This window comes from Phyllobates terribilis, unplaced genomic scaffold (genome assembly GCF_046119375.1).
Source record: "Phyllobates terribilis strain yellow unplaced genomic scaffold, ASM4611937v1 Scaffold_1__5_contigs__length_1240528914, whole genome shotgun sequence".
Lineage (NCBI taxonomy): Eukaryota > Metazoa > Chordata > Amphibia > Anura > Dendrobatidae > Phyllobates > Phyllobates terribilis.
Window position 1 is genome coordinate 427,802,839 of NW_027362761.1, and position 72,089 is coordinate 427,874,927.

Consider the following 72,089-nt stretch of genomic DNA (forward strand, 5'->3'; position numbering starts at 1 on the left):
TATACCAGGATGGGGCAGCAGGATGGGAGAGCATATACCAGGATGGGAGAGCATATACCAGGAAATGGACACAAATACCAGGATGGGGGACCAGTATGGGAGAGCATATACCAGGAAGGGGGAACAGGATGGGGGAGCATATAGCAGGAGGGGGAGCATTTACTAGGATGGGGGAGCATATACCAGAATGGGGGCACAAATACCAGAATGGGAGGGACATATATCAGGATGGGGGACCAGTATGGAGGAGCATATACTAGGATTGGGGAGCACATACTATGACGGGGGGAGCATATACTGGGATGGAGGAGCATATACCAGGATGGGGGCACAAATACCAGGATGGGAGAGACATATACCAGGATGGGGGAGCATATACTAGAATGGGGGCACAAATACCAGGATGGGAGTGACATATACCAGGATGGAGGACCATGATGGGGGGCATATACCAGGATGGGGGAGCATATAGCAGGAAGGGGGAGCATTTATCAGGATGGGGGACCAGCATTTGGCAGTATATACCAGGTTGGGGAACCAGGATTGGGGACCATATACCAGGATGGGGGACCATATACCAGGATGTGGGACCATATTCCAAGATGGGGGGAGCATATACCAGGATGGGGGAGTATATACCAGGATGTGGGAGCATATACCAGGATAGGGGACCAGGATGGGTGAGCATATACCAGGATGCGGGATCAGGATTGAGGAGCATATACCAGGATGGGGGAGCATATTTCAGGATGGGAGGAACATATACCAGGATGGGGGAGCATGGACCAGGATTGGGGAGCATGGACCAGGATGGGTGAGCATATACAAGGATAGGGAACCATATACCAATAAAAATGCTCACCACCCGGGCATAGAATGGGTTAAATAGCTAGTAAATACTATATATGTATATATATATTATTACTAATTAAGTGTATGTACTGAATTAAAGCATGCTACAAATACATGACAATATGTTTAAAAAATATATTAAAAGTATTTGTCTCCTAATGAACTAAAATATGGAAGATTTGATTTAAATGATCCAAAAAAAGGTTGATGCCAGTTACTTTAACCTTCAGTCCTTCAGGGTGTGATTGGAGGGCACCATGTACTGCACATGGTGGTCTTATAGTTAGCTCTTTCTATTCCCAAAATTGTACAATCAACTATTTTAGGAATAACTTTTCACAGCATCTAGCACGTTGTGAGAACAAAATCTCCTTGGCTTTCTAATGCTCAATTTAAACTCACTAAATACTTATTACAAGCTGTCTGAATCTACATTTTTGTCAGATGAAGTTAATTATAAAAAACTGGAGGCAATCTGGCTTAATACTTTTTTATTAATTTGAAATAAAATGCTCATTTCTTCCCATGTGCTGGTCCTACAATATAGACATTTACCATACTTTTCTGATTAAAGGGTTATTCTCAATTTGTCTCCTGAGTGGCTCACAACTCTGCAGTCTCCTTACTGCCTGTTTTCTGGCAGTGTGGGCTCTTCTATTGGAGTGACAGTTCTGGTGAGCAGTAGAGATGTAATACTTGTAAAATTATAAAGATCAGCACAATCTCTGCTGTAATGCATTGAACTATCATTAGTTTCTTCTGAGTCTATGCTGTGCTATTACTATTTTTACATATAAAGATAATAGGGCCTTTGAACAGACACACTGTTCAGAACAGTGAGAGCCATGTGTTATGATAGGCTACAAGCACTAAGGAAAGACAGGAGATCTGTCCCTACAATAGAACTAAGCTAGATCCCTACGATGTAACGGGGAACCTGATCCTGCGATCAGACCCGCTAAAGTCCTCAGCTAGTCTCAACGAAGACCTATAGATGTGAGGGAGGGATCCCTACAAGAACTAGGGACTGGAAGAAAGATGGACACCTCCTAGCAGAAATAGTAGCAGTAAAAAGACAAACACACAACATAGAACATAAAGGTCAAAAGACCTAGCTAAACTGACTGAGAAAGGTTACAAAGCACCTGGCTAGCTTAAGAGTAGAAATTACAATGAAGTCCAGCATGGCCAGAAGGGCGGAGCAGGATTAAATAGGCAAAAAAGTCATGTGACCAGCAAAATAGAAAAAACCTAACAGGAGAGTTCTAACAGTACCCCCTCTTCTAAGAGGATCCTCCAGATCCCCTAGGCCCAGGCTTATCCGGAAACCTCTTGTGAAGCACTCTGACAAGTCTGGAAGCAGAAACATCATCCGCCCTCACCCATGAGTTATCCTCGGGACCGAAACCCTTCCAAGCGACGAGATACTGCAAACTCCCCCTATACCGTCTAGAATTAAGGATGCGGGAAATTTCATATTCCCTGTCCTCCACCACCGGAGGACCAGTGGCAGTGGCGTCTCTATCAGATACATCAGCTTTTTTCAATAGAGAAACATGAAACACCGGATTAATCTTCCAGGAGGTAGGAACCTCCAACCTAACAGCAGATTGGTTAACTACCTGAAGCACCTTAAAGGGCCCTACCAACTTGGGACCCAATTTTTTAGAAGGAATCCTCAACCGCAGATTCTTAGAGGACAACCAAACCATGTCACCAACCGTAAACAAAACCTCTTGACGTTTCCTGTCAAAGTACCTCTTAGATTTTTTGTTAGCCTCCTGAAGATTACCACGCACATCCGTCCAAACTCTCTCCAAATCACCAGAAAAACTCTCCTCCTCAGGCACAGCCGATACCAATTTGGAGAATGACCCAAAAGACGGATGTCTCCCAGAACAACAAAAAAAAGGCGAACACCCAGCAGAAGAGGATGTATGGTTGTTAAGAGCAAATTCAGCAAGCGGCAGAAATTCAGACCACCTCTCTTGATTGTCTGCCACAAAACAACGCAAGAACTGCTCAACATCCTGATTCTTCCTTTCTGTCTGGCCATTAGACTCAGGATGATATCCAGATGAAAACGACAAATGAACTCCCAACCTGTCACAAAAGGCACGACAAAAACGAGCCACGAACTGAGGTCCCCTATCAGAAACAATGTCAGTAGGAACACCATGGAGTCTGACAATTTCCTTGACAAAGGCCTTAGCGAGTGTCTTAGCGCAGGGCAGTTTGATGAAGGGAACCAAGTGACACATCTTGCTAAAACGGTCCACAACCACCCAGGTGACCGTGAAACCCTCATAGGAGGGAAGGTCAGTAATAAAGTCCATAGCCAGATGTGTCCAAGGTGCACTAGGAACCTCCAGAGGGCAAAGCAACCCCACAGCAGGAGTATGAGAAGACTTAGATCTAGCACACACAGTACATTGACGCACCCACTTAATGACTTCCTTCTGCCATCCAGGCTACCAAAAACTGCGACCCACAAGTCTCTTGGTCTCAGAAATTCCTGGATGACCTGCCAACTGAGACTCATGACACTCAACAAACAAATCTCTCCTAAAGGTCTTAGGCACAAACAACCTCCCATGGGGAGTGTTAGATGGGGCATTCTCCTGTGCTTTAAGAATCTCATCTTCCAAAACGGAGTCCAATGCAGCAATCGCAACACATTCTTGTAAAATGCTCTCCTCCTCCTCAGCACCAACCATGGGAGAAAAGCTGTGAGACAACGCATCATCTTTAACATTCTTGGTACCCGAGATGTAAGTAACGGAAAAATTAAACCGCGAAAAAAAAGGTGCCCACCTAGCCTGACGAGCATTCAAGCGCTTGGCAGCATCAAGATAGATCAGATTTTTATGATCAGTGAAAACCTGAATGGGAAATTCAGCACCTTCCAAGAGATGACGCCAGTGTTCAAATGCGAGTTTAATAGTCAGCAATTCCCGATTACCAATATCGTAATTAAGTTCAGTCTCAGAAAATTTTTTTGAAAAAAAGGCACAGGGATGTACTCAATCCTTGTTTTCCTGAGACAACACCGCACCGACCCCCACAGAAGAAGCATCAACCTCAACCAAAAACGGCTTAGTCACGTCAGGCTGCATAAGGATGGGGGCAGAGCTGAACCTCTCCTTTAGAAACACAAACGCTTCAATGGCCTCAGTAGTCCACTGAACCATATTAGCACCTTTCCTGGTGAGATCGGTCAGTGGTTTAACAATAATAGAAAATTTTTTAATGAATTTTCTGTAATAATTGGCGAAACCCAAAAACCTCTGTATCGATTTCAAACCAATAGGCCTAGGCCATTCCTGCACAGCTTGAACTTTCACCGGGTCCATCTCAAAGCCCTCGCTGTAGATAATGTAGCCCAAAAAACGAATTCTCTGTACAGCGAACTCACATTTATCTAGCTTAGCAAAAAGAAAATTGTCAATTAATAACTGTAATACCTCACGTACGCTCCGCCAATGAGACTCCAGATCAGGCGAATAAATCAAAATGTCATCCAAATACACAACCACATTTTTGCCGATCAAAGGTCTAAGGATGTCATTAATAAGATTCTGAAAAAATGCTGGTGCATTGGTAAGACCAAAAGGCATAACCAGATTCTCAAAATGACCCACAGGAGTGTTAAAAGCAGTCTTCCATTCATCACCCTCCTTCATGCGCAACAAATTGTATGCCCCCCGGAGATCAATTTTAGAGAACCACTTGGACCCCACTAACTGGCTAAACAAATCAGGAATCAATGGCAGTGGGTAGGGATTACGTACAGTAATTTTATTAATCTCGCGAAAGTCCAGACAAGGACGTAAACTGCCGTCCTTTTTTTTAACAAAAAAAAAATGCAACAGCCACAGGTGACTTAGAGGGTCTGATATGACCGGCGGCCAAGCTCGTCTGTATGTATTCCTCCAAAGCCTTTCTCTCAGGAATAGTAAGATTAAATAAACGACTTTTATTAAGAGTCGCTCCAGGGACAAATTCAATGGTACAATCATAGCCTCTATGGAGAGGCAAAATTTGCGACTCCTCCTCAGAAAAACTTTCCAAAAATCCTGAATAGGTACAGGTAATTCCCCTTTATCCACAGCAGCAATGCGCCCGTTACAACACTTGTCATAACACTTCGGGCTCCAGGACTTAATTTCATTAGTAGACCAATCCAGTACAGGATGGTGCAATTTTAACCAGGGTAACCCCAAAATTACTGGAGAAGGCAAATTATTTAATACTACCAAATCCAAATTTTCTTGGTGAATACCATTAATAGTGAGGGGAAATTCATAAACCTTGTGAGTAACACATTTCAAGGGAGAGCCATCGACAGAAACCACGGCAATAGGGGATGACAAAGGTTTGGGTTTTAATTTAAGTTTTTCCAAGAATCCCCCATCAATCACATTCAGAGTAGAACCACAATCCACAAATACCCGAAATTCAATTAATTCTTCCTGAGCTGCAGTAGTAGCAGAAAGAAATACCCCCTTAGTGTTTAAACAGGCTATACAGGCGTAACTGACCTCTTTTTTTTTTTCTTTGTTCATACGAAGCACACAGTTTTTAATGAAATGGTCAGATTTTCCGCAATAAAAGCACAAACCTTCAGAAAACCTGCGGCCTTTTTCCTGAGAGCGGGGTGACATTGCCCCAATCTCCATTGGCTCTCCAATGTCAGTACAGACCCTCTCAAGACTAGGAGCTGACATGGCAAAGGATTTGCTCTCATTAACCCTTGCACGCAGTCTCCTGTCCACCCGTATAGCTAATTGCATTGCCTCCTGCAGGTTTCCAGGTGTAGGATAATCAATAAGCAGATCCTTAACCCTTTCACCTAGCCCAGCAAGAAACAAACTTTTCAGAGCTGAATCGTTAAACCCCACCTGAGCAGACCACCGACGGAAGTGAGTACAATAATTTTCCACATTACCTGATCCCTGTCTCAAAAGTCTCAATTCTGTCTCAGCTGATGAGACACGATCAGGATCATCATACAACAACCCCAAAGCAGAAAAAAAACTATCCACTGATCTAAAGCACGGATCACTAGGTTGGAGAGAAAAGGCCCATCCCTGAGGTTCTTTGCGCAAAAGTGACATTATGAACCCTATGCGCTGTGATTCATCACCAGAGGATCTGGTTCTCAAACGAAAATACAATAAACAAGCATTTTTAAAGGAAAAAAAATCTTGTTGTTCACCAAAAAATAAATCAGGCAATCGTACCTTTGGCTCCACAAAATGCTCTCCAGAACAGCTACTCACGTGTTGTTGGAGCTCGGCCACCTCCAGAGAGAGTCCCTGCAGGCGTTGAGCCAAATCCTGAACCGACACCATGATGGAAACTGGAGGTCTTTCCTTAGAGATATTTTTGGGCTGGACTTACTGTTATGATAGGCTACAAGCACTAAGGAAAGACATAGAATTAAGCTAGATCCCTACGATGTAACGGGGAACCTGATCCTGCGATCAGACCCGCTAAAGTTCTCAGCTAGTCTGAACGAAGACCTATAGATGTGAGGGAGGGATCCCTACAAGAACTAGGGACTGGGAGAAAGAAGGACACCTCCTAGCAGAAATAGTAAAAAGACAAACACACAACATAGAACATAAAGGTCAAAAGACCTAGCTAAACTGACTGAGAAAGGTTACAAAGCACCTGGCCTGCTTAAGAGTAGAAACTACAATGAAGTCCAGCATGGCCAGAAGGGCGGAGCAGGATTAAATAGGCAAAAAGGTCATGTGACCAGCAAAATAGAAAAAACCTAACAGGAGAGTTCTTCCACCATGATGCTGAGTTCTGTGGGATTGGTTTTCTAAAGGACTGATAAGATTAGCTGACTGCTGCATAGAAATCAATGTGTTGGAGGTCGCTAGGATATTAGGAATTAACCTCCCTCCTGGAATGTAACTACTGAACATACTTGGCCAGGCTCTGGGAAGGAACTTATGGCCAACTTCTGTGAAAACAAGCTACACACAATGTAAGATAAAAGCTCTCATAGCAGGAGAATGCCAGCAGATAGAAAATGGAAGTAACTGCAAACTTGATTATTTTCATCCTATCTAACTAGTTAAAGTAATTTAATAACTTGAGAATATCCCTTTAAATTTTGTAGATAGTATCATAGATCCTTAGCCTATCATATTCCAGCAGTTCCCAGTATTTTATTAGTGCCGATTAACACCTACATAGATTCACTAGCTCTAGGTTCTGAGTTAGCATTTTTGTACTAATGATTGTTTATATATCCATGCATGGGGTTTTAAAAGTTTTGAACGCTTAGTCTCATTGTTATTAACACAATTAATACAATTTTGAAATAGAAAAATAATTTAAATAGATTTTTAAAAGATTGCGCTGGAGCAAAAAGTATAGTAAAGATATATTATCTTAAATAAATCAGTTTTATCATATGAAAATCACAAGAATATGCAAAACTTATATGTGGTATCCCCACACTCAGATTGCAAAGTGCAAATTCAACTGCCTAAACATTCATATAGGGGTTTTGTTTTGGCACCTATAAAATCATACCAGGCATATACATTTTAACCTTATGTTTGCAGAAAAATCTAGTTTTATTTAATATTGAAATCATTAGCATGGCCTAGGGTTTTGTGCGCCATTGTGGCCTCCGATTTGTGGTTGGGCTTCTCTACTGTTAGTGCTCAAGCTCAGAAAAGTGGATTGATTTTTGACAAAATTCATTCATACCAAGAGAAAACTGTCACTCAAGCAAGGGACTGGTTGAAATTTTCAAATCCGAGGGTGTAAGCCATGCCAAGGGTGCCCTAAAGTAACTTCATTTGCATATTAAATAAAAGTAGATTTTTCTGCAAATATGTTAAAATATACTGCTCAAAAAAATAAAGGGAACACTCAAAAAACACATCCTAGATCTGAATGAATGAAATATTCTCATTGAATACTTTGTTCTGTACAAAGTTGAATGTGCTGACAACAAAATCACACCAAAATCATCAATGGAAATCAAATTTATTAACCAAAGGACGCCTGGATTTGGAGTCACCCCCAAAATTAAAGTGGAAAAACATACTATAGGCTTATCCAATTTTCATGTAATGTACTTAAAACAAGTCAAAATGAGGCTCAGTATTGTGTGTGGCCTCCACGTGCTTGTATGACCTCCCTACAATGCCAGGGCATGCTCCTGATGAGGTTGTGGATGGTCTCCTGTGGGATCTCCTCCCAGACCTGGACTAAAGCATCCGCCAACTCCTAGAGAGTCCGTGGTGCAACATGACATTGGTGGATGGAGCGAGACATGATGTCCCAGATGTGCTCAATCAGATTCAGGTTTGGGGAATGAGCAGGCCAGTCCATAGCCAGTCCAATGCCTTCATCTTGTAGGAACTGCTGACACACTCCAGCCACATGAGGTCTGGCATTGTCCTGCATTAGGAGGGCCAACGGCACCAGCATATGGTCTTACAAGGGGTCTGAGGATCTCATCTTGGTACCTAATGGCAGTCAGGCTACCTCTGGCGAGCACATGGAGGACTGTGCAGACCTCCAAAAAAATGCCACCCCACACCATTACTGACCCACTGGCAAACCGATCATGCTGAAGGATGTTGCAGGCAGCAGATCGCTCTCCACGGCGTCTCCAGACTCTGTCACGTCTGTAACATGTGCTCAGTGTGAACCTGCTTTCATCTGTGAAGAGCACAGGCCACCAGTGGCGACTTTGCCAATCCTGGTGTTCTGTAGCAAATGCCAAGCGTCCTGCACGGTGTTGGGCTGTGAGCACAACCCCCATCTGTGGATGGCGGGCCCTCATACCACCCTCATGGAGTCGGTTTCTAACTGTTTGTGCAGACACATGCACATCTGTGGCCTGCTGAAGGTCATTTTGCAGGGCTCTGGCCGTGCTCTTCCTGTTCCCCCTTGCACAAGGTCGGAGGTAGCTGTCCTGCTGCTGGATTGTTGCCCTCCTACGGCCCCCTCCACGTCTCCTGGTGTACTGGCCTGTCTCCGGGCAGCACCTCCACCCTCTGGACAGTACGCTGACAGACACAGCAAACCTTATTGCCACAGCTCGCATTGATGTGCCATCCTGGATGAGCTGCACTTCCTGAGCAACTTCTGTGGGTTTTAGAGTCAGTCTCATGCTACCACGAGTGTGAAAGCACAACCAACATTCAAAAGTGACCAAAACATCAGCCAGAAAGCATTGGTACTGAGATGTGGTCTGTGGTCCTCACCTGCAGAACCACTCCTTTGTTGAGGGTGTCTTGATAATTGCCAATAATTTCCATTTATTGTCTATTCCATTTGCACAACAGCATGTGAAATTGATTTTCAATCAATGTTGCTTCCTAAGTGAACAGTTTTATTTCACAGAAGTTTGATTTACTTGGAGTTATATTCTGTTGTTTAAGTGTTCCCTTTATTTTTTGAGCAGTGTACAGTATATGACTAGTATGATTTTTCTATTGGAGCCGAGTCCCAAAATAAATATTTAAGCAATTTAGTTTGCTCTCTGGGGGTGACAGACTTACCTTGGAATATAGCCGAAATATGGTTTAGCGGAAAAAAGAAAAGCTCTCTAAGTCCTTAAGGCTTACATTTTTTTCGGTCCTTAGGCTGTGGACATACGTTGCGTTTTTGTCACGTTTTTTAATGCTCTGATTTATCACAAAACCTGTGAGGGTTTCCTCATCACAGAAATGTGAATGAAAATCTTGAAGTCTCATGCACACCTTGCTTATTTTTGACTTGCAGATTTGGAGCAGATTTAAATCTGCAGCCTGTCAATTCTTTCAGCATTTTTGTTGCAGATTTCATCCATAATAATGAGTGGGGAAAACTCTGCACCAGAAATGCATGCAAAAAACGCATCAAAAAGGCATAAAAAAGCACGCATTTTAGGCTTTTTCCAGCCAAGAGATGCAGAAATGGTCCAGAAATTTTGGTACAAAATACTTAACGTGTTCAAAAATTCTGTGATGTGGTTTGCTAATATAAAGTAAAGCAACTTACTAATATACTCTAATTTTCAAAACTTAAAGAATCACTCCCATGAAAGTTTTTATCCTCTTAATATATTGCAATCTCCATAAAATAAAACTGTATGAGGGCTTGTTTTTTGCTGGATGAATTGTACTTTTGAATGACACCATTCATTTTATCACGTGATATATACTGACCTGGCCTTGTGATTCTCCAGTTCAGTACATTTACGCAGATACCATATGTATATAGTTTTTTAATGTAAGTGGTGAAAAAAAAATTGGAAATTTGTAAAAAAATAAAAATAAAAATGAGCTTTTATCGCATTTTCTAAGACCCATAACGTTTTTAATCTTCGAGATATAGTGCTATGTGATCTCTTATTTTTTGCACCCTTAGCTGACCTATTTATTAATACTATTTTGGGGTAGATATGATCTTTTCATCACTTCTTATTTCATTTTATTACAATGTTGTGGCGGCCAAAAAAAAATGTAATTCTGGTGTTTCAATTTTCTTTGGTGCTACACCATTTACCAATCGTATTAATTTATTTAATATTTTGATAAATTGGACATTTCTAAACCCAGCAATACCAAATATGTGTATTTTTTTTTTAAATGTTATATTTTTAATTAAGCAAATGGGGGGTGATTTGAACATTTTAACTTTTTTTATTTTTTTCATATTTTTAAAAACTTTTTTTTTTCACTTTTTACTGTATTTGTTAGTTTCCTTAGGGAACTTGAAGCTGCGATCATCTGATCGTTTGTGCTATATAGCAGTGCTTAAGCACTGCTATGTATAGAGAAAAACTACAATCTCCTATGAACACCAATTACAGGCTGGCTTTCACTGGAGTATTGCAATGACAAGCATGGGGGTCTTCAGCAGACCCCCAGCTGTCATAGCAATGAATAATGACACTCCCCCCACTGCCAGCGCCTGTTAAATGTCACTGTGAAAGGTTGACAATGGGAATTAACAGGTTAACAGATGGGGGCAGGAAAGATGCGGGCTCAGCGCGTGAGCCCGCATAAAAGTCAGGAAGCCGGCATATGACGTACCAGTACGTCATATGTCGGTAAGGGGTTAAGAGGATAAAAATTATGATGGGAGTGGTTCTTTAATTGATGCATGAGCTCATCTGCTGTCACACAATTCCTGGCATTGATTTCCAAAGTTCTCCTGTGTCATCACAGTCATAATGGCATAGAGATTCTTTCCCTACTGTCTGTCTGTATGTTATAAAGAAGGCTGGATATCTGACTCATCAATTCATGATGGTTCATTAGCTAAGCTAGTCCCCTCCTCTACCATGTCTGAGGCCGAGAAGCCCCAAACTTCCTGGATGATGTAGCAGTATGGAAAATAGGTCAATCCATTTTCAAGATTGAAGTATGTTAGAAAGTTGCTTTATTTATGAAAGCACCGAACATTTTATGGTGCTGGTCAACCCCTTTTAAGGAGTTAATATATGGGAAGTGGAGGTGTAATATTGTAGCTTGTCTAAAAGACGACCATCACTTAATAAGTGGATATATTATACAATTTAAAGCAAAATAATGTAATTTAAATACCTCTCACATGTAAAACCTATTGAATCATCTGTCACACTTTGTAGTTACCCACAATTCAGATTTCTAGAAAGTATTATAATAAGCATTGTAAATAATCTAGATATGGGTTGATTAGTGCTTTGAAAGATACTAAACTCACAAGGCGAATTCATCTTCCATCACTTGTTTCAAAACTTTAAATTATTGTCATGCTTTCTACAATAGACTGGGTGGTACATTTTCTATCACTACTTTTTGCTACTTGTACAATATTTGCTATTATATTTCTCCAGCATTCAATAACAAAATCTTAAAAAGAAAAGTTATCTGATGAAAATATATTGTGAATTTTATTTTGTCCATGCACATTGCATTAGAACTTTTAAGTAATTCTGGTACTTAAAGGGGTTTTCCATTTTCCAGAAAATCCTTCTCCCATAGCTGCAACGTGTTTTAAGGAAATAAAATCTGCTTTTCTCACCCTCTCAATGTCTCCACTGCTGCTCTCAGTGTTTGGTATTGTCTGCAGCGCTGAAGCTACATCGACAGCACTTCAGCCAATAATTGAGCTCAGCAGCTCTCCTCAAGTTAACAGGATAATTAGACAAACTCACTGATTGGCTTCGGCACTAATATAATGTGATGTTAGCGCTGCAGACAGTACCAGACAATGGGAGCAGCTGCCCATACTCAGCATTGAACCTGGGGAGGGTGCGGAGTGGAGATTATTTTCTTAAAAGAAACTGCAGTAGTGGAAGAGGGTTTTTCTGAAAATGAAAACCCCTTTAAGCACCATAATTACTTAAAAGTTCTAAAGAAGCTTGAGAGGACAAGTAAAGAGAGGTTTTTTTTCATTTTTCTTTTAACAAACCGCAGTTGGTGGGCAGGGGTTTTTCGAAACGAGAAAACCCCATTAACTAATATCAGTATCAACATTGATATATATAAATTATATTTTGATGTGAGGAAAGTATTGGTCAAAAGAGTTGAATGAAGAGTTTCACCAAAAGTGAAGACTAAGAGAAGCCTATAGTTTCACATGAAGCTATGAATGTTATCCACTTGGCCTCAATGACAAAAGAGTCTTTCTAATGAGACTGAAAGGGTGGAATAAGGAGGCAATATGCAAGGGTAGTGGACTGTACTGTAATGTTCCTACCCCTGAAGACACCAATCGCGTCATGGAGATAATGTCATGTGTTTTGCACATATGTGTTATGTGAAATGTGAACTGTGTACTCCGGTTTTAATGTAATGTGAATAAACTGTGATATGGTAATGTACAACATAGGGTAAGATATAGATTAGGATCTAGGAGATAAGATAAGGACAATAGGCTTAGTACATACTGTTATAAGATAGTAACTGTAGTTAGCTGAAGGTGTAGGATAACATACAGTTAATGTTTGAGACTAGTCCACATGGGAGGGGGAGTGCTAGTAAAAAACTGACACTTCCTGATAGTTAGTCCGATAGGGAAGAGCAGTAACCAAGGTCAAGTTCAAGAACACTGGGCTGCTGGCAGCAACATGGAACTATCATTCATGGCAGTGGGAGGCCTTACTAGAATTCCTTGTGAACATTCCTGCAACATCCGGTGCTCAGGGCTCAGTACAGGTACTAGGAGGAGTGCCTTATCCTCTGGCATACTAGGGACAATGGACTTTTGACCGTGAGAAGGGAAGGTAACGGGACTGCACTGCGGGACTGGATAGGAAATCCCTGTGGCAGACAGGAAAAGCCAACGAAGGGATAATCCAAGAGGTACAGATAGTAATGATGGAAATGGACTGTGTTAAGGAAACGTAGAAGTGTTGTGCCCAATACTGCGTGTTACAATCTGATGAACTTGAACTGTTTAGTAAACTGTTTTTTGGTTAATACAAACTGTGTGTACCCTGATTTATGTGCTACGCTTCCAGAAGATGGAGGCCTGGAAACAGCGGAGGCCCGTGGCCTACACGTGAGTTTGATGCACCAGACATTGGGCAGCACATTGGGACTGGGACACGCTTTTCCTGTAAAGTGGCGGGGCAGCGTCAAGCAGCTGCTCGGTCATGGCTACTGCTTGTGGTCACTTTACAAATATATTTAAGACTATATCGTGATCATTAAGAATTAATTTGGGGCCAGATGTGTTAATAAATAAAAAGTATACATTATTGGAGTGCAGATGAGTGTTTTGGTAGTGTCAGAGAATTCTTTGATGAAGGTGACCTAATCTGACAGTGGACTGAATGATGGGAATGAAGGACGTGCCCAACGCAGATATAGCAAAAAGACAATAGGCCTGGGATTTAGGATGGATGATAGGATTACATACAGAAATAGAAGCACCTTAATAATTCATACTGCTAGACAAACATAAAACAAGACTATGATATACTGTATACTCTTGGCTTATTTATCAAATCATTGCCTTACCTTGAATAATGTAGCAGGAATAGCACCTGCACCTTGTACTACTTTATTCATCCACTACTGATATTAATTCTACCGTAGTCCAAATCCTTCATAGTTATTATTCCACCCTCCAATTATACACAATAAAGGACCGAGTTTAAAAAAAATAGCCTTAAGGATTGGCTTTTAAACAAACACTTGACAGATGGGTTTATATATTCTGCAAATTGTGAATTCTCTTCCTACTGTGAATAGAAATACAAATGATACAAAGTAAAGGTACCGTTGAATTAAAGCAAAGAAAGGTCATTTGTGAATATGATACTGGGAAATATATAGTTTTTGCTTAGGACATTCTGCCCCTGTCTTTGTCCAGAACATTTCTAAGTTCACACTTCACAGTCTAGCATCATAAACCGCCCTAAGGAAATGAATGTGACCCTTTGCTAATCTTACCCTCTATCATTAGTGTGACTGCTAAAGGGCATAGTGTGAAAGAAAGTAGATAAGATGGTTAAATCTTGCTAACTCTATAATACCACATTTTAACTTTTTCCTATTTATATTTTTTTATTGTACAGTACTTTTGTTAATCTATTATTAATCATGAAAATGCACAATAGTTGGCAACATTTGGAATTTGTGTGTTTTACATTTTTACTTTAGTTAATAAAGTAAAATGTAATCAATATTACACAAGAAAAAACCAACTTTGACATATTATCAGAGAAATCTGCTCCTTTTTCTGCGTGGATTGATGTTTCACTCTCAGTTCATGCTTAAAATCTGTTTTCAGTGAAGGCAGATTTTCCCATTACTGAGATAGGAGATGGCAGTTGTTGCTTGTAAAATTCTATGGAAGGAAGGAGCTAGATGCAGCCACAGGTATTCTGTATATAGCTTTATAAGCACCAGCTGTCATCTCCTATCTCAGTAATGGGAAAATCTGTGTTCATTGAAGACAGGTTTTACCTGTGAACTAAGAATTTTGTGAATGAATGATCAGTTCAGGAGGAGAAAAAAGCAGATTTCTATGTTAAGATATATTACAAAGTTTCTGATTTTCTCGTGTACAAAAAATTAAAACTACAGTGTCACGGATAACAATTGGAGAGATCACGCAGATACCACCGCTGCCACCAGTTAGTCAGGGAGAGAAAGTCCGCTGCCTCCAATCATCAGGACAATTATGAAATTGACTGACGAGTGACGGACACAGCTGCTTCCACTAAGCCAGTTATTGGGGAACTCACAGAGAGTGTATGGTATGTACACCGCCGATTACAGCTCATGTATTTACAGTGAAGGAAATAAGTATTTGATCCCTTGCTGTTTTTGTAAGTTTATCCACTGACAAAGACATGAACAGTCTATAATTTTAAGGGTAGGTTAATTTTAACATTGAGAGATAGAATATCCCAAAAAAATCAAGACAATCACATTGTATAATTAAGATAAATTTATTTGCATTTTGCAGTGAGAAATAAATATATATTTCCCAGTATGATCACTGCCAACTCCACAATAACAAAAGGCACTACTATCTGCCACCACCAATCATTTATACAGGCCGTTTGGACATCCGTTACAGGTAGTGTATGGCTTTGGGGGTGCAGTTTACAGAGCAAGAGGAACAGAGCTATTACATTTTATATATTTAATCCGGAAAGGTAGGGGCTGTTTATAAAAAGTATACAAGGATGTTACAAAATAGGAACAAAATAAAATGGTATATAGAATTGCATAGAATAAAAAGGAATAACGAAAGAGAAGTACTAAACCTGATGCTGCAGGAATGGCTCTTATCTTTATGGAGGGAAGCCATCTGATTGGGAAAATGGAACACTCTCACAGAGAACTGTGTCTTCCAGAAATGAACAATGACAGAAAACCAAATTCTGATTTTTAATAGATCAAATTTAAGCCCACATACATCCCCTTGGTGAGCTCATATGGGGTACTGGTTGTGGGATGTGCTTTTAGAAGTTTATGAGATCCCCAACTTTCAGGATATCTTCACCACTAGAGGTTCCAGGAGGTAGATATTGTCATCATGTTTCCTATCACGATTTTACCTTTCTATAGAGATGAAACATGGCGTTGATAGCATCATCCATCAGCTCGATATTAAGTTGGAGGGATTAGAATAGCCTTACAGTGATGTGAGTGTATGCATTATGTTTGTCCCTTTACTATGATGCCGAAAATATATCTCCCATAAATATCAAATGAATGCAAACCCCAATATTCATCAATGACCACTAGCTCCCGAAAGTCTGCGATCAGTGCTTTGAACAGAGGAAGCTCTTGCCTTGGAAGTGTACTTCTCTGCCTCTGAATAAACAAATCTGAGTCTTTATGGCTGGTTCTCAGAGCACATCTCTGCTGAAATTACTTGTTCACGGCAGGAGGTCCTTACTTCAATGGAGGTTTAAGTGGAACAGAGCTCTTTCTCACTTCCTCAGTTATAATTAATCTTATATGTTCAATGTAAGGGTAATATGTCCCCTCTCAGGAGATGTCTTTATAGATTTAAATTTTTCTCTATGACATATAGTTACTCTTTAAGATATTATACTAAATACAGTTATATGAAAAAGTTTGGGCACCCCTATTAATCTTAAGCTTATTGTTTTATAAAAATTGGTGTTTTTGCAACAGCTATTTCAGTTTGATATATGTAATAACTGTTGGACACAGTAATGTTTCTGCCCCGAAATGAGGTTTATTGTACTAACAGAAAATGTGCAATCTGCATTCAAACAAAATTTGACAGGTGCATAAGTATGGGCACCTCACCAGAAAAGTGACATTAATATTTAGTAGATCCTCCTTTTGCAAAAATAACAGCCTCTAGTCACTTCCTGTAGCTTTTAATGAGTTCCTGGATCCCGGATGAAGGTATTTTTGACCATTTCTCTTTACAAAACAATTCCAGTTCAGTTAAGTTTGATGGTTGCCGAGCATGGACAGCCCTCTTCAAATGATCCCACAGATGTTCAATGATATTCAGGTCTGGGGACTGGTATGGCCATTCCAGAACATTGTAATTGTTCCTCTGCATGAATGCCTGAGTAGATTTGGAGCGGTGTTTTTTATCATTGTCTTGCTGAAAGATCCATCCCCTGCGTAACTTCAACTTTATCACTGATTCTTGAACATTATTGTCAAGAATCTGCTGATACTGAGTGGAATCCATGCATCCCTCAACTTTAACAAGATTCCCGGTGCCGGCATTGGCCACACAGCCCCAAAGCATGATGGAACCTCCACCAAATTTTACTGTGGGTAGCAAGTGTTTTTCTTGGAATGCTGTGTTTTTTTGCCGCCATGCATAACGCCTTTTTGTATGACCAAACAACTCAATCTTGGTTTCATCAGTCCACAGGACCTTCTTCCAAAAAGAAATTGGCTTCTGCAAATCTGCTTTTGCATACCTCAGCCGACTCTGTTTGTGGCGTGCTTGCAGAAACGGCTTCTTTCGCATCACTCTCCCATACAGCTTCTCCTTGTGCAAAGTGCATTGTATAGTTGACCGATGCACAGTGACACCATCTGCAGCAAGTTGATGCTGCTGCTCTCTGGAGGTGGTCGGAGGATTGTCCTTGACTGATCTCACCATTCTTCTTCTCAGCCTTTCTGATGTTTTTCTTGGCCTGCCACTTCTGGCCTTAACAAGAACTGTCCCTGTGTTCTTCCATTTCCTTACTATGTTCATCACAGTGGAAACTGACAGGTTAAATCTCTGAGACAGCTTTTTGTATCCTTCCCCTGAACAACTATGTTGAATAATGTTTGTTTTCAGATCATTTGACAGTTGTTTTGAGGAGCCCATGATGCCACTCTTCAGAGGAGATTCAAACAGGAGAACAACTTGCAAGTAGCTTTTCTCATGATTGCATACACCTGGCTATGAAGTTCAAAGCTCAATGAGGTTACAAAACCAAAAAAAAGTGCTTTAGTAAGTCAGTAAAAAGTAGGTAGGAGTATTTAAGACAAGAAAATGATAAGGGTGCCCATACTTATGCACCTGTCAAATTTTGTTTGAATGCAGATTGCACATTTTCTGTTAGTACAATAAACCTCATTTCAAGGCAGAAACATTACTGTGTCCAACAGTTATTACATATATGAAACTGAAATAGCTGTTGTAAAAACACCAATTTTTATAAAACATTAAGCTTAAGATTAGTAGGGGTGCCCATACTTTTTCATATAACTGTATCAGAAGTAAATGTTCTACTAACTGTGAAGATTAACTATTTTAAAGCCGTTTATCCTTAGGCCAATTTTATACGCCCGACATTTTCGGTGCAAATATGGATGACAATTTTCTTTCCAGGGTCTCCTAACATGAACTTAACAGCCTCATATATACCAATGAGGTTGTTCAGTTCAGTTTGTGGTCCATCCTCAGAACATAAATGTCGCAAATGTGAATCCTGAATGTACACATTCGATTATACTAAAGTTAACGAAAATGGATGAACTCAACCATACCAAATGTTCAAGGATATTAAATTATGAATGATCGTTTTAGTTGATCAATCACAGATTGATGATCGATGTAATGAAGTTGGCTTTGCTTGAATTTTTTGTCCGATTGTCGGACAAAAAATCTTTCATTGAATCTTTGTCAACAAATGGTCTTTCTATAAGGGAATATTTCCAGAAGTTTTTCTAATATCTAATCTGTATCTTTTACTTTTCAGTTCCATTCCATTGCTTCTCGTGTTTCCATATGAGAATCAGGATGATTCTTCTACACTCTATCCCTTCAGATATTTGTAGACAGCTATTAAGTCTCCTCTTAACCTTCTTTTTTGCAAGCTAAACATTCCCAGATCCATTAATCATTACTTGTAGGACATCATTTTGCAGTAAGCTCACCATCCTGGTAGTTCTTCTCTGAACTTGCTCCAATTTTTCTATGTCTTTTTCTTTGAATAAGGTCCAAAGAAATTCTTTGGGCTTATTCAAAGGTTTCTTTGGCCTTATCTAAAGAAAGTTTCATTTCTTTGGATAAGCCCATGACTGCTTTTTTTTTCAATTTAGATGAATTAGAGCAATAATAAAAATATGGGTTGTAATATATTGATTATATACCTCTTTTAATGTATTTTAAAGGGAACCTGTCATGTCCTATCTACTATCTACACTGCCCCCATAGCGTTGTTAGTGCTGCAATGTGCATCTCTAACACGCTTTTTCATTAAAATTGGTGGTATTATAATGATTCTTTTTACATTTTATAGACTTATATCCTACCTGCTCGTTTTCAGTCATAGGGATGTGATATTCATATTTAGTCAGGGGCGGGCGCAGCATTCATACACTGCTGGCGCCCGCCATAAAATGCTATAGAATCATTATAATACCACCAATTTTAATTAAAAAAAGTTTGTTAGTGATTCACACTGCATCACTAACAACGCAATGTGGGCAGTGTAGATAGTAGATAGTACAGAGAATTATATCATCGCACACTCAATTGAATGCAAAGTTCATTTATTGTGGACAAAGTGAGACAGAATTAAACAATCAAACCGAGTTTCAGGGCGACAGTAGACATTTCGGTCTCTCATATGGCCTTAATCATTACGTCGCTAATGCAAAAGGAGAAGACATACAAGGTGTCAATGGAGATAATATATTACATTATTTACAGATGTTATCATCCAAGGTGAATGTAGAAAGAGCATGACTGTGAAAGAAGGGGGGGGGAGGGAAAGAGGGAGGGGGAAACTGGATTAGAGGGGTGATCTAGAGAGCGGAGGAATAGAGGAGAAGGGGCAAGGGGAGAGGATTAGGGAGAGGGATCACACGACAGTGTACAGATATATACATTATATACATAGCTTAATATTTACAATCAGAGTAGTACCAGGGATTATTTTACTTGTTATGCTGTTTGATGGCGTGCTGAAGCTTAGTAAATGGATTAAGGGAAAGACATTTTCCAGGTGCACGGCTGCAATATCAAGGCAGTGTGATTAGGTATGCTGTGAAAGTTAGTAGCAGAGTACATAACCAGGCACCAGTTGCCTATTGCATCAGCACCTCTACCCAGACAGAGTGCACGCAAATTCTACTTAATTAGATAGTAGATAAAACATGACAGGTTCCCTTTAATATTTTCCATCACTGGTATTACTACTAGAATGATTGCTAACATATGGCATAAAGGCAATATTGTTGAATAACTTTGGAGTTTAGTGTAAGACTTGTGCTGCAATATCTGATGTTGATTAAGTGTAAGCAACTTAGATCTATACTTGGGTAATGGATTTTGGATTTGAATATAACTTGTGAGAGAGTGACTGGACAAGTGGTCGGGTATTGGTATATTTCTCCTAGCTTCCTCTCATATGCATACTAGCCACTAGGAAACATATATCCTAGCCAGGGAAAGCTGAATGATATATAAGGAATCCAGGACAATTTGATAAGTGTAGCAAAGTATAGTTTGCTAAAGGCTTTGTTAACACTAGGACTACTGGACTCGTGACTAGAGATGAGCGGTGTTCGACTAGAACTGTTCGCCAATCTCAAATTCGAGCTGTTTTGGGCGGTGTTCGAGTTGTTCGACGAACCCGAACGATTTGCAAAAAATTCGGCTGTTCGAGGTTATGTTCGATAACTGTTCGTGCACCAAAAGCGTGTCCTGCATGTCTGGCGCTATTTAGAGCACCAATCATGCATGGATTGTCTGCCACTCACTGTAATGCCACAGCCATGGTGGTTGTGGCATTACAGTGATTGCCCAAATCGATGGGAACAGTGCTCACAGTGAAACATGAAAAGCCGGCAATTCATCAGCGGCATACACCGGTACCCGACAATTTAGAACAGAAAGAATAGAGCTTCACACATAGATTAGATAGATAGAAACATGTCAGTCACATATATATGAAGTACAGTGACAGTGTTGCTTACTGTACTTGTCATTTAGTGTAAAGGATTTATCAAAAAAAATAATAGTGTTTTCATGCACCGTCTCTTTAAAAAAGCCGGCCGGCAATTCAGCAGCGGTACCCGACAATTTATAACAGACAGAATAGAGCTTCACACATAGATTAGATAGATAGAAACATGTCAGTCACATATATATGAAGTACAGTGACAGTGTTGATTACTGTACTTGTCATTTAGTGTAAAGGATTTATTAAAAAAAATAATAGTGTTTTCATGCACCGTCTCTTTAAAAAAGCCGGCCGGCAATTCAGCATCTGTACCCAACAATTTAGAATAGAAGAAATAGAGAATCACACATAGATTAGGTAGATAGAAACATGTCAGTCACATATATATGAAGTACAGTGACAGTGTTGCTTACTGTACTTGTCATTTAGTATAAAGGATTTATTAAAAAAAATAATAGTGTTTTCATGCACTGTCTCTTTAAAAAAGCCGGCCGGCAATTCAGCATCTGTACCCGACAATTTAGAATAGAAGGAATAGAGAATCACACATAGATTAGATAGATAGAAACAGGTCAGTCACATATATATGAAGTACAGTGACAGTGTTGCTTACTGTACTTGTCATTTAGTGTAAAGGATTTATTAAAAAAAAATAATAGTGTTTTCATGCACCGTCTCTTTAAAAAAGCCGTCCGGCAATTCAGCATCTGTACCCGACAATTTAGAATAGAAGGAATAGAGAATCACACATAGATTAGATAGATAGAAACATGTCAGTCACATATATATGAAGTACAGTGACAGTGTTGATTACTGTACTTGTCATTTAGTGTTAAAATAAAGGATTTATTTAAAAAAAAATTGGCGTGGGGTTCCCCTTAATTTTAGTCTCTAGCGGAGGTTAAGCAGACTGCTGGGGCAGATGTTTGAAGCCTGGGAAGGGGGTAATGCCCGCGGAGCTTCCCAGGCTACTAATATCAGCCCCCAGCGGAATACCTAGCCTTTACTAGCTATTAAAATGGGGGACCCCCCAAAAAAATGACATGGGGTCCCCCCTATTTTAATAGCTAGCAAAGGCTAGGCAGACAGCTGGGGGCTGATATTAATAGCCCAGGAATGGTGCCATGAATATTGGCCCCCTCCCAGGCTAGAAACACCAGCCGTCAGCCGCCCCAGAAATGGCGCATCCTTAGAATGCGCCAATTCTGGCACTTAGCCTCGCTCTTCCCACTGCCCTGTAGCGGTGGCAGTGGGGTAATAGGGTTGGGGTTGATGTCAGCTTATAATGCCAGCTGACATCAAGCCCAGGTTAGTAATGGAGAGGCGTCTATAAGACACCCCCATTACTAACCCCATAGTCAAAGTTAAAAGAAAACACAAACACCCAGAATAAAGTCCTTTAATTGAAATAAAGACACATTCCTTTATTGTTCTAAATTAAACCATACTTAACATCACGCCCATTCCAGCTGAAGCCAACGATCTCCTGCAATAAAAGAAAAATAATAAAGCAACCTCATCCTTACCTTTCCATGGTTCCCACGACAGCTTCAGCTCTGCTACATCGAGATAACAGGCTGGACCGCAGCAGAACGCCGCCATCCAGCCTGTCATCCCGCAGACACTGAGAAGCGCAGGCATTCTTGCGCTCTGCAGTGTCTGGCTGTGACGGCATACAGATGAGCCGAGGTCATGTCCAATGAACTCAGCTCACCTCATGCACGTCACTGACAGCGTGGGAGAATTCTCCTGCACTCAGCACTTCAGCGTGAGAATTTTCCCACGCTGTCAGTGACGTGCATGAGGTGAGCTCATTCATGTCCAATGAACTCAGCTGACCTCATGTACGTCACTGACAGCGTGGGAGAATTCTCACGCTGAAGTGCTGAGTGCAGGAGAATTCTCCCACGCTGTCAGTGACGTGCATGAGGTGAGCCGAGTTCATTGGACATGAACTTGTCTCATCTTTATGCCGTCACAGCCAGACACTGCAGAGCGCAAGCAAGCCTGCGCTTCTCAGTGTCCGCGGGATGACAGGCTGAATGGCAGCTTTCTGCTGCGGTCCAGCCTGTCATCTCGATGTAGCAGAGCTGAAGCTGTCCTGGGAACCATGGAAAGGTAAGGATGATGTTGGTTTATTATTTTACTTTTATTGCAGAAGACATTGGCTTCAGCTGGAATGGGCGTGATGGTAAGTATGGTTTAATTTAGAACAATAAAGAATTGTGTGTTTATTTCAATTAAAGGACTTTATTCTGGGTGTTTGTGTTTTTTTAAATACTTTACTAGAAATTCATGGTGGTCATGTCTAATATTGGCGTGACCCCATCAATTTCGGGCTTAGGGCCAGCTGATAATGCCAAGCTGGCCTTAACCCCTTTATTACCCAGTGAGCCACCGCACCAGGGCCGTGGATGAGTTGGGTACAGCGCCAGAAGATGGCGCTTCTATGAACGCGCCATTTTCTGGGGCGGCTGCGGACTGCAATTTGCAGCGGGTGGGGCCCAGAAAGCTTGGGCCTCCCTGCGCTGCGGATTCCAGCTCCCAGCTGCCTAGTTGTACCTGGCTGGGCACAAAAATAGGGCGAAGCCCCACGCATTTTTTTTTTAAATTATTTCATGAAATTCATGGAATAATTAAGAAAAAAAGGGCTTCCCTATATTGTTGTATCCAACCAGGTACAAATAGGCAGCTGGTGGTTGGGGGCAGCCCGTCCCTGCCTGCTGTACCTGGCTGGACACAAATATAGTGCGAAGCCCCACGTCAATTTTTTTTTAATTATTTCATGAAATAATTTTTTTAAAAAAGGGCTTCCCTATATTGTTGTGTCTGGCCAGGTACAAATAGGCAGCTGGTGGTTGGGGGCAGCCCGTTCCTTCCTGCTGTACCTGACTGGACACAAATATAGGGCGAAGCCCCACGTCAATTTTTTTTAAATTATTTCAGGAAATTCATGAAATAATGAAAAAAAAATTGATGTGGGGCTTCGCCCTATATTTGTGTCCAGTCAGGTACAGCAGGCAGGAACGGGCTGCTCCCAACCACCAGCTGCCTATTTGTACCTAGCCGGACACAACAATATAGGGAAGCCCTTTTTTTCTTAATTATTCCATGAATTTCATGAATCTAAAAAAAAAATGCGTGGAGCTACGCCCTATTTTTGTGTCCAGCCAGGTACAACTAGGCAGCTGGGGGCTGGAATCTGCAGCGCAGGGAGGCCCAAGCTTTCTGGGCCCCACCCACTGCAAATTGCAGTCCGCAGCCGCCCCGGAAAATGGCGCGTTCATAGAAGCGCCATCTTCTGGCGCTGTACCCAACTCATCCAGGGCCCTGGTGCGGTGGCTCACTGGGTAATAAAGGGGTTAAGGCCAGCTTGGCATTATCAGCTGGCCCTAAGCCCGAAATTCATGGGGTCACGCCAATATTAGACATGACCACCATGAATTTCTAGTAAAGTATTTAAAAAAAACACAACACCCAGAAAAAAGTCCTTTAATTGAAATAAACACACAATTCTTTATTGTTCTAAATTAAACCATACTTACCATCACGCCCATTCCAGCTGAAGCCAACGATCTCCTGCAATAAAAGAAAAATAATAAAGCAACATCATCCTTACCTTTCCATGGCTCCCACGACAGCTTCAGCTCTGCTACATCGAGATGACAGGCTGGATCGCAGCAGAACGCTGCCATCCAGCCTGTCATCCCGCAGACACTGAGAAGCGCAGGCTTGCTTGCGCTACTCAGTGTCTGGCTGTGACGGCATCCAGATGAGCCGAGGTCATGTCCAATGAACTCGGCGCACCTCATGCACGTCACTGACAGCGTGGGAAAATTCTCACGCTGAAGCGCTGAGTACAGGAGAATTTTCCCACGCTGTCAGTGACGTACATGAGGTGAGCCGAGTTCATTGTCGGCTCATCTGGATGCCGTCACAGTCAGACACTGAGGAGCGCAAGCATGCCTGCGCTTCTCAGTGTCCGCGGGATTACAGGCTGGATGGCAGCGTTCTGCTGCGGTCCAGCCTGTCATCTCGATGTAGCAGAGCTGGAGCTGTCCTGGGAACCATGGAAAGGTAAGGATGAGGTTGCTTTATTATTTTTCTTTTATTGCAGGAGATCGTTGGCTTCAGCTGGAATGGGCGTGATGGCAAGTATGGTTTAATTTAGAACAATAAAGAATTGTGTCTTTATTTCAATTAAAGGACTTTATTCTGGGTGTTTGTGTTTTTTTTTTAACTTTGACTATGGGGTTAGTAATGGGGGTGTCTTATAGACGCCTCTGCATTACTAACCTGGGCTTGATGTCAGCTGGCATTATAAGCTGACATCAACCCCAACCCTATTACCCCCTGCCACCGCACCAGGGCAGCGTGGAAGAGCGAGGCTAAGTGCCAGAATTGGCGCATCCTATGGATGCGCCATTTCTGGGGCGGCTGACGGCTGGTGTTTCTAGCCTGGGAGGGGGCCAATATTCATGACTCCCTTCCTGGGCTATTAATATCAGCCCCCAGCTGTCTGCCTAGCCTTTGCTAGCTATTAAATTAGGGGGGACCCCACGTCATTTTTTTGGGGGGGTCCTCCATTTTAATAGCTAGTAAAGGCTAGGTATTCAGCTGGGGGCTGATATTAGTAGCCTGGGAAGCTCCGTGGGTATTACCCCCTTCCCAGGCTTCAAACATCTGCCCCAGCCGTCTGCTTAACCTCCGCTAGAGACTAAAATTACTAGGAATCCCACGCCAATTTTTTTTAATAATAAATCCTTTATTTTAATACTAAATGACAAGTACAGTAACCAACACTATCACTGTACTTATTATATATGTGACTGACATGTTTCTATCTATCTAATCTATGTGTGAAGCTCTATTCTGTCTGTTATAAATTGTTGGGTACAGATGCTGAATTGCCGGCCGGCTTTCTTAAAGAGACGGTGCATGAAAACACTATTATTTTTTTTGATAAATCCTTTACACTAAATGACAATTACAGTAAGCAACACTGTCACTGTACTTCATATATATGTGACTGACATGTTTCTATCTATCTAATCTATGTGTGATTCTCTATTCCTTCTATTCTAAATTGTCGGGTACAGATGCTGAATTGCCGGCCGGCTTTTTTAAAGAGACGGTGCATGAAAACACTATTATTTTTTTTAATAAATCCTTTGCAGTAAATGACAAGTACAGTAAGCAACACTGTCACTGTACTTCATATATATGTGACTGACATGTTTCTATCTATCTAATCTATGTGTGAAGCTCTATTCTGTCTGTTATAAATTGTCGGGTACCGCTGCTGAATTGCCGGCCGGCTTTTTTAAAGAGACGGTGCACAAAAACACTATTATATTTTTTAATAAATCCTTTACACTAAATGACAAGTACAGTAAGCAACACTGTCACTGTACTTCATATATATGTGACTGACATGTTTCTATCTATCTAATCTATGTGTGATGCTCTATTCCTTCATGTCTAAATTGTCGGGTACCGGTGTATGCCGCTGCTGAATTGCCGGCCGGCTTTTTTAAAGAAAGCGTCTTCTGAGCAGTTTGTCAGCTTTTGGACACCTTTGAAGGTGTTTTCTATGTGTTCCTATGTGTTTTTGTTTGCCTGCCATTGGTTTTAACGGTGTTCGACGGTGTTCTAAGGTGTTCGACGAACAGTTCGACGAACAGTTCCTCGAACATCCCGGTGTTCAACGAACCGAACCGAACCCGAACACTACGGGGGTGGCTCAACACTACTCGTGACCCCGCCTAGAACTACTGAAAGGAGTCATTTTGACTCCTTGCTTGTTTTCGTTTATTTTTAGAGTTTCATTTGTGGTTATTTATTAATAATTATATTTTTTGTAATGTATTATTATTGTGAGATCCAACAGTAATGCTTTTGATTGTTTTTTTTCTGCTTTTCTTATTTTTCTACAGAAAATAACAATAATTATAATAGACGTTTTTCAAACATTTTTTTTTATTCAAGTGCACACATATAAACAACAACTGAAGAACAAAAAGCAGAGAAAATGTAGGTGGAGGAGCATAAAAATGAAAATATGGCGCAGAATTCACCTTCTAAACATTTGGTGTTTCGCATTTTAGGCATTGCCTTTGATTTATGGCAGTACATTGCCCACACAAAGACTTACCACAAGTCTTACAATTTCCGACAGATCTATTTTTCTTGCACTTTTCTTTCATCTGGCAAAATTTTGTTTGAACCATCACTTCTGAGCATGTAGAAACTTGGGACGTGGAACCCTTTTCCCTATCTGTGACATAAGGACTAGAGATGAGCGGTGTTCGACTAGAACTGTTCGCCAATCTCAAATTCGAGCTGTTTTGGGCGGTGTTCGAGTTGTTCGACGAACCCGAACGATTTGCAAAAAATTCGGCTGTTCGAGGTTATGTTCGATAACTGTTCGTGCACCAAAAGCGTGTCCTGCATGTCTGGCGCTATTTAGAGCACCAATCATGCAGGGATTGTCTGCCACTCACTGTAATGCCACAGCCATGGTGGTTGTGGCATTACAGTGATTGCCCAAATCGATGGGAACAGTGCTCACAGTGAAACATGAAAAGCCGGCAATTCATCAGCGGCATACACCGGTACCCGACAATTTAGAACAGAAAGAATAGAGAATCACACATAGATTAGATAGATATAAACATGTCAGCCACATATATACGAAGTACAGTGACAGTGTTGCTTACTGTACTTGTCATTTAGCGTAAAGGATTTATCAAAAAAAATAATAGTGTTTTCATGCACCGTCTCTTTAAAAAAGCCGGCCGGCAATTCAGCAGCAGTACCCGACAATTTATAACAGACAGAATAGAGCTTCACACATAGATTAGATAGATAGAAACATGTCAGTCACATATATATGAAGTACAGTGATAGTGTTGGTTACTGTACTTGTCATTTAGTATTAAAATAAAGGATTTATTATTAAAAAAATTGGAGTGGGGTTCCCCTTAATTTTAGGCTCTAGCGGAGGTTAAGCAGACGGCTGGGGCAGATGTTTGAAGCCTGGGAAGGGGGTAATACCCACGGAGCTTCCCAGGCTACTAATATCAGCCCCCAGCTGAATACATAGCCTTTACTAGCTATTAAAATGGGGGACACCCCAAAAAAAATGACGTGGGGTCCCCCCTAATTTAATAGCTAGCAAAGGCTAGGCAGACAGCTGGGGGCTGATATTAATAGCCCAGGAAGGGAGCCATGAATATTGGCCCCCTCCCAGGCTAGAAACACCAGCCGCCAGCCGCCCCAGAAATGGCGCATTCATAGGATGCGCCAATTCTGGCACTTAGCCTCGCTCTTCCACACTGCCCTGGTGCGGTGGCAGGGGGTAATAGGGTTGGGGTTGATGTCAGCTTATAATGCCAGCTGACATCAAGCCCAGGTTAGTAATGGAGAGGCGTCTATAAGACACCCCCATTACTAACCCCATAGTCAAAGTTAAAAAAAACACAAACACCCAGAATAAAGTCCTTTAATTGAAATAAAGACACAATCCTTTATTGTTCTAAATTAAACCATACTTACCGTCACGCCCATTCCAGCTGAAGCCAACGATCTCCTGCAATAAAAGAAAAATAATAAATCAACCTCATCCTTACCTTTCCATGGTTCCCACGACAGCTTCAGCTCTGCTACATCGAGATGACAGGCTGGACCGCAGCAGAACGCTGCCATCCAGCCTCTCATCCCGCAGACACTGAGAAGCGCAGGCTTGCTTGCGCTGCTCAGCGTCTCTCTGTGACGACATCCAGATGAGCCGAGTTCATGTCCAATGAACTCGGCTCACCTCATGCACGTCACTGACAGCGTGGGAAAATTCTCACGCTGAAGCGGTGAGTGCAGGAGAATTCTCCCACGCTGTCAGTGACGTGCATAAGGTGAGCTCATGTCCAATGAACTCAGCTCACCTCCTGCACGTCACTGACAGCGTGGGAGAATTCTCCTGCACTCAGCGCTTCAGCGTGAGAATTCTCCCACGCTGAAGCGCTGAGTGCAGGAGAATTTTCCCACGCTGTCAGTGACGTGCATAAGGTGAGCTCATGTCCAATGAACTCAGCTCACCTCCTGCACGTCACTGACAGCGTGGGAGAATTCTCCTGCACTCAGCGCTTCAGTGTGAGAATTCTCCCACGCTGAAGCGCTGAGTGCAGGAGAATTTTCCCACGCTGTCAGTGACGTGCATGAGGTGAGCCGAGTTCATTGGACATTAACTCGGCTCATCTGGATGCCCTCACAGAGAGACACTGTGAAGCGCAAGCAAGCCTGCGCTTCTCAGTGTCTGCGGGATGAGAGGCTGGATGGCAGCGTTCTGCTGCGGTCCAGCCTGTCATCTCGATGTAGCAGAGCTGAAGCTGTCATGGGAACCATGGAAAGGTAAGGATGATGTTGCTTTATTATTTTTCTTTTATTTCAGGAGATCGTTGGCTTCAGCTGGAATGGGCGTGATGGTAAGTATGGTTTAATTTAGAACAATAAAGAATTGTGTGTTTATTTCAATTAAAGGACTTTTTTCTGGGTGTTGTGTTTTTTTTAAATACTTTACTAGAAATTCATGGTGGTCATGTCTAATATTGGCGTGACCCCATGAATTTCGGGCTTAGGGCCAGCTGATAATGCCAAGCTGGCCCTAACCCCTTTATTACCCAGTGAGCCACCGCATCAGGGCCCTGGATGAGTTGGGTACAGCGCCAGAAGATGGCGCTTCTATGAACGCGCCATTTTCCGGGGTGGCTGCGGACTGCAATTTGCAGCGGGGGTGGCCCAGAAAGCTTGGGCCTCCCTGCGCTGCGGATTCCAGCCCCCAGCTGCCTAGTTGTACCTGGCTGGACACAAAAACAGGGCGAAGCCCCACGTCAATTTTCTTTAAATTATTTCATGAAATAATTAAGAAAAAAAGGGCTTCCCTATATTGTTGTGTCCGGCCAGGTACAAATAGGCAGCTGGTGGTTGGGGGCAGCCCGTTCCTCCCTGCTGTACCTGGCTGGACACAAATATAGTGCGAAGCCCCACGTCAATTTTTTTAAATTATTTCATGAATTTCCTGAAATAATTTAAAAAAATTGAAGTGGGGCTTCGCACTATATTTGTGTCCAGCCAGGTACAGCAGGCAGGAACGGGCTGCCCCCATCCACCAGCTGCCTATTTGTACCTGGCCGGACACAACAATATAGGGAAGCCCTTTTTTTCTTAATTATTTCATGAATTTCATGAAATAATTAAAAAAAATTGAAGTGGGGCTTCGCACTATATTTGTGTCCAGCCAGGTACAGCAGGCAGGAACGGGCTGCCCCCAACCACCAGCTGCCTATTTGTACCTGGCCGGACACAACAATATAGGGAAGGCCTTTTTTTCTTAATTATTTCATGAATTTCATGAAATAATTTAAAAAAAAGTACGTGGGGCTTCGCCCTATTTTTGTGTCCAGCCAGGTACAACTAGGCACCTGGGGGCTGGAATCTGCAGCGCAGGGAGGCCCAAGCTTTCTGGGCCCCCCCCCCCGCTACAAATTGCAGTCCGCAGCCACCCCGGAAAATGGCGCGTTCATAGAAGCGCCATCTTCTGGCGCTGTACCCAACTCATCCAGGGCCCTGGTGCGGTGGCTCACTGGGTAATAAAGGGGTTAGGGCCAGCTTGGTATTATCAGCTGGCCCCAAGCCCAAAATTCATGGGGTCACGCCAGTATTAGACATGACCGCCATGAATTTCTAGTAAAGTATTTAAAAAAAACACAACACCCAGAATAAAGTCCTTTAATTGAAATAAAGACACAATTCTTTATTGTTCTAAATTAAACCATACTTACCATCACACCCATTCCAGCTGAAGCCAACGATCTCCTGCAATAAAAGAAAAATAATAAACCAACCTCATCCTTACCTTTCCATGGTTCCCACGACAGCTTCAGCTCTGCTACATCGAGATGACTGGCTGGACCGCAGCAGAACGCTGCCATCCAGTCTGTCATCCCGCAGACACTGAGAAGCGCAGGCATGCTTGCGCTCTTCACTGTCTCGCTGTGACGGCATCCAGATGAGCCGAGGTCATGTCCAATGAACTCGGCTCACCTCATGCACGTCACTGACAGCGTGGGAAAATTCTCACGCTGAAGTGCTGAGTGCAGGAGAATTCTCCCACGCTGTCAGTGATGTGCATGAGGTGAGCTCATGTCCAATGAACTCAGCTCACCTCCTGCACGTCACTGACAGCGTGGGAAAATTCTCCTGCAATCAGCGCTTCAGCGTGAGAATTTTCCCACGCTGTCAGTGACGTGCATGAGGTGAGCCGAGTTCATTGGACATGAACTCGGCTCATCTGGATGTCGTCACAGAGAGACGCTGAGCAGCGCAAGCAAGCCTGCGCTTCTCAGTGTCTGCGGGATGACAGGCTGGATGGCAGCGTTCTGCTGCGGTCCAGCCTGTCATCTCGATGTAGCAGAGCTGAAGCTGTCGTGGGAACCATGGAAAGGTAAGGATGAGGTTGCTTTATTATTTTTCTTTTATTGCAGGAGATCGTTGGCTTCAGCTGGAATGGGCGTGATGGTAAGTATGGTTTAATTTAGAACAATAAAGGATTGTGTCTTTATTTCAATTAAAGGACTTTATTCTGGGTGTTTGTGTTTTTTTTAACTTTGACTATGGGGTTAGTAATGGGGGTGTCTTATAGACGCCTCTCCATTACTAACCTGGGCTTGATGTCAGCTGGCATTATAAGCTGACATCAACCCCAACCCTATTACCCCCTGCCACCGCACCAGGGCAGCGTGGAAGAGCGAGGCTAAGTGCCAGAATTGGCGCATCCTATGAATGCGCCATTTCTGGGGCGGCTGACGGCTGGTGTTTCTAACCTGGGAGGGGGCCAATATTCATGGCTCCCTTCCTGGGCTATTAATATCAGCCCCCAGCTGTCTGCCTAGCCTTTGCTAGCTATTAAATTAGGGGGGACCCCACGTCATTTTTTTGGGGGGGTCCCCCATTTTAATAGCTAGTAAAGGCTATGTATTCAGCTGGGGGCTGATATTAGTAGCCTGGGAAGCTCCGTGGGTATTACCCCCTTCCCAGGCTTCAAACATCTGCCCCAGCCGTCTGCTTAACCTCCGCTAGAGCCTAAAATTAAGGGGAACCCCACGCCAATTTTTTTAATAATAAATCCTTTATTTTAATACTAAATGACAAGTACAGTAACCAACACTATCACTGTACTTCATATATATGTGACTGACATGTTTCTATCTATCTAATCTATGTGTGATGCTCTATCTTTATGTTCTAAATTGTCGGGTACCGCTGCTGAATTGCCGGCCGGCTTTTTTAAAGAGACAGTGCATGAAAACACTATTATTTTTTTAAATAAATCCTTTACACTAAATGACAAGTACAGTAAGCAACACTATCACTGTACTTATTATATATGTGACTGACATGTTTCTATCTATCTAATCTATGTGTGAAGCTCTATTCTTTCTGTTCTAAATTGTCGGGTACAGATGCTGAATTGCCGGCCGGCTTTTTTAAAGAGACAGTGCATGAAAACACTAATATTTTTTTTAATAAATCCTTTACACTAAATGACAAGTGCAGTAACCAACACTGTCACTGTGCTTCTTATATGTGTGACTGACATGTTTCTATCTATCTAATCTATGTGTGATGCTCTATTCCTTCTTGTCTAAATTGTCGGGTACCGGTGTATGCCGCTGCTGAATTTGCCGGCCGGCTTTTTTAAAGAGAGTGTCTTCTGAGCAGTTTGTCAGCTTTTGGACACCATTGAAGGTGTTTTCTATGTGTTTCTATGTGTTTTTGTTTGCCTGCCATTGGTTTTAACGGTGTTCGACGGTGTTCTAAGGTGTTCCACGAACAGTTCGACGAACAGTTCCTCGAACATCCCGGTGTTCGACGAACCGAACCCGAACACTACGGGGGTGGCTCAACACTAATAAGGACCACTCAACTCTCTCACAAGCGTTTGCAAAAATGCCTTGCGTGACATTTTTTGGTGGGTAATCTCCTTGAATATTATCCATGCATTTATACCCGCAAAGTCTAAGGCATTTTCAAATGCATGAACAGGCCATCTCCTTGTGCATGTTCGTGTGGTATATTTTCGTGCCATCTGATCCACTACATCTACTCCATATTTTGTTTCATTGTAAAACTTTACCGTTTCTGGAGTTTTTTTAGCGGAATCAGACGCAACAACAACATCTGGATAGTCGGAACTCAAAATGACAACATTTTTGTTGGGCTTTCCTTGATATACTGTAAGTGTAAAATTGTCTTCATTTCTAAACACTTTAGTGTTGTACAATTCCTCTTTCATGGATTTTATTTCTTTAGGCACTTCTCACCTTATCTTGTTCAGTGTTCCCACGATGGTTGTTCCTTTGCTTTTTAGCTGTTTAGCTAATTTTACTGAAGTAAAATAATTATCGGTTGTAACATTGCGACCTTTTTTCAAAAACGGGTCCAATAACTTCATTACCACATGGTCAGCTAAACGGTCCTCAGCATGGCGTGTGTCATCTTTGCCTAGATAAGGGAAGCCATTTGCCAGATATTTGCTCCTCTTATCAACAGCTAGCCAATATTTGTGGCCATATTTATCTGGTTTGGAAGGCATGTACTGCATGAATGGACACCTAGTTTTGCTTGGGAAAAGTTGCTCATCCACCGTTATGTATGGGCCAGGTTTGTAATACGCAATACAATTTTCAATAAACCTGTCCCACACAGTAGAAAATAGAGCAAACTTGTCCGTTTGCAGTCTCTCCGATCGACTAGATTTCTCATCAAATCTGAGAAACCTCATAATTTCAACAAAGCGGTCCCTAGACATTGTCGCTTTGCAAAACGGTATTCCCCAGTCATTACACCAAATACTGCTAATCGAGTGACGGTTCGTGCCAGATATTCCACGAGCATAGAATATCGCAATGAATGCATCTAGCTCCTCATCAGATAGAGTAAACTGTAAATTATTGTTCCTGCATGCTTCTGCAAGCGTACAGTTCTTTATATGTGTCAATATATATGAATCAAAAAATAAACGCCATGCGCTCAAAGGACTATCGATAATGATATTTCTTCTGGTGTATCCTGTAGGGCCAGGTGCTTCTCGATGAATATTTTGGCTGTCACGCCTACCAGGCAAGTGTTCTCCAATTTCAACAGGTTTCCATTGAATACCATCCGCTGAAACTAGTATTCCTTCAGATTCGCCTTCTCTGGTGTTTGTTGTTGCATTACCTTCGCCGCCATCGTTATCTGTTGTTCTTTCATTTCTGGGACGTTTTGCTGATTTTTTCTGTCCACGACCAGGAGGATGGTCACGAGGCAACATAACTGCATGAGCCCGATCCCCAGTTGATGTGCTTGGAATATCTGTAAAAAAATTGATGAATATTTAGAATTTTTGTTTTGTAAGGGTCCGTGCACTCTGGCTGGATTAGCGGCGGAATATCCGACCGGATATTCTCACCACAATCCGGCCCGTACCTGCCCGCTCAGGTACAGAGCGGAGTTTCATACCTGAAGCTCCGCTCCGAACCCCGGGCTGGAGCCGCTGTCTGGGACGGAGCCGTGCTCGCGCGTAAGCAAGCGCTGCTCTGTCCCTGACAGCGGCTCCAGCCCGGGGTTCGGAGCGGAGCTTCAGGCATGAGCGGGCAGGTACGGCCTGTATTGCGGCAAGAATATCCAGATGGCTATTCAGCCAGAATTCTGCTAGTGTGCACAGGCCCTAACTCAGTGTGTGGAAGAACAAATAAATACACATAACTACTTACCTTCTGGATTTGTTCCTTCTGAGTCTTCAGATTCACCTGATATGTTCTGAGGAATGAAATCTTCATCACTGTCAGAATCAAATACATGTTCCTGCAATTCGGATTCCGATTCATCCTCCGGTATGGATTGCAAAGTAGCCAGAATATCCTGAGGCTTTATCAAACGTCTTCTCTCCATATTCCTCACAAATTCCATAATTCTATATAGTTCCCTGCTGAAAAATAGAAATGAAATGAAAACTAAAAGAAATAATAACTTTTCTGCCTTCAAAAGTAGGTGGGCTGAATCAGTTGACAGACAGCTAAACTATTTCATAACAATTCATACCTGTATGAGTCTTCAGAGCTCGTATGTCTGCGTCTGTTTTCTTTGTCTCTTCAGCTGAACTGAAAGTAAAGTTACTATCCAGAATACTGTCTCCTGCTAGGACCTTAGAAAAACACCACCCTTCATTAGCATAAGATAAGAGCCTAGAGTAAACAAGCTATTTTGTTCAGCATTACACAGTAATACAAGCAGGTAAAACACAAGGAAAATGTGAAAAGTTGACATGTAAATTGAACTACATCTATATGAACATCAGGGTAAATAAGACAGAGTGAAAAAATTATGCACAAAACTTTATAGCAACATTTAGTGACAAAAGGACCTCAAAATATAGTAGGGAGTCAAAATGACTCCCTTCAGTAGTTCTTGGTAAATTTTGAAAAAAACGCGCAAATTTTTCACCAAAATTATTTATTCTCACAAAATCTTTTTTCACATCATATTTGAGGAAAAGTCACCGAGTTTCAAGCCGGAATTCTGAAAAATGTAGTCACAGAAGAGAAATAAAAAATGAAAGGAGTCAAAATGGCTCCATCAGTAGTTCTAGTGTTAACTCCTTTTTTCAGGCTTGATTTTTATGGCATTAGTGGCAGGTTTGAGTTGCGGGCATATCCGGATTATAATGAGGGCAATCTGGGCTACCGCATGGGGCCCCGGGGCTCCAGGGGGCCCGGGGCTCCGGGGGGTCCATGGCCAGATTACCCTCATTATAATATGTGTGGCGCCGCGGCACATATCGGTTGTCAGAGGCGGAGGGGGGCCCCGGACCGCTCCCCCAACAGTGGCACATGGCCGCTGCTTCTTCTTCAGCCGGGCCAGCACTGCACCTGTTAACTTCCCTGTGTGCTGGCCTGGCCGCGTCACTGCTAGGAGACACGGCCCTGTGCACGGCCGTGTCTGCTAGTGTGACGTCACGCAGTGTGCGCCCTGCACAGCTACTTACCACCGGAGAGGAGCTGGATGACGGGAGCTGGGGGATGGTGAGTGTGTGTGTGAGTGTAAGTGTGAGAGTGATTGAGTGAATGAGTATGTGTGTGTGCAGATATCATTGTGTGATGTCTGTTTATATGTATTTTTGTGTTTCAAATGTGTTTATGCGTGTATGTATATGTCTGTATATGTTTGTGTGTGTGTGCGTGACTGCGTGCGGCCTACCGCTGTTTATAGATGGTGCTGTGCGGCCTCCTGCTGTGCATAGTTGGCGCCGTGCAGCCTCCTGCTGTGTAAAGATGGCACCGTGCGGCCTCCCGCTGTGTATAGATGGCACCGTGTGGCCTCCTGCTGTGTATAGATGGCACCGTGCGGCCTCCTGCTGTGTATAGATGGCTACATGCGGCCTCCTGCTGTGTATAGATGGCACCGAGCGGCCCCCTGCTGTGCATAGATGGTGCCGTGCGGCCTCCTGCTGTGTATAGATGGCATCATGTGGCCTCCCGCTTTGCATAGATGGCATCGTGTGGCCTCCCGCTGTGTATAGATGGGACCGTGTGGCCTCCCGCTGTGTATAGATGGCACCGTGTGGCCTCCTGCTGTGTACAGATGGCTACATGCGGCCTCCCGCTGTATATAGATGGCACCATGCGGCCTCCTGCTGTGTATAGATGGCACCGAGAGGCCCCCTGCTGTGTAAAGATGGTGCCGTGCGGCCTCCTGCTGTGTATAGATGGCTACGTGCGGCCTCCTGCTGTGTATAGATGGCTACGTGCAGCCTCCTGCTGTGTATAGATGGCTATGTGTGGCCTCCACTGTGTATAGATGGCTACGTGCGGCCTCCTGCTGTATATAGATGGCGCCATGCGGCCTCCTGATGTGTATAGATGGCTATGTGCGGCCTCCTGCTGTGTATAGATGGCTACGTGCGGCCTCCTGCTGTGTATAGATGGCTACGTGCGGCCTCCTGCTGTGTATAGATGGCACCGTGCGGCCTCCCGCTGTGTATAGATGGCACCGAGCAGCCTCCTGCTGTGTATAGATGGCTACGTGCGGCCTCCTGCTGTGTATAGATGGCTACGTTCAGCCTCCTGCTGTGTATAGATGGCTACGTGCGGCCTCCTGCTGTGTATAGATGGCTACATGCGGCCTCCTGCTGTGTATAGATGGCTACGTGTGGCCTCCTGCTGTGTATAGATGGCTCTGTGTGCTCAATATTAAGCCATACAATTAATGTAAGGCTATGTGCCCACGAAGCAGAAATGCTCCGGTCTTTTTTTTGAGCGTTTTCTGCATCTCCCTGGCAGAAAAAACGCATGAGGATTGTACATGCGTTTTTCCTGCCAGGGACAAGCGAATGTGAAGCGTTCTTCACATGCATTTCCACATGCGGGTTGTCAAGCGCTTTCCAAGCGATTTTAGCATCACTTGGAAAAGTCCTTGACAACTTGGTCACACTATATAAATCCATGACCCGTCACATGACTAAATGACATCACTTCAGGTCCTTTAGTCTACAGCGAGCTGCCGTCAAGCCAGGACGCATCGGATAAAGACACCGGGGGCCATCAGAAGGTAAGTATAATATTTATTTTTTATTTTATTCTTTCTTTTTCAGGTTCTATGGTACCCGGGTCTGGAGGAGAGTCTCCTCTCCTCCAGACCCGGGTACCATCTGCACATTGAAACGCATGGATTCCGCATGTACAGAGGCAGTGATGCGGATTACATGAGTTCCGGTTATGGCAGCGAAAACGCCACGCTTCCACAAAATAATTGGTAGTGCTGTGGATTTTTTCGAATGATAATCCGCAGCGGAAATTTCCACAGCATGCGCACAGCACATGCGGATTATCATTGGGAAACATGGCAGACCTTCAGCCAAGCATTTTTTAAGCATTTCTGCAGCAGAATTGCCGCTGCGGAAATGCTTAAAAAGCGCATAGTGGGCACACGGCCTAAAAAAAATTATTATAATTAATATATTAATATTGTGCCAAATTAATTTCATGTGAACTATCACATGATCTATCACAGGGGATCATGTGACATGTGATACATCAGGTGTGTGTGTGGGGGGGGGGGCGCGCCTTCTAAACTGCCCGGGGCCCTTGCTACTCTTAGTCCACCCCTGGTTGCGGGCCTGTCCATCCCTCACTATCCTGGTTTTTGCTGTAACCCTCAGTCAGTCCAGGTTTTGGGCTTCTTCATTACTGGGTTTAGGAAGGTGTGCAGAGTGTGAATTTTAGATAGAGTAAAACTGGATGAAGAGGCAGAAGATGACCAACAGACTATATTACTGAAAACTAGAGATTTTATGAATTTTTCCTAGAAATATGCTTCACTGTTAATCCATTAGTCACAAATTGCAATACTGCAAAGCCTCTAATTGCCAGCAAATGATGTGTGAAACACATTAAGATCTCCTAGGACTGAAATTAACCCCTGTTCAAGGTTTTAAATGCAAACACAGTCTTTGAAATGTCCAAGAGACCTCATCCTACCTGACAACGAAACATATGGAAACTAGTGCTAACAAAATCTTGTAGGTTTCTTAAAAAAATGGTCCAAAAATTATTTATTTTGGGGGGTCAGATTCCTGCCTTGCTGGTGATTATACACAAGCAGTGCAAATTGAGGAAGTCTTGGCTTTTTCAAAAGGAGTGGTACAAAAATTATCCCTGTTTGGGGAGTACCAACAGCTCTGTTCTTTGCTTTATTTAAATATTTAGATTTGAGAGTCCTCAGTGGTTGATACCTTTTAATGGCTAACTGAACAATGGATGCACCCGAATATTAAGGCATCCTCTCCTACATTACAAGACTAAAGAAGAAAGCAACCGGGTGCCGCCCTCTAGTCTAAAAGGTAACTTCAAATCTCAGAGAGAAAGGAGAATCTCGGAATATAAACTAATGGTGACCTTTGACACCTTCAGAGCAGGAATGAATGTGTCACATGGATTTATGTCATTCTACATCAACTAAGGAATGTGCCCATCAGACTTGTGGGGTCATCACAACACTGCACCAAACAATAAAACTTTCACAGTCCTTATCTATGAACAGCTAAAATATTTACAGCCAGAAATGTTTATCTCTCCCATAGTAATAGCTCTGCTTTTCATCACCTGTCTCATCTATTGCATTATTTCTGTGCCATATTGTGTATAAATATGTGACTCTTCAGATTTTGGTTTATACTAGGCTGATGAAGAGGCCTGAGTAGTCTCGAAAGTTTGCATTAAAATGTATCAACCACTGAGGACTCTCAAGTCTAAATATTTTTCTATCTACTGGCTAGCACGGTACAATAAAATTTATATATATTATATATATATATATTTCTATATATATATATATATATATATATATATATATATATACACTGCTCAAAAAAGGGAACACTTAAACAACACAATGTAACTCCAAGTCATTAACACTTCTGTGAAATCTACCTGTCCAGTTATGAAGCAACTCTGATTGTGAATCAATTTCTACTGTACAACCCACAGAAGTTGCTCAGGTAGTGCAGTTCATCCAGGATGGCACATCAGTGCAAGCTGTGGCAAGAAGGGTAGCTGTGTCTGTCAGCACAGTGTCCAGAGCATGGAGCAGATACTAGTAGATGTGGAGGGAGCCATAGGAGGGCAACAACCCAGCAGCAGGACCGTTACCTCCTCCTTTGTGCAAGGAGGAACAGAAGGAGCACTGCCAGAGCTGTGCAAAATGACCTCCAGCAGGCCACAAATGTGCATGTGTCTGCACAAACGGTTAGAAACCGACTCCATGACGGTGGTATGAGGGCCCGACGTCCACAGATGGGGGTTGTGCTCACAGCCTAACACCGTGAGGACGCTTGGCATTTGCCGCAGAACACCAGGATTGGCAAAGTCACCACTGGCGCCCTGTGCTCTTCACAGATGAAAGCAGGTTCACACTGAGAACATGTGACAGACGTGACAGAGTCTGGAGAAGCCGTGGAGAGCGATCTGCAGCCTGCAACATCCTTCAGCATGACCGGTTTGGCAGTGGGACAGTAATGGTGTGGGGTGGCATTTCTTTGGAGGGCCGCACAGCCCTCCATGTGCTCGCCAGAGGAAGCCTGACTGCCATTAGGTACCAAGATGAGATCGTCAGACCCCTTGTGAGACCATATGCTGATGTGGTTGGCCCTGGGTTCCTCCTAATGCATGACAATGCCTGACCTCATGTGGCTAGAGTGTGTCAGCAGTTCCTGCAAGATGAAGGCATTGAAGCTATGGACTGGCCTGCCCGTTCCCCAGACCTGAATCCGATTGAGCACATCTGGGACATCATGTCTCGCTTCATCTACCAACGTCACGTTGCACCACAGACTTTGCAGGAGTTGGCGGATGCTTTAGTCCAGGTCTGGGAGGAGATCCCACAGGAGGCCATCCGCAACCTCATCAGGAGCATGCCCAGGCATTGTAGGGAGGTCATACAGGTACGTGGAGGCCACACACAATACCGAGCCTCATCATGACTTGATTTAAGGACATTACATCAAAGTTGGATCAGCCTGTAGTGTGTTTTTCCACTTTAATTTTGGAGGTGACTCCAAATCCAGGCCTCCATTGGTTAATAAATTTGATTTCCGTTGATGATTTTTGTGTGAGTTTGTTGTCAGCACATTCAACTTTGAACAGAACAAAAAGTATTCAATGAGAATATTTCATTCATTCAGATCTAGGATGTGTTATTTGAGTGTTCCCTTTATTTTTTTGAGCAGTGTATATATATACAATATATATATATATATATATATATATATATATATATATATATATATGTATATATATTTATATATATATATATATATATATATATATGTATATATATTTATATATATAGTCTTTCCTTTCTTTATTTATAAATTCTCCCACCATTAACAAAATAATCCATAATCCTAAAAATCTATATTGCTTTGAAGGTATACCCCAGAAAGGAACTTGTGGCAACAGCAATTTGTATTGCTGTGGAATGTCCGTATTAAAAATTGGAGTAGCAAAACAGTTCAGCAAAACGTAAATGTTTTTTTTCTATGGAAATTTTCAATTCTCCCCACTGTCTTGACAAAAATTTTATATCTCTAAAATGCTACATTTCTAGACAGATACATGCCTGAAATGGATCTTGTTTCAGCAGCAGTACACAGTATTATCATGTAGTATATGGTTGCTAAATAGGGCTAGGAAAACGGTTATGCAAAAAGTACAACTTGTCCTTTTTTTTCTAGATTAAAATTAAGCAACAAAATACTGCACCTTTAACAAAAAAGACATCACAAGAAAATCTTGGTAGGAATACATAAAAAAAAGCCAGCATCTGCTACAGACCACTGTATCTATGTGGCGTGTACATGTATTTATAAGTGTGAAAAAAAGTATAACTTTTTTAAAAACACGCACATTTTCTACAGTAGACAGTTGCATTTAAATTTCTTGAATGTTGAGATTTTTCTCTTGTCTTTATAAAAAAAAATGCTTATGACTTGTTGTCTGACTTGCCAGGAAGCACACTTTTTCAGGTAGACAAGCCTTTGTTTCAGTATTTTTCTTCAGTAAGAAAATTAGGACTGAAGGAACTTAAAGGGGTTAACCACTACTTTACAAATCCCTTTCATGTGAACTAACTGCCATAGATAACCACTTTTACTAAATACCTTACTTTTGCAAACCCTTCTGTAACCAGAGATGCTCTTCTGGTCACATGATCTCTAGCTGAGAATCTCCTGCTTCCTGTGAGGTCAAATCAAAAACTCCCTCAGTTCCAGGCTCTGAGTACTGACAGGTGGGTGTGGTTTGCCACGTATGTGGGCTGAGTGTCACAGGTGTGTCAGATGTGACAGATAGTCGCCCTGGAGTTGGTTGCAGACGATCTCTTCGTTTTTCATTATAGACAGCTTCTTAGCTGTTTCACTCTAGGACCCAGTGGCTACATCCCTCCTGCTCTAATTGACACCCTTGCCTGTGTGTCACATGTTTCCTTATGAAAGCTTGAAGCGAGTTTACTTCCTCTCTGGTGCTAAGAGGACGTGTGTGTTATCTCTCTGAAGTCACCTCAAGCTATCTTTCCCCCATGTCTGTCTACCTTGTTGTCTTCAGTTGTTAGTGGGGACTGACTAGTGCTCATCCCCCCTTCCTTATCCAGGGCTATTGTTGAGCGAATTTGTTCGGCATATCAAATTCGGGTTCGTGTTCGGGGTTCCGGCTTGTTCACGCCAAAAAATCGGCCTGACATCTGTGTGACAGCATGCCAAATCAGGATGTTCATGGGCGGAGCCGATTTTTTTGGCACGAACAAGCCGGAACCCCGAACACGAACCCGAATTTGAAATGCCGAACAAATTTGCTCAACTCTATCCAGGGCCAAGCGCCAGGGAAATACAGTGTTAGGTTCCTGTGCGGCAAATGGTGAAGAACCAATATAGGGACAGTAGGGGAGACAGGGTGATATCAGATCAGCCTAGGAGTTCTCCACTCCCCCCTTTCCCTAGAGTCTGGGCTCCCTTCCCCTCTTCCCTTTGTGTTGCACTTAGTCTTTCCCACACCTTGCATGACACTGGGTTTGCCTTCTGGGTGGATGTGGCTCCATTCAGCAGCACTCACGACTGTTCCTGTGCATGCTGCTGGTGGAGACATGGGTCTCCCTGTAGACTCAGCCCTCCATGTATCTGTATGCATATTGCAGGGTATATATACATGTACATAGACTGCTGTATACCCTATGTAATGTATATACACACTGCTGTATATTCTCTGTTATATGAATACATTAATTTTTCTTTCCCCATCCAAATAATCCATCCCCTCCATCCTTGTATCTATCTGTCTGTCCTTTCTGTCTGTCTGTCTATTCTGTCTCTCTGTGAGTGGGAGTAGGAGACAATCTTTATTGGCAGAGCTGGTGCTTTGAGCATTACTTCAATTCTTCGTTAGGCTGTGTGCCCACGATGCGTTTTTAAGCGTTTCCGCAGCGGCAAAAACGCTGCAGAAACGCTTAAAAAATGCTTGGTAGAAGGCCTGCCATGTTCCCCAATGATAGTCCGCATGTGCACATGCTGCGGAAATTTCAGCTGCGGGTTATCATTGTGGAAAAAAACGCAGCACTACCAATTATTTTGCTGAAGTGCTGCGTTTTCGCCGCCATTGACTTGCATTGAAAAGCATGGATTACGCATCACTGCATCTGTAGATGAACGCTTCACAACGCTTGTCCCTGGCAGGAAAAATGCATGTACAATCCGCATGTACAATCCGCATGTACAATCCGCATGTACAATCCGCATGCGTTTTTTCTGTCAGGGAGATGCAGAAACGCTCAGGAAAAAATCCTGAGCATTTCTGCATCGTGGGCACATAGCCTTACAGTGTCCTAGTCTCCTATACAGGAGATCATGCAGGAGCTGGTTTTGACACTGGGGAGGAGTGTGAGGGGGGTAGGCAGAGTTACAGTGGGTGTTCTCACTTCTGGCGTGCAATCAAGCACAATGAGTGATGGAAAATATATTTAGAACATAGCAGAGTATTCTAATTCAAAATAGGAATTGATGGCTTTGACAACAGAGCTGATGCCAGGGCACTGGAAGCAAATCAGAAAAGCATAAAACAACATGAAACTTGGCAAAAAAGGTATATGGGGATCTTTAGAGGCATTACCCTTAAACACTTATGCAAAACCAGTAACTGAGTTAGGGTAGTGGACAACCTCCTTTAACTGCCCTCCTTGTTTGTCGTGTGTCAAGAATAAAACAAATTTCTCTTGGTCTTCACTCACGTCAGGGACACCTACGTTACATGGCTCTACTGACTAGTCAGACCTTGGGTCTGCTTCTGCTGCACACTGGGCCCTATCTGGCCTCCTGACAGGAAAGCGTCTCTGTCCCTGCACTTTATCCCCTCCCACTCTGGGCTAGTCCCAACTGTTAACCCTAACTGCCCCAAATGTCAGACAAAATACAATTTATCACCAATAACGCATGTCACATATGACAATATCATCAATAACGCATGACATGTAATGCATGACATGTAACGTATGTCATGTGAGCCTGCTTTAGCTGATACAATCTTCTGAAATATACAAAATGGTGATGGGCATTTTTTTTCTTTTTTTTTTAGCAAGACATGCAAATTGAATTGCAAATTATTCTAATTTACTGGAACCTGAGAACTTCATGAAGTAGAAGTCAATTTGCAGCAAATTGATTTTATCATCTTTACTGAGGACTGCTGGTCTCCATCCAGGTGGTGCTATTGGTGTGAGGTAACACATGTTCGTGGGTTTTTTTCTATTGTGGATGGTCGGTAGTAGGCCAACTGTATACTCAAGGAAACAATGATGTGTGGATAGTGCTCAGCCAACCAGGAGTTAATTTCAGTTTGGTGTTTCTGAATGGAAAGGCTTTTGATTCATTTTATACACTATCAATAAGGAACAAAAGATGCCATGTTGGAACAGAACTTCTGTGTCACTGTCTCTGACTGCATTTGATCCTATTTTGTCTACTGATAATGCAGCTAATCTACTACGCATTGAATATCATTTATTGTATTTGAATGGTCTGGTGGTTTTAGAGATACATGACACATTCAAAATAACATTTTTTTTTACCTAAGTCTTAGCTTCTGATGATGCTGAAGATTTTAATAAATAAGTCACAGTTCATCCTTCCACAAAGACATTTGCTTTAGAAGACATTTCAAACAATATGGATCTTTTAGAATTCATGACTTATGCTTTACTAAAAGTGAATGTCAGAAGTTATTTTTGTAATGGCTACTTCTGGGCAATGCAATCTGTGGTATATTCAATAATCTCCCCAAATAGATAAAGGGAATTAGATCACGCTCTGCACATAACAGGAGAAAACAGATAAATAGAGGTGTTTGTAATAAATCATGATAATGATGCAGGAACAATGGAAAGGGCAAGTAATTAGACCATAGCAATAAAACAACCATATTTTTCAAAACTGTAAATAAAATTGCCGGTCCATTCTAAAGAGCAATATAATTAGTTTTGGAGTAAGAATGTTCAGTGCATCATGCTTGATTTTCGTAGGGCAGCTTCACTGAATAATTCGCTGATTGTCTTTATTCTATTGATACTGTAATAAGTAGCAAAATAAAAGAGGGATTATAGTAGATATAAAATTGCTGGCTTCAAAAGTTACATTAATCGTAACCTGCCATGGCTTTGACAAGGAACTACAGTTTAGACAAGAGCGTCATTAGTGTTGAGCCACCCCCGTAGTGTTCGAGTTCGGTTCGGTTCGTCGAACACCCTTGTGTTCGCCGAACTGTTCGTCGAACTGTTCGTCGAATACCTTCGAACACCGTTAAAACCAATGGCAGGCAAACAAAAACACATAGAAACACATAGAAAACACCTTCAAAGGTGTCCAAAAGCTGACAAACTGCTCAGAAGACATAACTAACACATGGAAAAGTGACAAGTACATATAGTCATGCGAAAAGAAAAGAGGTGGAGGAGTAAAAGGAGGGGGAGACACAGATATAGGCATGTCATGCCCATCTAAAATCCAAAAAGTGAGAAGCCGACACTGCTAGTCCGTTCCTGCCCGTGCCACCTCCGTGTCTCCGAGTTTGTGCCAGAGCCGCGGTGGACCCTGACGGCCAGCCCCCCTCTCCCAATACTGGTGCCTGTCCGCTGGTGGGTTGAGCCCCCCCGTGGTGGGGGGGGAGTAACGTCTGCAGAAGAAAGACCATCTTCCAGCCAAACTAACATGTCGACTTCTTTTCGTGGATAATGTGATACGATCCCTTTGTTACGGACACGCCCATCGCTACAAATTCCAGATGAGGCACAAAAAGAGCAGGTGCTTCAGCGGATATCAAGTGCTCCTTCAAGTGGGCTCTCCTCCACCTCAATTTCAACATCACAAATACTCCAGTCCTCAGAGGTGTCACCACAATCGCACTTGCTTCCTCACAGCTCCCAAGTCTCCAGCTGCCCGTCTGAGTATGGGGTAACACAGATGGTTGAGTCTGCAGAGCTGTTTACTAGTGTTGAGCCACCCCCGTAGTGTTCGAGTTCGGTTCGGTTCGTCGAACACCCGTGTGTTCGCCGAACTGTTCGTCGAACACCTTCGAACACCGTTAAAACCAATGGCAGGCAAACAAAAACACATAGAAACACATAGAAAACACCTTCAAAGGTGTCCAAAAGCTGACAAACTGCTCAGAAGACACAACTAACACATGGAAAAGTGACAAGTACATATAGTCATGCGAAAAGAAAAGAGGTGGAGGAGTAAAAGGAGGGGGAGACACAGATAAAGGCATGTCATGCCCTTCTAAAATCCAAAAAGTGAGAAGCCGACACGTTCAGTCCGCTCCTGCCCGTGCCACCTCCGTGTCGCCGGGTTTGTGCCAGAGCCGCGGTGAACCCTGACGGCCAGCCCCCCTCTCCCAATATTGGTGCCTGTCCGCTGGTGGGTCGAGCGAGCCCCCCTGTGGTGGAGGCAGCTCTAAGCTTTTTAATTTAAATTGTCTCTCTAATTTGAATAAATACACTTTAAATCCATTTACAAGGATCTATTGGAGGGCAAGTCTCATGCCAGCAGCCGCGTAATTCCAGCTCCAGTAGCATCCACTAAAGCTGCTGCAGTTAAAAAGCTTTTATAAGGATCGAGCTCGGCTGTCCACCGCAAGGCATCCTACTGCCAGTCCGAGCCCCTATGCCTTGGGGTGCCTCCTGATGCTCTTCACTGAGTATCCCGTGGTCCCGAAGCATTTCCTTTGAAAAAATGAAGTGTCCAAACTACAGGTGGTGTAGCTTGCTTAACAGCCGGGATAATCCGCTGACTAGCAGACCCTGCTACTAGGCACAAAGTATTTCCTGGGCTAGATGCAGTTAAAAATTTGTAATTAGATACTCTCGTTGGATGCTGAGACAGCATTCCATAGAGTCTCCTGGCACGCCATATATGATTCTCTTAAAAAGCTTGGGGTAGGGGTCTAGGGGACCCTTTTATAGCCAAAATCACGGCCCTGTATCGCAATACGTCACCTAGGCTGAAGATAAATGGAACTGTAGCACCCTGAGGGCTCGGTTGCTACAGAGGTATTGCACCTCACCCAGAGGTGTGATATCTCACTCTCAGGTAAGGATGTAGTGTGGATCAGGACCCGACACCTGCATGCATTACACCACATTGCCGTGGGGCAGGGCGACCAATATGCCCCTGAGATGGGCACGACAGTCCCTGTCCCTGGCTGGAGTGGGGGGAGGGAACACCGAGAAGGGGAACCCTGTAGTGCAGGAGCAGGGAGGAAGCAGTTCCTGGGTGCATTGAGAAGGGAGTATAAAAGGTGGGCACCATCTTAGTTCAGTGCAGAGAAGTCTGAGCAGAAGTGGCAGGGAGCAGGGGCTCTGCATGAGCTCTGCTCCGGAGGCGGGCCTAGTAACAGAGGCCCAGGCCTGGAAGAGGGAGAAGGAAGGAAGAGGAGCTGAGAAGGCTCCAGGAACGAGGAACGAAGGGATCTCAGGGGTGCGGACGGGCGAGTCGCCACCGCACGCCCGAATCCACCTGCGTGGAGGGGTCAGGCCAAAGGGGGAGACCGGTCCCCGAAACTAGTGGAGGCAGGAAATGACCCTCAGCTAGAAACAGGAGGCTGTGACATTTTATGTGGCGCAGCCCCTCGCTACACCCGCTAGGAAGGCACCACATAGGGTCAGGGAAACTGGCGCCAAGTTTACCAAGAGGAGGCCCGAGGCAGCCGGACAGAAGGGTTGGTAAGAAAGGCCAGACAAAGGACACACAAAGGGGGTCATGTGAAGGACTCCAAAGTTATCTGGGAGTTGTCTGAGCCCCTCACCTGGTGAGCACAGTACGACGTGGGCAGCCGTTACCTGCAGACGTGGTCTGGATAATAAGAACTGTGAGTAAAGGCCCTGGACTGCATCACTGACTCCGTGTCGTTACTGCTGCTGCCCTGCACCATCACCCCCATCCTCCGCATACACTGCCCTGAGGCTATACTCCTCCCGTGGGGAGTTATGCTACGCTCTGCTTCACCCACAACACCAGCCTCAGCGGTCTGCCCTTGAGCGGCGGTTCACTCTGACCGCAATCCACGGGTGGCATAGTCGGACATTTAAACATCAAAACCACATAAATAGTTCCGCCACTGGTTTGACTGCCCTGAGCCACGGAACCGGGTTGCCGCCACGGAGACTACAACCACCAGCATCCACCAAAAAGGGTCCGGCTCCGGGTGTCCCAAGGCCCAGGGGGCGCGTCAGAACATTTTCATCACCTTTCACAATCACCAATGGGACAAGGCAGGGATGTTCTCTGTCCCCTCTCTTATACATCCTAGTGACGGAGCACCTGCTCTCATCAATTCGCCATAACCCCAATATTAGGTGGATTGAGGTGGGAGGCACCGAGTACAAGTGCTCTCTATTTGCTGATGATGTCCTAGTATATATCACTCAATCACATATATCCATCCATGCTGTTATGGCTGAAATAGATCACTTTGTTACATGGTCAAATTTTAAAATCAATGCAGCGAAGTCTGAGGCCCTCGATGTCTCCCTCCCCAAATCCATATAGGATTCCATCCAGTCCAACTTTCCCTTTGCCTGGCCCTCACAGGGTATCAAATACTTAGGAATTCCTATTCATAGAGACCTCTCCCATCTATGTTATCTTAATTTTGTGCCCTTTATTGAACAACTCCATACAGACCACGGTTGGCAAGTTAGAACTGTAAGATTCACTACGTGAACCACTGGTGTTTTGTGGAAAAGCACATGTACACTGTGTTCCAAATTATTATGCAAAAAGTGTTTAGGAGTGATAAGGGAAGAATTTGTTTGTTTGTCAGTTAAACTCATTGATGGTGATGTGTGTCAGGGCTCTTTATATCACTGTAAGCAATTGCAGACACCTGTGCTAATTAGTTTGGCAGGTGTGTCCAATGAAAGGCAAGACTACTTAAGAAGGCTGTCTCACATTATTAAGCAGCCTACATTTTCTGCCAAAATGGGAAAGAAAAGGATGTGTCGGCTGCTGAGAAGCAACAAATTGTGGAGTGTTTAGATCAAGGCATGACTACAATCAACATTGTGCGATGATCAGGATGAAGTGTCTTGGCAATCAAGAAGTATGTTGCTGATTCACAGTACACACGTGTGCGTGCTGATAAGGGCAAATTGAGGACTCTTTTCTACAGGCAATTACGTCAGGTTGAAAGAGCAGCAGCAAAAAAGCCTTGTCATAGCAGCAGACAAGTTTTTGAAGCTGCTTGTGCCTCCAACGTCCCCCGAACAACAGGATGCAGGGTCCTTCAGAGGTTTGCAGCTGTGCATACGCCATCCTGTCGACCTCCTCTATCCACTTCACACAAGCAGAAACGGCTCCAGTGGGCCAAACATTACATGAAGACTGATTTCAAAACTGTTTTGTTCACGGATGAGTGCCGTGCAGCGCTCGATTGTCCAGATGGATGGAGTGGAGGATGGCTGGTTGATGGACACCCCACGCAAACACGGCTACAGCGCCAACAAGGAGGAGGTGGAGTAATGTTTTGGGCTGGAATCATGGGGAGAGAGATTGTCGGCCCCTTTAGGATCCCTGAAGGCGCTAAAGATGAACTCCATAATGTATGTGGATTTTCTCAAACAGCACTTCCTGCCATGGTTCAAGAAGAAGAACCGTGTATTTCACAGCAAGATCATTTTTCTGCATGATAATGCACCATCTCATGCTGCACATAAAACATCTGCATCTCTGGCTGATATGGGCATAAAAGCGGACAAACTTATGGTGTGACCCCCATGCTCCCCTGACCTCTACCCCATTCAGAACCTTTGGAGCATCATTAAAAGGAGTGTCTATGATGGCGGGAGGCAGTTCACATCTAAGCAACAGCTCTGGGAGGGTATTCTGTCCTCATGCAAAACAATTGAAGCAGAAACCATCCAAAACCTGACAAATTCAATGGACGAGAGAGTTCAGAAGCTCCTTTCGAACAAGGGGTCTTATGTGAAAATGTAACATCACCTAGAATAAAGTTTTGAGTTGAAAACTGTTTGATTTCAGTTTCTAACAACCTGCTAATGCTTATAATTTCAAAAATGACCATTTTTTTGGTCTTTATTAAAATGAAAAGGTGGATCGAAAAGTTTGGGGGATCTAAGAGTGTGGCAACCCAGTAGTCATGATTACTTCGAATTCTGACAATATGAGGGTCATGCTGCAGGTAGTGCAGCAAGAAGGCACTTATGTGTCTTGCGCATCTCGGAGCCCCAAAATTATTTTCCGGGCTAGATGCAGCTAAAAATTATTATTAATTTTAAATCTGGTGAAGCTTTAGTATAGATGGCCTAATAGGATCAGTGCTGCACACTGCTACAAAGCCCAAATTATTTTCCAGTCAAGATACAGATAAACATGATTAGTAATTTTAAATCTGGTGGAGCACACCACCAGCAGCGCTGAACACACGTTCAGACAGAACGCTGGCTGCGGGGCATGACAAGGTCTCCAAGGCGTAAGTGGCTAGCTCCGGCCATTTATCCAGATTGGAAGCCCAAAAAGAGCAAGGGTCCAGTGACACAGTCGTGGCTTCAATGTTTACTTGGAGATACTCCTGTACCATCATCTCTAGGCGTTGACTATGTGTCAGACTTCTTGTCTCCTGTGGCCTTGCAAAGGATGGGCTAAAAAAGTGGTGAAATGATTCCGCAAAATTGATGTTACCAGCAGATACTGTGGTTCTGTTACGGTTTGAGTGCTGAACACTTGACGGTCCCACGGTTGGCAAGTTGGAACTGTGAGATTCACTACGTGCACCACTGGTATTTTGTGGAAAAGCACATGTAAGATTCTGCAACAGTCTCTGCTGATACTCCTGCATGCGTGCATCCCTTTCTATGGCAGGAATAATTTCTGCAAATTTACTTTTGTACCGGGGATCTAACAGTGTGGCAACCCAGTAGTCAGGATTATTTCTAATTCTCACAATTCGAGGGTCATGTTGCAGGTAGTGCAGCAAGAAGGCACTCATGTGTGTTGCGCATCCAGGAGCACCAAGTCCCTGTTGTGTTGGTGGCGAGGTAACAATAATGCTTCCTTCCTCTGTCCTCTCCCCCCAACCTCGCACAACAGAAATGTGATCAAGGTCTCCCTCATCTGATGAGTCTTCCATCAGTTCGTCCTCCACTTCTTCCTGGGCTCCTGCACCTTCCTCACTAGTTTGGCTGCTACCATGCGCCCTGGTAAAACCATCTCCCCCACCCTCACATGCCTGCCGCCTTGGTGCTGCCGACCGTCTGGACCTTGCAGATGTTAGCCCTTCCGCATACAACTCCTCCTCCTCTACTTCCTCCACCTCCTCTTGTGCCACCACCTGACTCTGAATTCTGTTTAACATGTGCTCCAGCATGTAAATCACCGGAATAGTCATGCTGATAATGGCATCGTCAGCACTAAACATCTTCGTCGCCATTTCAAAACTGTGCAGAAGGGTGCATAGGTCCCTGATCTGAGACCACTCCTCCAGCGTGATTTGCCCCACCTCTGGATCTCGTTGGTCCAGGCTATACGTCAGAACGTATTGCACCAGGGCTTGTCGGTGCTGCCACAGTCGCTGCAACATGTGCAGAGTTGAATTCCACCGGGTAGGCACATCACATTTTAGCCGGTGAAGTGGCAGGCCCAACGACTTCTGTAGAGATGTAAGTCGCTGAGCTGCGGGATGCGAACGGCGAAAGTGAGCACACAGCGACCGTGCCCTCTGCAGAAGGCCATCTAGTCTGGGATAGTGGGCTAAAAATTGCTGGACAACCAGGTTCAACACGTGAGCCATACAAGGCACGTGTGTGACATTGCCCCGGCGAAGGGCCGCACCCAGGTTTGCAGCATTGTCGCACACGGCCTTCCCTGGTTTCAGGTCCAGTGGAGACAACCATTCATGAAATTGGTTCTCCAGAGCTGACCACAACTCCTCAGCTGTGTGACTCTCATTTCCCAGACATTTCAATGTAAAAACCGCCTGATGACGTTGAGCCCTACTGCCAGCAGAGTAAGGAGGTGTGCAGGATCCCTTCTGCGCAGTTAGAAAGCTTGTGGCATGAACAGACAGGCTTTGGGTGCAGGTGGAAGACTGAGAGGAGGTTGAGGAGGCAGAAGCAGTGGAGGAACTTTGACATAAAGAGGATTGACGCACAACTCGTGGGGACGGCAAGACTTGGACAGCAGCCCCTTGTCCTGCTGTCACCATAGTTACCCAGTGCCCAGTCAGCGACATGTAACCCCCTGTCCATGCCTACTCGTCCAAGTGTCTGTGGTGAAATGCACCCTGTCACACACAGAGTTTCTCAAAGAAGCGGTGATGTTGTGTGCGACATGCTGGTGGAGCGCAGGCACACCTTTCTTTGAGAAGTAGTGCCGACTGGGCATCTGGTACTGGGGCACTGCGACGGACATAAGGTCTCGAAAATCCTCTGTGTCCACCAGGCGGAAAGGCAGCATTTCTGTAGCCAAGAACTTGCAGATGGTGAAATTCAACCTCTTAGCTTTCTCATGGCTAGGAGGAAATGGTCTTTTACTTGTCCACATCTGAGGGACCGAGGGCTGGCTATTGTGCTTAGACGGGGTTGATAAGGGTGTCCCCGGCAAACTGCCGGTCTGTGAGGAAGATGCAGGCGGACATGTTAGGTTGCCTTGATCCAAAGGTGGTGCTATCGATGTCGGACAGCGCTCAACACCAGCTGGTGTTACCACCTCCAAAGAAAATGATGACCTGCCAATCACGCTGGCTGTTGCGGGTAAAGAGGTGGCAGGTCTGCGCCCCAAAACAGGTGTGACTGCTGTCCCCCCAGTCACAGAGGATGAAGAGGCCGCGGATGCACAAGATATGGCAGACGGTGGTTGGCCCGGCCGGCTAGGCCGCATTGTAGCACACTGAGCTTCCCACTGCAACTTATGCTTCATGTCCATGTGCCGGTTCATGCATGAAGTACTCAAACTATGTATTTTTTGGCCTCTACATAGCTTTTGCTGACAAATGTTACAGATAACTCGAGCTGGGTCATCTTTATCGATCTGAAAAAATGCCCAGGCTATGCAAGGCTTAGCACCCATGCGACCTGAAGAGCCACCACGACTTGTGGTGAGAGGCAGAGTTGTGTTTGAGGATGCAGTTGTTGACGTGCTTCCAGTACTACGTCTCTGTCCAGGAAGGCGCAACCTGACCTCGTCGTCACTAGCATCTTCCTCCACCTCCTCTGCTGACCTCATCTCTTGGCTGACTGTGGGTTGACAGTAAGTGGGATCTCCAACCTCATCATCATCACCCTGTGCGTTATCACACCCGTCGTCCTCAGAGCCAACCTGTTCCTGCCCTGACAAAAAACTAAAGTTGTCGCTCCAATCAGGTACTTGAGTCTTATCATCGTCTTCCTCATTGTCTCCACCAACAGGAGTTACAGTTTGGGAATGAGGGTCTACATTATGGTCAGAACCTTCTGCGTCTGGTCCTGGATCCGACTCATAAAGATTCTGGGCATCAGTGCAGATCATTTCCTCATCTGGATTCACAGAAGTGCTGGAGTCGACCTCTGATTCCCAGGCTATAGTATGAGTAAACAGCTCTGCAGACTCAACCATCTGTTCTACCTCATACTCAGACGGGCAGCTGGAGATTTGGGAGCTGTGAGGAAGCAAGTGCGATTGGGGTGACACCTTTGAGGACTGGAGTATTTGTGATGTTGAAGTTGATGTGGAGGAGAGCCCACTTAAAGGAGCACTTGATATCCGTTGAAGCACCTGCTGTTTTTGTGCCTCATCTGGAATTTGTAGCGATTGGCATGGCCGTAAGAAAGGGATCTTATCACATTGTCCGCTAAAAGAAGTAGACATTTTAGTTTGGCTGGAAGATGGTCTTTCTTCTGCAGATGTTACTGTTGCTTTAACACCTACCCCACGGACACAACCTTTTTTCCCCTTCTCAACAAGCCTATTCCCCTTTCCACCAGCAGCAGGCCTTTTTCCACTCATTTTGGTGGTTAACTAATTAACAACTCTGGAGTTGTTTGCACAAAAAAACAATGGATGGGAACCGAGCAGAGCTGAGTGGCCAAACTGTGGTATTAGGCCAAAACTATTGGCTGAGTTAGATGCAGAAAAAAATTATATTCAATTTGCAACCTGATGGAGGTCAGTATAGATGGACTAATAGAGAAAGTCCCACACACTGCTAGAAGGCCAAATATTTTTTCAGAGCTAGATGCAGAAAAAAATATATTCAGTTTGCAACCTGATGGAGGTCTGTATAGATGGATTAATAGAACAAGTCCCACACACAGCTAGAAGCCCAATATTTTTTCAGAGGTAGATGCAGAAAAAAATATATTCAGTTTGCAACCTGATGGAGGTCAGTATAGATGGACTAATGCAACAAGTCCCACACACAGTTGGAAGCCCAATACTTTTTCAGAGGTAGATGCAGAAAAAAATATATTCAGTTTGCAACCTGATGGAGGTCTGTATAGATGGATTAATAGAACAAGTCCCACACACATCTAGAAGCCCAATATTTTTTCAGAGGTAGATGCAGAAAAAAATATATTCAGTTTGCAACCTGATGGAGGTCAGTATAGATGGACAAATACAACAAGTCCCACACACAGCTAGAAGCCCAATATTTTTTCAGAGGTAGATGCAGAAAAAAATATATTCAGTTTGCAACCTGATGGAGGTCTGTATAGATGGACTAATACAACAAGTTCCACACACAGCTAGAAGCCCAATATTTTTTCAGAGGTAGATGCAGAAAAAAATATATTCAGTTTGCAACCTGATGGAGGTCAGTATAGATGGACTAATACAACAAGTCCCACACACAGCTAGAAGCCCAATATTTTTTCAGAGGTAGATGCAGAAAAAAATATATTCAGTTTGCAACCTGATGGAGGTCTGTATAGATGGACTAATACAACAAGTCCCACACACAGCTAGAAGCCCAATATTTTTTCAGAGGTAGATGCAGAAAAAAATATATTCAGTTTGCAACTAGAGATGAGCGTTGTTCAATTCGAACTGTTCGCCAATCTCAAATTCGAGCTGTTTTGGGCGGTGTTCGAGCCGTTCGGCGAACACGAACAATTTGAGAAAAATTCGGCTGTTCGAGGTTATGTTCGATAACTGTTCGTGCACCAAAATCATAACTGGATTTTTTCTCAGTAATGATGAAAATTAATGTTAATACGCAGTTTGAGTGTACAGCGGGGTGGGGGGAGGGGCAGGGGATGGATCTCTGCAGGAACAATGAAGATCTCCATTTTTTTTTCTCTTTCCCGCATTTACAGTGGGGAGGTGCAATCTGTCAGCCTATCAGCAGCGCACACACGGAGCGAAGTGCTTTTTTACACAAGCAAGGGCATGTGTCATTGGCAGTGTATGTCACATGTCCTTGCCCTATAAGACCAAGCCATTTTCCCCGTCGCCACCATTTTCTCACTGCTGCAGCTGCGTGTTAGACGGCACCGCTGTTGCTGTGTGCGCTATACCTTGTTAATTTCAAGCCAATTTTCGCACAAATCTACAGATAGCTTGGGAGTAGGGAATAGTTGTGATTGCAGTCCTTTTAAGGACTAGGTTACAGCATTTCCTACGACTTTTATCAGGCAGGTCTGTGCTCTTAAATATATAGATTGTAGTAGTAAAGACTAATTGTAATTGGAGTCCTTTTCAGGACTAGGTTACATCAGTTCCCATCAGTTTTTGCCAGGCAGGTCTGTGCCAGTGCTGTGCAAGTTTTTTTCACAGCATTTGGCTGAATCTAGCAAAGCTAATCCTTTTTGGCCTATTGCAGAGTGTGTTAGTCAGTGGAGTAGCCTATCTGTGTTGCAAGATATACCACCTGTGTATAGAATACCAATTTTTTTACTGCACCTATTGAAGTAAAATCTTTTGGGCATAGCATCATTCTATTAGTCCATCTATACTGACCTCCATCAGGTTGCAAATTGAATATAATTTTTTTCTGCATCTAGCTCTGAAAAAATATTGGGCTTCTAGCTGTGTGTGGGACTTGTTATATTAGTCCATCTATACTGACCTCCATCAGGTTGCAAACTGCATATATTTTTTTCTTCATCTACCTCTGAAAAAATATTGGGCTTCTAGCTGTGTGTGGGACTTGTTCTATTAATCCATCTATACAGACCTCCATCAGGTTGCAAACTGAATATATTTTTTTCTGCATCTACCTCTGAAAAAATATTGGGCTTCTAGCTGTGTGTGGGACTTGTTGTATTAGTCCATCTATACTGACCTCCATCAGGTTGCAAACTGAATATATTTTTTTCTGCATCTACCTCTGAAAAAATATTGGGCTTCTAGCTGTGTGTGGGACTTGTTGTATTAGTCCATCTATACAGACCTCCATCAGGTTGCAAACTGAATATATTTTATTCTGCATCCACCTCTGAAAAAATATTGGGCTTCTAGCTGTGTGTGGGACTTGTTGTATTAGTCCATCTATACAGACCTCCATCAGGTTGCAAACTGAATATATTTTTTTCTGCATCTACCTCTGAAAAAATATTGGGCTTCTAGCTGTGTGTGGGACTTGTTCTATTAATCCATCTATACAGACCTCCATCAGGTTGCAAACTGAATATATTTTTTTCTGCATCTACCTCTGAAAAAATATTGGGCTTCTAGCTGTGTGTGGGCCTTGTTGTATTAGTCCATCTATACTGACCTCCATCAGGTTGCAAACTGAATATATTTTTTTCTGCATCTACCTCTGAAAAAATATTGGGCTTCTAGCTGTGTGTGGGACTTGTTCTATTAATCCATCTGTACAGACCTCCATCAGGTTGCAAACTGAATATATTTTTTTCTGCATCTACCTCTGAAAAAATATTGGGCTTCTAGCTGTGTGTGGGACTTGTTCTATTAATCCATCTATACAGACCTCCATCAGGTTGCAAACTGAATATATTTTTTTCTGCATCTAGCTCTGAAAAAATATTTGGCCTTCTAGCAGTGTGTGGGACTTTCTCTATTAGTCCATCTATACTGACCTCCATCAGGTTGCAAATTGAATATAATTTTTTTCTGCATCTAACCCAGCCAATAGTTTTGGCCTAATACCACAGTTTGGCCACTCAGCTCTGCTCGGTTCCCATCCATTGTTTTTTTGTGCAAACAACTCCAGAGTTGTTAATTAGTTAACCACCAAAATGAGTGGAAAAAGGCCTGCTGCTGGTGGAAAGGGGAATAGGCGTGTTGGGAAGGGGAAAAAAGGTTGTGTCAGTGGGGTAGGTGTTAAAGCAACAGTAACATCTGCAGAAGAAAGACCATCTTCCAGCCAAACTAAAATGTCTACTTCTTTTAGCGGACAATGTGATAAGATCCCTTTCTTACGGCCACGCCAATCGCTACAAATTCCAGATGAGGCACAAAAACAGCAGGTGCTTCAACGGATATCAAGTGCTCCTTTAAGTGGGCTCTCCTCCACATCAACTTCAACATCACAAATACTCCAGTCCTCAAAGGTGTTACCCCAATCGCACTTGCTTCCTCACAGCTCCCAAATCTCCAGCTGCCCGTCTGAGTATGAGGTAGAACAGATTGTTGAGTCTGCAGAGCTGTTTACTCATACTATAGCCTGGGAATCAGAGGTCGACTCCAGCGCTTCTGTGAATCCAGACGAGGAAATGATCTGCACTGATGCCCAGAATCTTTATGAGTCGGAACCAGGACCAGACGCAGAAGGTTCTGACCATAATGTAGACCCTCATTCCCAAACTGTAACTCCTGTTGGTGGAGACAATGAGGAAGACGATGATAAGACTCAAATACCTGATTGGAGCGACAACTTTAGTTTTTTGTCAGGGCAGGAAGAGGTTGGCTCTTAGGACGACGGGTGTGATAACGCACAGGGTGATGATGATGAGGTTGGAGATCCCACTTACTGTCAACCCACAGTCAGCCAAGAGATGAGGTCAGCAGAGGAGGTGGAGGAAGATGCTAGTGACGACGAGGTCAGGTTGCGCCTTCCTGGACAGAGACGTAGTACTGGAAGCACGTCAACAACTGCATCCTCAAACACAACTCTGCCTCTCACCACAAGTCGTGGTGGCTCTTCAGGTCGCATGGGTGCTAAGCCTTGCATAGCCTGGGCATTTTTTCAGATCGATAAAGATGACCCAACTCGTGTTATCTGTAACATTTGTCAGCAACAGCTAAGTAGAGGCCAAAAAATACATAGTTTGAGTACTTCATGCATGAACCGGCACATGGACATGAAGCATAAGTTGCAGTGGGAAGCTCAGTGTGCTACAATGCGGCCTAGCCGGCCGGGCCAACCACCGTCTGCCATATCTTGTGCATCCGCGGCCTCTTCATCCTCTGTGACTGGGGGGACAGCAGTCACACCTGTTTTGGGGTGCAGACCTGCCACCTCTTTACCCGCAACAGCCAGCGTGATTGGCAGGTCATCATTTTCTTTGGAGGTGGTAACACCAGCTGGTGTTGAGCGCTGTCCGACATCGATAGCACCACCTTTGGATCAAGGCAACCTAACATGTCCGCCTGCATCTTCCTCACAGACCGGCAGTTTGCCGGGGACACCCTTATCAACCCCGTCTAAGCACAATAGCCAGCCCTCGGTCCCTCAGATGTGGACAAGTAAAAGACCATTTCCTCCTAGCCATGAGAAAGCTAAGAGGTTGAATTTCACCATCTGCAAGTTCTTGGCTACAGAAATGCTGCCTTTCCGCCTGGTGGACACAGAGGATTTTCGAGACCTTATGTCCGTCGCAGTGCCCCAGTACCAGATGCCCAGTCGGCACTACTTCTCAAAGAAAGGTGTGCCTGCGCTCCACCAGCATGTCGCACACAACATCACCGCTTCTTTGAGAAACTCTGTGTGTGACAGGGTGCATTTCACCACAGACACTTGGACGAGTAGGCATGGACAGGGGCGTTACATGTCGCTGACTGGGCACTGGGTAACTATGGTGACAGCAGGACAAGGGGCTGCTGTCCAAGTCTTGCCGTCCCCACGAGTTGTGCGTCAATCCTCTTTATGTCAAAGTTCCTCCACTGCTTCTGCCTCCTCAACCTCCTCTCGGTCTTCCACCTGCACCCAAAGCCTGTCTGGTCATGCCACAAGCTTTCTAACTGCGCAGAAGGGATCCTGCACACCTCCTTACTATGCTGGCAGTAGGGCTCAACGTCATCAGGCGGTTTTTGCATTGAAATGTCTGGGAAATGTGAGTCACACAGCTGAGGAGTTGTGGTCAGCTCTGGAGAACCAATTTCATGAATGGTTGTCTCCACTGGACCTGAAACCAGGGAAGGCCGTGTGCGACAATGCTGCAAACCTGGGTGCGGCCCTTCGCCGGGGCAATGTCACACACGTGCCTTGTATGGCTCACGTGTTGAACCTGGTTGTCCAGCAATTTTTAGCCCACTATCCCAGACTAGATGGCCTTCTGCAGAGGGCACGGTCGCTGTGTGCTCACTTTCGCTGTTCGCATCCCGCAGCTCAGCGACTTACATCTCTACAGAAGTCGTTGGGCCTGCCACTTCACCGGCTAAAATGCGATGTGCCTACCCGGTGGAATTCAACTCTGCACATGTTGCAGCGACTGTGGCAGCACCGACAAGCCCTGGTGCAATACGTTCTGACGTATAGCCTGGGCCAACGAGATCCAGAGGTGGGGCAAATCACGCTGGAGGAGTGGTCTCAGATCAGGGACCTATGCACCCTTCTGCACAGTTTTGAAATGGCGACGAAGATGTTTAGTGCTGACGATGCCATTATCAGCATGACTATTCCGATGATTTACATGCTGGAGCACATGTTAAACAGAATTCGGAGTCAGGTGGTGGCACAAGAGGAGGTGGAGGAAGTAGAGGAGGAGGAGTTGTATGCGGAAGGGCTAACATCTGCAAGGTCCAGACGGTCGGCAGCACCAAGGCGGCAGGCATGTGAGGGTGGGGGAGATGGTTTTACCAGGGCGCATGGTAGCAGCCAAACTAGTGAGGAAGGTGCAGGAGCCCAGGAAGAAGTGGAGGACGAACTGATGGAAGACTCATCAGATGAGGGAGACCTTGATCACATTTCTGTTGTGCGAGGTTGGGGGGAGAGGACAGAGGAAGGAAGCATGATTGTTACCTCGCCACCAACACAGCAGGGACTTGGTGCTCCTGGATGCGCAACACACATGAGTGCCTTCTTGCTGCACTACCTGCAACATGACCCTCGAATTGTGAGAATTAGAAATAATCCTGACTACTGGGTTGCCACACTGTTAGATCCCCGGTACAAAAGTAAATTTGCAGAAATTATTCCTGCCATAGAAAGGGATGCACGCATGCAGGAGTATCAGCAGAGACTGGTGCAGAATCTTACATGTGCTTTTCCACAAAATACCAGTGGTGCATGTAGTGAATCTCACAGTTCCAACTTGCCAACCGTGGGACCGTCAAGTGTTCAGCACTCAAACCGTAACAGAACCACAGTATCTGCTGGTAACATCAATTTTGCGGAATCATTTCACCACTTTTTTAGCCCATCCTTTGCAAGGCCACAGGAGACAAGAAGTCTGACACATAGTCAACGCCTAGAGACGATGGTACAGGAGTATCTCCAAGTAAACATTGAAGCCACGACTGTGTCACTGGACCCTTGCTCTTTTTGGGCTTCCAATCTGGATAAATGGCCGGAGCTAGCCACTTACGCCTTGGAGATCTTGTCATGCCCCGCAGCCAGTGTTCTGTCTGAACGTGTGTTCAGCGCTGCTGGTGGTGTGCTGACAGATAAGCGCACGCGGCTCTCCACTGATAATGTAGACAGACTCACGTTCATAAAGATGAACAAATCATGGATCCGAAATGACTTTTCTACCCCTGTGTCATCCTGGGGAGAGTAAAAGCTTGATGATTGGTTAAAATCACCCTACCAACCGTTTTAAGCTTTCAAATTACTAATCATGTTTATCTGTATCTTGGCTGGAAAATAATTTGGGCTTTGTAGCAGTGTGCAGCACTGATTCTATTAGGCCATCTATAATAAGCTCCACCAGATTTAAAATTACTAATCATGTTTATCTGTATCTTGACTGGAAAATAATTTGGGCTTTGTAGCAGTGTGCAGCACTGATCCTATTAGGCCATCTATACTAAAGCTTCACCAGATTTAAAATTAATAATAATTTTTAGCTGCATCTAGCCCGGAAAATAATTTTGGGGCTCTGAGATGCGCAAGACACATAAGTGCCTTCTTGCTGCACTACCTGCAGCATGACCCTCATATTGTCAGAATTCGAAGTAATCATGGGTTGCCACACTCTTAGATCCCCCAAACTTTTCGATCAACCTTTTCATTTTAATAAAGACCAAAAAAATGGTCATTTTTGAAATTATAAGCATTAGCAGGTTGTTAGAAACTGAAATCAAACAGTTTTCAACTCAAAACTTTATTCTAGGTGATGTTACATTTTCACATAGGACCCCTTGTTCGAAAGGAGCTTCTGAACTCTCTCGTCCATTGAATTTGTCAGGTTTTGGATGGTTTCTGCTTCAATTGTTTTGCATGAGGACAGAATACCCTCCCAGAGCTGTTGCTTAGATGTGAACTGCCTCCCGCCATCATAGACACTCCTTTTAATGATGCTCCAAAGGTTCTGAATGGGGTAGAGGTCAGGGGAGCATGGGGGTCACACCATAAGTTTGTCCCCTTTTATGCCCATATCAGCCAGAGATGCAGATGTTTTATGTGCAGCATGAGATGGTGCATTATCATGCAGAAAAATGATCTTGCTGTGAAATACACGGTTCTTCTTCTTGAACCATGGCAGGAAGTGCTGTTTGAGAAAATCCACATACATTATGGAGTTCATCTTTAGCGCCTTCAGGGATCCTTAAGGGGCCGACAATCTCTCTCCCCATGATTCCAGCCCAAAACATTACTCCACCTCCTCCTTGTTGGCGCTGTAGCCGTGTTTGCGTGAGGTGTCCATCAACCAGCCATCCTCCACTCCATCCATCTGGACCATCGAGCGCTGCACGGCACTCATCCGTGAACAAAACAGTTTTGAAATCAGTCTTCATGTAATGTTTGGCCCACTGGAGCCGTTTCTGCTTGTGTGAAGTGGATAGAGGAGGTCGACAGGATGGCGTATGCACAGCTGCAAACCTCTGAAGGACCCTGCATCTTGTTGTTCGGGGGACGTTGGAGGCACAAGCAGCTTCAAAAACTTGTCTGCTGCTATGACAAGGCTTTTTTGCCGCTGCTCTTTCAACCTGACGTAATTGCCTGTAGGAAAGAGTCCTCAATTAGCCCTTATCAGCACGCACACGTGTGTACTGTGAATCAGCTACATACTTCTTGATTGCCAAGACACTTCATCCTGATCATCGCACAATGTTGATTGTAGTCATGCCTTGACCTAAACACTCCACAATTTGTTGCTTCTCAGCAGCCGACACATCCTTTTTCTTTCCCATTTTGGCAGAAAATGTAGGCTGCTTAATAATGTGAGACAGCCTTCTTAAGTAGTCTTGCCTTTCATTGGACACACCTGCCAAACTAATTAGCACAGGTGTCTGCAATTGCTTACAGTGATATAAAGAGCCCTGACACACATCACCATCAATGAGTTTAACTGACAAACAAACAAATTGTTCCCTTATCACTCCTAAACACTTTTTGCATAATAATTTGGAACACGGTGTACATGTGCTTTTCCACAAAACACCAGTGGTTCACGTAGTGAATCTTACAGTTCTAACTTGCCAACCGTGGTCTGTATGGAGTTGTTCAATAAAGGGCCCAAAATTAAGATAACATAGATGGGAGAGGTCTCTATGAATAGGAATTCCTAAGTATTTGATACCCTGTGAGGGCCAGGCAAAGGGAAAGTTGGACTGGATGGAATCCTATATGGATTTGGGGAGGGAGACATCGAGGGCGTCAGACTTCGCTGCATTGATTTTAAAATATGACCATGTAACAAAGTGATCTATTTCAGCCATAACAGCATGGATGGATATATGTGATTGAGTGATATATACTAGGACATCATCAGCAAATAGAGAGCACTTGTACTCGGTGCCTCCCACCTCAATCCACCTAATATTGGGGTTATGGCGAATTGATGAGAGCAGGTGCTCCGTCACTAGGATGTATAAGAGAGGGGACAGAGAACATCCCTGCCTTGTCCCATTGGTGATTGTGAAAGGTGATGAAAATGTTCTGACGCGCCCCCTGGGCCTTGGGACACCCGGAGCCGGACCCTTTTTGGTGGATGCTGGTGGTTGTAGTCTCTGTGGCGGCAACCCGGTTCCGTGGCTCAGGGCGGTCAAACCAGTGGCGGAACTATTTATGTGGTTTTGATGTTTAAATGTCCGACTACGCCACCCGTGGATTGCGGTCAGAGTGAACCGCCGCTCCAGGGCAGACCGCTGAGGCTGGTGTTGTGGGTGCAGCAGAGCGTAGCATAAGTCCCCACGGGAGGAGTATAGCCTCAGGGCAGTGTATGCGGAGGATGTGGGTGATGGTGCAGGGCAGCAGCAGTAATGACACGGAGTCAGTGATGCAGTCCAGGGCCTTTACTCACAGTTCTTATTATCCAGACCACGTCTGCAGGTAACGGCTGCCCACGTCGTACTGTGCTCACCAGGTGAGGGGCTCAGACAACTCCCAGATAACTTTGGAGTGCTTCACAGGACCCCCTTTGTGTGTACTTTGTCTGGCCTTTCTTACCAACCCTTCTGTCCGGCTGCCTCGGGCCTCCTCTTGGTAAACTTGGCGCCAGTTTCCCTGACCCTATGTGGTGCCTTCCTAGCGGGTGTAGCGAGGGGCTGCGCCACATAAAATGTCACAGCCTCCTGTTTCTAGCTGAGGGTCGTTTCCTGCCTCCACTAGTTTCGGGGTCCGGTCTCCCCCTTTGGCCTGACCCCTCCACGCAGGTGGATTCGGGCGTGCGGTGGCGACTCGCCCGTCCGCACCCCTGAGATCCCTTCGTTCCTCGTTCCTGGAGCCTTTTCCGCTCCTCTTCCTTCCTTCTCCCTCTTCCAGGCCTGGGCCTCTGTTACTAGGCCCGCCTCCGGAGCAGAGCTCATGCAGAGCCCCTGCTCCCTGCCACTTCTGCTCAGACTTCTCTGCACTGAACTAAGATGGTGCCCACCTTTTATACTCCCTTCTCAATGCACCCAGAAACTGCTTCCTCCCTGCTCCTGCACTACAGGGTTCCCCTTCCTCAGTGTTCCCTCCCCCCACTCCAGCCACGGACAGGGACTGTCGTGCCCATCTCAGGGGCATATTGGTCGCCCTGCCCCACGGCAATGTGGTGTAATGCATGCAGGTGTCGGGTCCTGATCCACACTACATCCTTACCTGAGAGTGAGATATCACACCTCTGGGTGAGGTGCAATACATCTGTAGCAACCGAGCCCTCAGGGTGCTACAGTTCCATTTATCTTCAGCCTAGGTGACGTATTGCGATACAGGGCCGTGATTTTGGCTATAAAAGGGTCCCCTAGACCCCTACCCCAAGCTTTTTAAGAGAATCATATATGGCGTGCCAGGAGACTCTATGGAATGCTTTCTCAGCATCCAACGAGAGTATCTAATTACAAATTTTTAACTGCATCTAGCCCAGGAAATACTTTGTGCCTAGTAGCAGGGTCTGCTAGTCAGCGGATTATCCCGGCTGTTAAGCAAGCTACACCACCTGTAGTTTGGACACTTCATTTTTTCAAAGGAAATGCTTCGGGACCACGGGGTACTCAGTGAAGAGCATCAGGAGGCACCCCAAGGCATAGGGGCTCGGACTGGCAGTAGGATGCCTTGCGGTGGACAGCCGAGCTCAATCCTTATAAAAGCTTTTTAACTGCAGCAGCTTTAGTGGACGCTACTGGAGCTGGAATTACGCGGCTGCTGGCATGAGACTTGCCCTCCAATAGATCCTTGTAAATGGATTTAAAGTGTATTTATTCAAATTAGAGAAACAATTTAAATTAAAAAGCTTAGAGCTGCCTCCACCACAGGGGGGCTCGCTCGACCCACCAGCGGACAGGCACCAGTATTGGGAGATGGGGGCTGGCCGTCAGGGTTCACCGCGGCTCTGGCACAAACCCGGCGACACGGAGGTGGCACGGGCAGGAGCGGACTGAACGTGTCGGCTTCTCACTTTTTGGATTTTAGAAGGGCATGACATGCCTATATCTGTGTCTCCCCCTCCTTTTACTCCTCCACCTCTTTTCTTTTCGCATGACTATATGTACTTGTCACTTTTCCATGTGTTAGTTGTGTCTTCTGAGCAGTTTGTCAGCTTTTGGACACCTTTGAAGGTGTTTTCTATGTGTTTCTATGGGTCTTTGTTTGCCTGCCATTGGTTTTAACGGTGTTCGAAGGTGTTCGACGAACAGTTCGACGAACAGTTCGGCGAACACACGGGTGTTCGACGAACCGAACCGAACTCGAACACTACGGGTGTGGCTCAACACTATTTGCAACCTGATGGAGGTCAGTATAGATGGACTAATACAACAAGTCCCACACACAGCTAGAAGCCCAATATTTTTTCAGAGGTAGATGCAGAAAAAAATATATTCAGTTTGCAACCTGATGGAGGTCTGTATAGATGGATTAATAGAACAAGTCCCACACACAGCTAGAAACCCAATATTTTTTCAGAGCTAGATGCAGAAAAAAATTATATTCAATTTGCAACCTGATGGAGGTCAGTATAGATGGTCTAATAGAATGATGCTATGCCCAAAAGATTTTACTTCACTAGGTGCAGTAAAAAAATTGGTATTCTATACACAGGTGGTATATCTTGCAACACAGATAGGCTACTCCACTGACTAACACACTCTGCAATAGGCCAAAAAGGATTAGCTTTGCTAGATTCAGCCAAATGCTGTGAAAAAAACTTGCACAGCACTGGCACAGACCTGCCTGGCAAAAACTGATAGGAACTGATGTAACCTAGTCCTGAAAAGGACTCCAATTACAATTAGTCTTTACTCCCACAATCTATCTATTTAAGAGCACAGACCTGCCTGATAAAAGTCGTAGGAAATGCTGTAACCTAGTCCTTAAAAGGACTGCAATCACAACTATTCCCTACTCCCAAGCAATCTGTAGATTTGTGCGAAAATTGGCTTGAAATTAGCAAGGTATAGCTCACACAGCAACAGCGGTGCCGTCTAACACGCAGCTGCAGCAGTGAGAAAATGGTGGCGACGGGGAAAATGGCTTGGTCTTATAGGGCAAGGACATGTGACATACACTGCCAATGACACATGCCCTTGCTTGTGTGAAAAAAAGCACTTCGCTCTGTTTGTGCGCTGCTGATAGGCTGACAGATTGCACCTCCCCACTGTAAATGCGGGAAAGAGAAAAAAAAAATGGAGATCTTCATTGTTCCTGCAGAGATCCATCCCCTGCCCCTGCCCCCACCCCGCTGTACACTCAAACTGCGTATTAACATTAATTTTCATCATTACTGAGAAAAAATCCAGTTATGATTTTGGTGCACGAACAGTTATCGAACATAACCTCGAAAAGCCGAATTTTTCTCAAATTGTTCGTGTTCGCCGAACGGCTCGAACACCGCCCAAAACAGCTCGAATTTGAGATTGGCGAACAGTTCGAGTAGAACAACGCTCATCTCTACTGTTTACTCATACTTTAGCCTGGGAAACTGAGGTCTGCTCCAGAGATTCTGTTAATCCAGATGAGGAAATGATCTGCACTTATGCCAGGAATCTTTATAAGTCGGATCCAGGACCAGATGAAGAAGGTTCTGAGCATAATGTAGACCCTCATTCCCAAACTGTAACTCCTGTTGGTGGAGACAATGATGAAGACGATGATGAGACTCAAATACCTGATTGGAGCGACAACTTGACTTTTCGGTCAGGGCAGGAAGAGATTGGCTTTGAGGACGACGGGTGTGATAACACACAGGGTGATGATGACTAGGTTGGAGATCCCACTTACTGTCAACCCACAGTCAGCCAGTCGATGAGGTCACCCGGGCCTTTTCCTGGCCTTGGGGATGTCGTGGTGGTCGGCTCCCTGGCCCGTACCCTGAGGTCACTCTTTAAAAGGGTGGATAATTGTTAATTTTATAAGAGTTCGTGACGCCACCTGTGGTTTCTGGTGAGAAGCACCAGCGCTGCAGCAGTCCATTGAGGCCCGTGATAAGGCAGCTCGATGGTATAGCTCCCCACAGGTGGAGCTAGGTCTCAGGGCAGCGTATGCAGGGGGAATGCAGGACAGGCGAGACCCAGCTGGGTCAGAGCAAGAACGGGAACGGACACGGTAGTCACTTCAGTACCTTTTACTGGAGGAAATTCAGGCACATCCCAGAGCACTGTAGGGTGAAGGGTGCATATCAGGATCCTCCGCAATGAGCGGGTGTAGGGCCTCCTGTTTCTTGCCTCTGCGTAGTAAGTTTCTGACCTGCCTGGAGCTAGGCCTAACTTTGTCTCTGTCCTGCGCTGGTTGACCTTGTGGTAGGGCCTTCTCTTGGAGTTCATGCTCCCAGTATGCGGGGCCTAAGCATCTCCTGGCTCTGCTATGTATCAGCACCTTAGCGATCCTGGGACTTGTAGTTCTCCAGGGATTCCTGTTATGCCTTACTGGGTCATAGAGATCCCGTTAAGCTCGGATCCGGTGTCCGGTAAATGCTTCAGGGTGAGCTGGTTAAGCTCCTCTGCCCCTTATGTACTAACTCGCCACTCGCCTTCGGCCTACTCGGGCCCTCACTAGGCTATGCACACTAACGGCAGCTTGCCGCGCTTCACCGATCTTATGGCGCCGGCACACCTTAAGCTCTATCTGGGCTCCCTGAATCTAGCTAGCAGGAGCCTCGTGCTCCACTGCTGAACTATTAACTGAGTTCTCTAGACTAGACTGAGCTCCACTGCAGACTGACCTCTCTTAGGCTTCTCTACTGCAGGAACTCTTCAGAGGAACTGAACTGCCTAGCTCCACCTTCCCTATTTATATCCCTAACGGGCTCCCTCTGCTGGTCTGAGGTGGAAGGTGGAGATGTGTGAATGTTTATGGGGGCCTCTTGTGGAGGATTCCATCAATACACTCTTCTAGGATCTGTGATACGAAGCGCAGCGGGGCGTCACAGATGCTATTGACGACGAGGTTAGGTTGCGCCTTCCTGGAAAGAGAAGGCGTACTGGAAGCACGTCAACAACTGCATCCTCAACCACAACTCTGCCTCTGACCACAAGTCGTAGTGGCTCTTCAGGTCGCATGGGCTCTAAGCCTTGCATAGCCTGGGCATTTATTCAGATCGATAAGGATGACCCAACTCGTGTTATCTGTAATATTTGTCACCAAAAGCTAAGTAGAGGCCAAAAAATCCATAGTTTGAGTACTTCATGTATGTACCGTCACATGGATATGAAGCATAAGTTGCAGTGGGAAGCTCACTGTACTACAATGCGGCCTAGCAGGCTGGGCCAACCACCGTCTGCCCCATCTTGTGCATCCGCAGCCTCTTCATCCTCTGTGACTGGGGGGACAGCAGTCACACATGTTTTTGGACGCAGACCTGCCACCTCTTTACCTGCAACAGCCAGTGTGATTGGTAGGTCGTCAGTTCATTGGGAAGTGGAAACACCTGCTGGTGTTGAGTGCTCTCTGACATCGAGAGCACCACCTTTGGATCAAGGCAACCTAACATGCCCGCCTGCATATTCCTCACAGACCGGCAGTTTGCCGGGGACACCCTTATCAACCCCGTCAAAGCACAACAGCCAGCCCTCGGTCCCTCAGATGTGGAAAAGTAAAAGACCATTTCCTCCTAGCCATGAGAAAGCTAAGAGGTTGAATTTCACCATCTGCAAGCTGTTGGCTACAGAAATGCTGCCTTTCCGCCTGGAGGACACAGTGGATTTTCGAGACCTTATGTCCGTCGCAGTGCCCCAGTACCAGATGCCCAGTCGGCACTACTTCTCAAAGAAAGGTGTGCCTGCACTCCACCAGCATGTCGCACACAACATCACCGCTTCTTTGAGAAACTCTGTGTGTGACAGGGTGCATTTCACCACAGACACTTGGACGAGTAGGCATGGACAGGGGCGTTACATGTCGCTGACTGGGCACTGGGTAACTATGGTGACAGCAGGACAAGGGGCTGCTGTCCAAGTCTTACCGTCCCCACGAGTTTTGCTTCAATCCTCTTTATCTCGAAGTTCCTCCACTGCTTCTGCCTCCTCAACCTCCTCTCGGTCTTCCACCTGCACCCAAAGCCTGTCTGGTAATGCCACCTGCTTTCTAACTGCGCAGAAGGAATCCTGCACACCTCCTTACTATGCTGGCAGCAGGGCTCAACAGCATCAGTGTTTACTTTGAAATGTCTGGGAAATGTGAGTCACACAGCTGAGGACTTGTGGTCAGCTCTAGAGACCCAGTTTCATGAATGGTTGTCTCCACTGGACCTGCAACCAAAGAAGGCCGTGTGCGACAATGCTGCAAACCTGGCTGCGGCCCTTCGCCGGGGCAATGTCACACACGTGCCTTGTATGGCTCACTTGTTGAACCTGGTTGTCCATAAATTTTTAGCCCACTATCCCGGACTAGATGGCCTTCTGCAGAGGGCACGGTCGCTGTGTGCTCACTTCCGCCGTTCTCATCCCGCAGCTCAACGACTTACATCTCTACAGAAGTCGTTGGGCCTGCCAGTTCACCGGCTGAAATGCGATGTGCCGACACGGTGGAATTCAACTCTGCACATGTTGCAGCGACTGTGGCAGCACCGACAAGCCCTGGTGCAATACGTTCTGACGTATAGCCTGGGCCAACGAGATCCAGAGGTGGGGCAAATCACGCAGCAGGAGTGGTCTCAGATCAGGGACCTATGAAGTTGACGCGCCCCCTGGGCCGTGGGGTACCCTGAGCCGGGCCGGTAGACGCTGGGGGTTGTAGTCACTGTGGCGGTGACCCGGTCCGTGACCCAGGGCGGTCAATCCAACTTTAATTTGTATATATGGATTTTATAATGTCCGACTACGCCACCTGTGGAGTGCGGCCAAAGGGGCCGCCGCTGCGGAATAGTCCTCTGAAGCTGGTGGTTTTGCAGCAATGGTATTATTACTCACCACAGGAAGAGTGTAGCTTCAGGGCAGTGTGGGTGGATGATGGTGGTTGTAGTGCAGGGAGTCAGTAATGAACACAGAGTCCGTGTGATGCTGTCCCAAGATCTTTACTCACAGTTGTTGCAGTCCAGATTACAGGTACCAGAGCAATCTCACCCGTCGTGCTGTGCGTACTCAGTGAGGGGCACAGTCCACCCCCAGATAGCTCCGGAGTACTTAGCAGGACCCCCTTCTGTGTGTCCTTTCTCTGGCCTTCTCCCTGCACCTCACACCCAGTGACACTTCTATCCGGTATCCTCAGGCCTTGGCGGGCGACTTGTGTTCCGTCCCCTGGGTACTATGTGGCTACCTTCTTAGTGAGACTGATGTGGACTTTTGCCTGCAGTACATGAAATGCTGCAGCCTCCGGTTTCTAGTTGAGCCTTGCTGTCTCTCCTCTAGTTGAGGGACCGGTTCCTCTTATCTGGCCTGACCCCTCTACCTCCTGGTAGCATCGAGAGTACGGCTGGCCTTCTGCATGGCCCGTAGCCCTAGGGTCCATTCGGTTCCTGGAGCCTTCCTGCTCCCACTCCTCTCTTCTCTCCTTCAGTCCTGGGCCTCCCAGGCTAGGCCTGCCTCCGGAGCAGAGCTCATGCCAAGCCTCTGCTCCTGTCACTTTTCCTCCTCTGACTGGCTTGCTCTTTCTAAGATGGCTTCCTATTTATACTCTCCCTGTCATGTGCTCCCCTAAGCTGCTCCCCTAAGCACCCACTACACAGGACCCTCCCACCAGCTAATGACCTGGGACTGTGCTCTCCCTTAGGAGCAATCTCGCCCTACCCCCACTGCGGGTATGTGTTGGATGCAGGTGTTAGGGTCCCGAGCCATATGCTTTCCTTACCTGAGGGTGAGATACCACACCTCTGGGTGAGATGCAGTAATTCTGTGGCGACTGAACCCTCAGGGGCGCCACACACCCTTCTGCACAGTTTTGAAATGGCGACGAAGATGTTTAGTGCTGACGACGATGCCATTATCAGCATGACTATTCCGGTGATTTACATGCTGGAGCACACATTAAACAGAATTCAGAGTCAGGTGGTGGGACAAGTGGAGGTGGAGGAAGTAGAGGAGGAGTCGTATGCGGAAGGGATAACATCTCCAAGGTCCAGACGGGTGGCAGCACCAAGGCGGCAGGCATGGGAGGGTGGGGGAGAGGGATTAACCAGGGCGCATGGTAGCAGCCAAACTGTTGAGGAAGGTGCAGGAGCCGAGGAAGAAGTGGAGGATGAACTGGCGATGGGCATGGAAGACTCATCAGATGAGGGAGACCTTGATCACATTTCTGTTGTGCGAGGTTGGGGGGAGAGGGCAGAGGAAGGAAGCATGATTCTTACCTCGCTACCAACACAACAAGGACTTGGTCCTCCTGGATGCGCAAGACACATGAGTGCCTTCTTGCTGCACTACCTGCAACATGACCCTCAGATTGCAGAATTCGAAGTAATCCCGACTACTGGGTTGCCACACTCTTAGATCACTGGTACAAAAGTAAATTTGCCGAAATAATTCCTGCCCTAAAAAGGGATTGACGCATGCAGGAGTATCTGCAGACGCTGTTGCAGAATCTTACATGTGCTTTTCCACAAAACACCAGTGGTACACGAATTGAATCTCACAGTTCTAACTTGCCAACCATGGGACTGTCGAGTCTTCATCACTCAAACCGTAACAGTAACACAGTATCTGCTGGTAACAGCAATTTTTTGGAATCGTTTCACCACTTTTTTAGACCATCCTTTGCAAGGCCACAGGAGACAAGAAGTCTGACACATAGTCAATGCCTAGAGAGGATGGTGCAGGAGTATCTCCAAGTGAACATAGAAGCCATGACTGTGTCACTGGACCCTTGCTCATTTTGGTATTCCAATCTGGAAAAATGGCCCGAGCTTGCCACTCACGCCTTGGAGATCTTGTCATGCCCTGCAGCCAGTGTTCTCTCTGAACGTGTGTTCAGCGCTGCTGATGGTGTGCTGACAGATAAGCGCACGCGGCTGTCCACTGAGAATGTAGACAGACTCACGTTCATAAAGATGAACAAATCATGGATTCGCAAGGACTTTTCTAACCCTGTGTTATCCTTGGGAGACT